Source organism: Silene latifolia, chromosome 1 (genome assembly GCF_048544455.1).
Source record: "Silene latifolia isolate original U9 population chromosome 1, ASM4854445v1, whole genome shotgun sequence".
Classification (NCBI taxonomy): domain Eukaryota; kingdom Viridiplantae; phylum Streptophyta; class Magnoliopsida; order Caryophyllales; family Caryophyllaceae; genus Silene; species Silene latifolia.
The window spans coordinates 11,163,403-11,235,491 of record NC_133526.1 but is presented as its reverse complement, the minus strand read 5'-3'; the positions used below and the strand labels follow the sequence as shown (position 1 = coordinate 11,235,491).

At 40.5% G+C, this 72,089-nt stretch overlaps 2 protein-coding genes and 1 long non-coding RNA gene across 3 annotated transcripts; 1 reads left to right on the top strand and 2 right to left on the bottom strand.

Annotated features, from left to right (window-relative positions):
- Positions 1 to 29,642: 29,642 nt before the first annotated feature.
- On the bottom strand, positions 29,643 to 30,418 carry LOC141637545 (uncharacterized). Its single transcript, XM_074447059.1, has 2 exons — positions 30,134 to 30,418; positions 29,643 to 29,993 (listed from the first exon to the last, which is right to left on the bottom strand). Exons 1-2 carry the CDS (start codon positions 30,416 to 30,418, stop codon positions 29,643 to 29,645), a joined length of 636 nt encoding a protein of 211 aa, XP_074303160.1.
- A 3,431-nt stretch (positions 30,419 to 33,849) lies between these two features.
- On the bottom strand, positions 33,850 to 37,013 carry LOC141651012 (protein DETOXIFICATION 30-like). Its single transcript, XM_074458759.1, has 8 exons — positions 36,808 to 37,013; positions 35,553 to 36,094; positions 35,265 to 35,351; positions 34,893 to 34,949; positions 34,573 to 34,811; positions 34,364 to 34,482; positions 34,189 to 34,275; positions 33,850 to 34,098 (listed from the first exon to the last, which is right to left on the bottom strand). Exons 1-8 carry the CDS (start codon positions 36,994 to 36,996, stop codon positions 33,955 to 33,957), a joined length of 1,464 nt encoding a protein of 487 aa, XP_074314860.1. The 5' UTR covers positions 36,997 to 37,013; the 3' UTR covers positions 33,850 to 33,954.
- Positions 37,014 to 69,067: 32,054 nt separating this feature from the next.
- LOC141650969 (uncharacterized) lies at positions 69,068 to 71,682 on the top strand. The gene is made up of 2 exons (XR_012546897.1): positions 69,068 to 69,772; positions 71,193 to 71,682. It is a non-coding gene; the product is annotated as an uncharacterized LOC141650969 (long non-coding RNA).
- The last annotated feature ends 407 nt before the right edge of the window (positions 71,683 to 72,089 follow it).

Below are 72,089 nucleotides of genomic sequence, written 5' to 3'. Positions count from 1 at the left end.
GAGCACTGCTTTTCACGCCGCCACTGATGGTCAAACTGAGAGAACAATTCAAACTTTAGAGGATCTTCTTCGTGCCTGTGCCTTAGATTTCCAAACTTCTTGGGAGAAATGTTTACCTCTGGTTGAATTCTCTTACAACAACAGCTATCAAGCCTCCATTAAAATTGCACCATATGAGGCTCTGTATGGTAGAAAATGCCGTACTCCAGTCTGTTGGGATCAAACCCAAAGTGTTCCAATGTTAGGACCTGATTTGGTGACCGAGTCCATTGAACAAGTTAAGATCATTCGGGAGCGGATGAAAGCCGCCAGACCGTCAAAAATCATATCCGATGTCCGTCGTCGACCACTTTCCTTTGAGGTTGATGATCAAGTATTCCTTAAAGTGTCACCTATGAAAGGGGTGAAACGGTTTGGCGTTAAAGGGAAGCTGAGCCCTAAATATATTGGACCTTTTCGGGTGATTGAAAAGATTGGTCTTGCTGCTTACCGTTTAGAATTGCCCCTAAATCTGAGCAAGGTTCACAATGTCTTCCATGTTTCTCAATTGAGGAAGTACATTAGTGACCCTAGCCATATAATCCAAGAAGAGATTCTTGAATTGGAGCCTAACTTGGTGGTTGAAGAAAGGCCAATTCGGATTCTTGAAAAAGCCAATAAGCAACTTAGAAGCAAAGTTGTACCTCTAGTCCGAGTTCTTTGGCGTTGTGGAAATGTCGAAGAAGAGACTTGGGAGATCAAGCTTCTATGTTAGCTAAATATCCCTGAATTATTCTCGTAAGGTATTCCTTTTCTTACTCTTTTTCCGAGTTACTAAGCCTTATTTAATTATAATTTAGTAAGATATTATTCTTACTATAGAACTTTAAACTGAAATTTTGAAAATACTTTTATGATTTTTAATGGTTTTGACATTAGTGAATGTTGAATCTCGTTGTTGGTAACGTCCCAATAATGGGTTTTCTCATTTATTGGTGTAGAAATATTTTTATGTCTTGATATGAATGTGGATGTTCTTGTCTGATCAACGAGAGTATCACCGTTTCATTGAAAAGATACCTATATTTTTTTATAATTATATTATTAAGATATTGTATACTATAATTTCTCCTTCTGAGTTTCGAGGACGAAACTTTTTTAAAAGAAGGGGTGATTGTAACGCCCCGTAATTTCGGACCGTTAATATATTTCGAAAATAATTTAGTAATCAAATAAAATTTGATATTAATGTATTTAAAGTAAAAATAATTCAAAGAAATATAATTTTATTATATTTTGAGGTAAAGTATTTATTTTGATAGTTTCGAAATGTTTAAAAATAGTTTAAACCGTGTAAAACTTTTTATTTCGAAATAAGGGCGTATCGGGGGGAAAATGACAATTCTTTTGAACATTGGGTAAACGATTTTGGAAATGGGTCGTATGAATACTCAATTTTCTTGTAATCTCGTGTTTAAGAACTTTGGTCTTGTCGGAATTTGCATTTGATCAACGGTTCTAATTATTATCGAAACGAGCCAAAACCGACTCGTAAAATCCCGACTAAACCCGCACCTTTCCTCTCTTTCTCCTCTAACCCGCGGCACCCCCTTCCCCTACCTTTCTTTTTTCTGATTTTCTTGTTTCATCATCCTCAACTTTTCCAAAAAACACCATTTTTATAAAACTCAAGCTTTTTAAGCCAAATTTCACCCTAACTCACTCGTTTCTACTCGGATTTTCGCAAAATTTACATTTCCGGAATCCTCTCGTCGAGATCTACAACCTAGTATGTTTTAATTTCAGTTTTCTTGAAGTTGTTTTAAGACGAATTTTGGTAAATTTCGGTATTTATACTTATTTATTGTGTTTTTATTGTTTATTTAGGTGAAGAATTGGAAGACGAGTTTGGGGACTCGTATATTGTCGAGGATAGCGGCTAGTGCATGTTAGGGTTTGGGTTTTAAGGTGATAATTGCTCATTTTCTAGCTTAAGGTAACATACTTCGAGTTACTCGACGAAAAATCGTCACATGCTTTGATTTTTGTATGTTTTTGTGATTTTTAATTAAGTAGTTAATTTCACATGTTAAAATGATTGCATGCATGTTTAATCCATGTATTTTTGTTAGTTTTAGTTAACATGTTAGTATTGGGAACGATTAATTATGGTTCAGACGGTCTTATACTGAACAAAAATGGAGAAATGGAGGTGTGGGGGTGGCGAAGAGCCCACTACTGCCCGGTCACCCGTTGCTTGTTTCGCGGTTTTTCATGCAATATTTGTCATTTCGGGATCATTATTGTTATAGTTAGTATAAATTACATATGAGTACACTTTTGAATTAAATCGTATTAGTAGTAAAAATTATGTTAATGGTAAAAATTAGGTTTATATTGGTAGTTGCACATGTTAGGGTAAATTATAAAATGAAATTGTAACGATTAGGCTCAAAATGAATTATATAGCTATAATTGTAATGTTTTGATGATTGTGCCGAAAACTGAGCCTTAGTCCCTTTGACTGATTCGATGTCAGTTAATTGAGTGATTGGTCAGCCGCAATTTAACCCGCACTGTCGCAGGGGTTCGGGTAAAAATTCGGTTGGATGAAGTTTTATATGAATTGGATAATCGGCCTTTTTCTTGTTTTAGGCCATTTATTATATTTATGTTTCACATGTGTAGTTAGTTGATTTGAGTAGCTTCTTATATTGTAAAAATGGCCCTAGATTCCCCTAAAGCCTTTAATATTGTTAAAATTGCTAGAATTGGAATGGGTAGTGAATATCTCTTGCAGGTTGTTGTTGTGTTTATCATAGATAGGTCTTTATAGTCTCTGACGAGTATATGTTCACTGCTTAATAGCCTTTGTGTTCCTGACTAGTGGATTTATATCCAAGTTGGGGCATGACCTCGTTACTTATTTTGATAGTAAGTGGTCAGCTTAAGTACTAGCCAACCCTTTGGTGGACTCCTTAGGGTACTCACTTTGTTTTAGAAAAATTGTGGGTCTTGGGTGCGGTGGTGTGTATCCGCATGTCTAGGTCTGCGCAGATTTTAGGCTAGGGTTGTGTTGTGTCTTGGCCATGTTTTATTAATATTAACCGCTGAGCCAAGATACCGGTTCGATTACCTTCCCTACCTCGTGGTATAGACTCGAGTTACAGAGTGACTATTGACGGTGCTAAGAACTTATGCCTGTCTTTGATATATTGCCCTTTCTTGTATGGTAATTTTATGAATTGTAATAGGTGAGATGTAAGCCGGTTACAATTGATAAAGTTTGATTATCGCTTGTTATATGTTTCACATGATAGTTTAGTTTGGTCAGTTAGGACTCATATGTTAGAATAATTGATAATTGAATTATTTATCATATTGTTTACATGTTTCATTACATGTTACATTAAATATGACGATTCGTGGCTGGGAGGACTCGAAGTTACTCCCCACTGAGTTGTGGCTTTCGTGTTTGTATAAAATGCGATTGACAGGTACTTGATGCTTAGTTGGGGTTCACGGACGAGCTAGTGAGCAAGAGAACCTTGGACCTAGTTTGGCTATTCTTATAGTAAACCTTTTAACTTTTGGTTTTGTATATAATTTGAAGGGACATATGTCTCCCTTTTCTATTTTGGGTTTGTATCATTACATTTTCTTATCGTTAGCTATGGCATGTAAATTAGTTCGTTAGCATTGCAGGTTTTGGCACCCGCCTCTTGGGAATGTTGGAAATGTTTGTGATTGGTTTAGAAATTTTTTTGAAATTACAGGTTTTGTCTAGTTGAACCAATTACAAACACATCCTGTCAGTTTTTCTGTAGAATTTACGCGTTTAATTATCGCTAATTTTTAAGGGTGTCACAATAATAACATAATAATGATCGATAAAAACCCATCATATATACATGCAAATGAAATAATTAAAAAAAAGAAAACAATGACGATGAAAGACGATGAAACCAACAGTGACGGCGAGATTTACCTGATAATTAGAGAATGTAAGAGACGATGAAACCAACAGTGACGGCGAGATGATAAAGCGACGATGAGAAAGAGAGAAAGAGAGAAAGAGACGATGAGAAAGTGTGTTTTTTGTGTTTGTGTATGTTTGTGTTTGTCTCGTGTTTGTGTTTGTGTTAGGTTATGTATGTGTTTTGTGGTCGTAGCCGATCCGTGTTTGTGTGGTTTATAGTATTGAAAGTATTGACAACGGTTGTTCAACAACAACCGTTGTTAAATAAGTTTTAACAACGGTTGTAAATCAACAACCGTTGTCAAATAAGTATTAACAACGGGTTTAAAAATACCCGTTGTGATTACTTTTCACTAAGTTTGCGCCAATTTTGCGCCAAATTATTAACAACGGTTGTGAAAATTTAACCCGTTGTTAAAACGTATAACAACGGTTATATAACCATACCCGTTGTAATTAAGTTTAGTAAAAATCGCGCCGTACATTCTACAACGTCTATTGTGATTTTCGTGCATAAACGTTGTTAAAAGGGCGTTGTAGTTGCCTGGATTTGTAGTAGTGACCTTTCATTTCTACTTTCAATTTTCGAGGGCGAAACTTTTCAAAAGATGGGGTGATTGTAACACCCGCGAATTTTCCATTTTGACATTTTAAATTTATTAAACTGTTCGATTACTTTATTTCATATTTTTGAATTATTCAATTTAATTAATTTTATGTCAAACACGATTTTTATAAACGTATTACATAAAAGCTCGTTTATATAAAAATACGTACGATTAAATTATATCTTTAAGGCATGATTTATATAATAATATATGTATACGTATTTTTGGTCGGATAATAATAGTGACAGTAATAATAATAATTCCCGTCTTACTTTCCGTCTAGTAAGACCGTCACATTTCACCTTGTGCCTGCTTTAATCCGGACCAACCGGGATTCGACAACTTGCTCACCTACCCTCTTACACCCACCTTTAAATATCTCTTTTTATATATTATTATTATTATTATTATTATTATTATTATTATTATTATTATTATTATTATTATTATTATTATTATTATTATTATTATTATTATTATTATTATTATTATTATTATTATTATTATTATTATTATTATTATTATTATTATTAATTTTTGTTGTTGAGTGATGCCGTGTACCCCACCCCCATTTCTTTTCTTCTTCCCTTCCTTTCCTTGCGTTAAACAGCAGCAACAACAATCCCCTGCAACAACAACAAACCCAAACCAACTCCATTTTCGTGACATAAAAACCCGGATTCCGACTTCGTTTCTCAACCTTTTCCTCTAATTCTTCCACCATTCTTCTCCTTACTTCCTCCTTCATCTTTCTAGGTAAGAAAGCTATGATTTTGTAGTGATTTCAGTTTGACCCGCCTCCTAAAAGTTCCGATTTTTAGCTCCTTTATTTCGTTTTCCTCCTTCTAGTTGAAGAAACCGAAGACCCGCAGGGAGGCTCGCACTCTTTTGACGTTTTCCACGGAGATTTGAAGAGCAATGAGGTAACGGCGATAGGTTACTCGACAAATGTCGGAATTTCTGTCTTTTGTATCGTCTTATACGTGCTTACTCGATAAAGTTTGGTCCTTTACTTTTCTTTTCATTTGTATGGTAAATTTTGTCTCATATTGGTGGTTGTGTTGAATTGTTTCGAGCCTAAATTCGGGTCTGTGTTCTGTTGCTTGAGTTCGACCTCGGCTCGCATTGTTGGATGGAAATGGGGTGTTTGGTTCGTTTTGGGACGGGGAAAGCAGTCTTTCAGATCGATTTGAGTTACTTCTTACCCGTGAGCTCTCACTTTGAACCCGTCTCGTGTGCTCCTTAACATTGCCCAAATTCGGACCGCTTGTGCGCGAGTATGTAGTCAATTAGGGCGTGTTGCACTCGTTTTTTGGGAAACGGTTTTCGTATGTACTTTCGTCTGCTGGTTGGAGGTAGTTTTGCAGGTGTATGGGGAGTATTTTGGTACTGTGCAAAGGCCGTGTTGTGCAACGTACGGAAAATATTGGGACTGTAGAAGTCGGGTTGCGGGTGGACTGTCGTGGGATGATATTCGGAAGTCGAAATGGGTTATGTTGGTTGTTGTATGTGTATACCTGATATTATCGCTTTAAAGGTCTAGCTTGAACCATGTTTGGCTACGGGTTGTAGAGCTACCTCACGGTTGTTTGGGTGTGTTGGGTAATCTTGCGTAGGGTTGGATGCGGGTAGTCGAGTGGTCATGTGGTTGGGTCGTGTTTTGGGCTGCCCAAAGTGGTTCTTTGAGTCGTGGCTATGGGTGCTCGTAGTGTAGGCTTGGGTCATTTAAAATATAATTAAATAACCGTCTCGTATTTTATATAACGATAATTTGTTAATATCGTTCTTTCACATAGTCATTTTGTTGGGCTTACTATATTTCTTTCCTTGGGCTTGTTATGTTCAATTCGTAGGGCTTGTCATATTTCATGTGTTGGACTCCGTATGATTTATTTGTTGAACTTTATATGATTTAAATGTCGGGTATGACACGTCTTGTTTGTTGGGCTTAATATAATTCAATTATTGGGTTTCTCATAATTTGTTTATTGGACTGATTTTGTCACTGGTATTGGACTTGTTTGCATTCCGTAATTCTCACATGACGTAAATTATTCATTATACCTTATTATATTTTATTTAAACGGCATGTTAAATTATGAAATGGAATATTTAATAATAAATACAAGTATGAAACATTTATTATATATAAGTACTTGTGAGAGTCATATCTTTGATAATGTCTTGAATTGTTTGGTTGTGAGAGTCTTGGTCCTATCGGATACTAGGGGTGAGCTATAAGCCCTCTAGTTGCGATATGATCGTCGGGATTGATGTTCCCATCCGTACTCATGGTGAGATGCAAGCCATGAGTATGAATGTGACATTAATTGTAACACCCCGACCCAAACCGGGTCAGGAGCGGTTACTTATGATAGCTCACCAGGCTGTGTACGTGGCCCACAGATCAACACGGGTCCTTTACAACGCATTTTGTCCTCACTCATGTGCATCCCGGAAACCTTCCCAGGAGGTCACCCATCCTAAGACTACTCCCAACCAAGCACGCTGAACTTTGGAGTTCTTTCGCATGGATGACCATAAAAGAAAGTGCACTTTGTTGATATGAGTAGTACTTCCAATCCCTTTAAGCACTAGTCATTTAAGCCTATCACTGGACCTCTTCAATTACCGTGGGGTGTTACAGTCACCCCCACTTGAAGAACGCAACGTCCTCGTTGCGCCTGGGAGCATAACCGCTAACCCAGAATCCTCCCCCGCTAGGTGTGTGATCACAATGGAGCGTATAACCACTGCCTCCAGGAGCGTATAACAACTGCCTCCGATCAGCACACGGTCGCAGGGTTGCTCTGATACCACTTGTAACACCCCGACCCAAACCGGGTCGGGAGCGGTTACTTATGATAGCTCACCAGGCTGTGTACGTGGCCCACAGATCAACACGGGTCCTTTACAACGCATTTTGTCCTCACTCATGTGCATCCCGGAAACCTTCCCAGGAGGTCACCCATCCTAAGACTACTCCCAGTCAAGCACGCTTAACTTTGGAGTTCTTTCGCATGGATGACCATAAAAGAAAGTGCACTTTGTTGATATGAGTAATACTTCCAATCCCTTTAAGCACTAGTCATTTAAGCCTATCACTGGACCTCTTCAATTACCGTGGGGTGTTACATTAATGGTCCCGTGTCATATGATGTTTGCATAATCATTCTTACTCTTATTGTGACTCAAGTGTGACGTTTTACATTGTGTGACTACTTGACATTCCTTATTTACCCCTTTCGGACCTTTGGTTACGAGTGTGTGCCATGTTTCCGGATTGGGTTATCTTCCCCCTTTCGGACCTTTGGTTACGAGTGTGTGCCATGTTTCCGGATTGGGTTATCTTCCCTCTTTCGGACCTTTGGTTACGAGTGTGTGCCATGTTTCCGGATTGGGTTATCTTTCCTTTTTCGGACCTTTAGTTACGGGTGTGTGCCATGTTTCCGAATTAGGATATCCTTCCGCCTTTCTTCGGACCTTTGGTTACGAGTGTGTGCCATGTTTCCGATTAGAGGTTACTCGACCTTTGGTTACGAGTGTGTGCCATGTTTCGAGTCTTGGATACGATTGGTATATCGTTTGTCGAATCGGGTGACGTCCATTCCGAGAGTCTGGATCCAGGTTTAGACTAGGACCGTATTATGATCGTCGTCCTACCAAGAGGTTGGAGTCTAGATGGTCTGTCTTGTGAGTTCATACTAAGTATATGTCTTACACTTGTTGAGTCGTGTCAACATGAGTGGGTTGACTTGGTGATTCTATTTCCTTGATTGCATATACATCCTCATATACCATGCCTATTCTACTAAGAAAGTATTATGCCTGTTGCACCATGATTGTTCATTATATCTCCTTATTCTTCATGGTTCACATATGTTGCATGATTAATATGTTTGATTAAGTGTTGTTTGTTATCTGCTTTTCGACATATTGTGGCTGGGAGAACCTTGAGTTACTCCCCACTGACTGTGGCGTTCATGTTTACATGAATGACAGGTGGTGAAGATGCTTACGTGGGGAAGACGTGTGAGCTAGCGAGAACTAACCCTTAGACCTTAGTTTCTAGTTTAGAAACCCTTTATTTGTCTATTCGTGGGATATCTTTTCCCCGCTTTTTAGACTTGGGTTGTAATAACCTAAAATTGTCTATTGTAGTATTTGTTTTATTTCGTTTTTGACACCCGCGTGTTAATCTTTAGCTTGTAAATTTTAAAAGTTTTTAAAATCTCACAAATTCCGCTTTAGTTTATTAGTTATATTTTCCGCTTTATCGCGGGGTTTCACAGGGTTGATTTGTAATTTAAAAGTAGTTTAGAAGAATGAAATATAACAATACAAGGACGAATCTATGAGTACGGGTTTCACATATAAACTAATATAATGATATTGTCAAACTCGGGTATCGTAAAGTCGGTAATTGTCCAAGTCAATGGCGGCACATGCCTCTCGGTTTAACGTCGAGTATAAAAAGGGTCGTAGAAGCTTTCGTTCTTACTAGGTTGTCTTACTATTCATACTTAGTCTTAATCCCATCCCGACTTTCGATCTTAGTACGGTATTTAACAAGTATATTCTATTAATAATGGTCATCGATCAAAGACTAACATATAAAACAAACAATGAATAAAACAATACATGACAATACAAACCCAATTTAACAATGAATTACTCCCTCCCATCCATTCCAAATAAAGGTAACATGGACCCACTTTTTGTGAGAGGAAAAATGGGTCCATGTTACCTTTAGAGTGGATGAGAGAAAGTATATGCTAATTATACATGTTAATTCCCTTCCCTTAGATATATAACCTACTCACTCATTATAAGATGTAAACAAATGACAAATATATATATGAAAATAATGGCATAATAACTGTAACACCTGCATTTAGGCAGGAACCTTTAGTAAGACATTGCCAACTAAATGAGACTATTATCATCTCGGTAACTTGAGGCAGTGTATAACAAAGTAAAACAATCAAAGGTACTTTAAATAAACGGTTTTTTCCCATGGTACCCTCGACCTTTGCTGGATTACACATGGTACCCCTCCTTTTAGCTTTTTACATATGGTGCCCATCAGTTTGACTTTTTCCTTCCCAAAATGCCATTACTAAGCTTGCCGTCATAACGCCGTTAGTGTAATTTATTTGGCGCCAACAACATAACCAACACACACAGTTATTTGTCTTTATTCTAACCTAAACACATACTAAACCCTAAATTTCATTCTATAATCATCATAAACAAAATCTATTCATCTTCCTAAACAAAATCCCTAATTTTTACCCCAAATTATCCCAGAAATTAATCGACAACCCTAACCCCAAACAAAATCCCTAATTTTACCCCAAATCCGAAAGTAATCTCCTCTTTCAAGCTTCATCTGCGGATTTTCGTCCTTCTAAAGTGTAAAGGTAATATCTTTAATAACTATCTTTTTTTCCCCCAATTAAGTTCATAAAAATTGTTTATTTAGATTCAGTTAAGTTATATGAAGCAGTAATATGTGTTGCATGTTAGTATTTGTCAAAAAAAATTCACGAAATTAGGGTTGAGTTATATTTTTGATTAATTTTCATCATTGTGTGTAATTATAGGATGGATCCTGCAATATGGTTGGAATTTAACAATGGGGGTAAGTGCTTTGATTATCCAGTATATGATGTTGATTTAATGCAATTTTGGATGTAATTGGTGAGTTTGGGGATGTGAGTTTGAAGCAGAATGTACTCATACCATCAGTTTACGACTTGTTTTATAAAAATGGTAGGGGTTAGAAAATATATATAAGAAATGATAATGATTTGTTGAGCATGTTTGCTCATTTTGAAGGGAGAAATGTTATTAAGGTTTGGTTGGAGGACACTGAACATCCTATTAGTTTGTTTAGGTTGGCCGAGGGATTGAAAAAGGTACAAAGAGAGGTGGAAGAGAATAAACAGAGGGAAGAAGAAGAGAGGGCTAGAAGGCAGAGGGAGGCAATATAAGTGGAGCCTTTGAGCATTGAAGTGCCTGTGGTGGATGTAGATACTAATGACACTAAGTATGTAAGAATTTACACCTCCCAATAAATTGCTGATGAAGTCCCACTAACCCAACCCACTGATCAACAATCTACTCCACATTCACAACCTACAGACAAATCTCCTCCACAACCTACTCCCAAATCTCCTACACAACCTGCTATCAACTCTCCTCTACAGCCTGCTCCCAAATCTCCTACACAACCTACTCCCAACTCTCCTCCACCTGTAACACAAACAACTCAATCATCACAATGTCCCACTTCTGATAGATTCCATTCACAACCATCAGAACCTGTTTCTAAGTCAGTCCCAAGAAGGAGTCAGCAAACATCAAATAGGAAGATACCTAAAACCTCTGCCAAGAGAAAAGGGGTATATGTTCCAAAGTCTAAGCAGGGGACCCCTACTGAGGTTGATGGTGTTGAAGAGAGGCCTGGGAGGAAAAGAGTGCCTCATTCTTGTATGGAGATAGAGGATGACATTGATGAGACTGATGAGAGTGATGAGGACTATTATTGCAGTGATGGTGAAGATAGTAGTGACACTGATGACAGTGCAATAGTTGAAGAGCAAGAGATTGAGGAGTTGGATGATAATGAGACTGTTCATCCATTTGATGTTGGGCTCACTGTTGGAGTTAATGAAGAGGATGAAGAAGATCATGAGCAGAGTTTGAAAATGTACAAGAATGGAAGGATGTATACACCAGCTAGATGGGGGCAAATTGTGTTAAAGCCATGGCTAATGTTTATGTCTAAGGGGGAGTTTCTGTCAGTGCTATCTGATTATTGTGTACAAGAGGGCTTCAGTGTCATTGTGTTAAAATCTGATAAAAAAAGATATACAGCTGAATGCAGTGGGAAGTTGTGTACTTGGAAGCTTCATAGCTCATGTTTGCCTGACTCTGTTACATGGGCTATTAAGACTCTAACAGGGAACAATAAGGAGTGCTTTAACTTGAAAAGGAATCCCATGGCAACTGTTCCTTGGATGGCTAAAAAGTTAGAGACTGAATTGAGAGCTCATCCTGAGATGCCAGTTAAGTCTATGGCAGATTTGTTAATGAAGGGTTATGGCATTGATGTATGCCTAAGGACAATGTATAAGGTTAGAATTGCTGTGGCTGAAATGGCGTATGGAGGATTTGAGGAGAGTTACAATAGCTTGGCAGCTTATGGAGAGGTGATAAAACAGACTAATCCAGGTTCTCGGGCTTTAATTACTTGGCATAACCCTCAAACTGGTGGTCAAACTGGTGGTCCAGTCCACTTCAAAGCTATGTTTATGAGTTTTCACTCATGGATCCTTGGGTTTTTGAGAGGTTGTAGGCCCATCATTGGTGTTGATGGGTGTCATCTGAAGGGGAGGTATAAGGGGATGCTGTTATCTGCTATTAGTGTAGATGCCAACAATAATTTGTTTTGTATTGCATATGCAATTGTGGGGAAGGAGAACACTGAATCTTGGAGTTATTTTTTCAGGAATCTAAGGTTGGCATTTCAGAGTGTTGGATGTTCCAAATGGGATTGGACATTTATCAGTGACAGAATGAAGGGAGTTGAGAGGGAACTTGAAAAAGAGTTTCCTCAGTGCACCAAAAGGATTTGTGCACAACATTTGTATTCCAACTTCAAGCTGAAATGGGGAGGGCCTGCATTCCATGACCTGTTTTAGAAGGCAGCCAATGCAACCTCAACTCATGCATTTCATAAAGCAATTGAGGAGATAAATAAGTTGTCCAAGCCAGCTGCTGACTATTTGTTAAGTGTTGAGGACCAATGGTCAAAATCACAGTTTGACCCAGCCATTGCTTGTGACCGTAACACCTCCAATTTTGTGGAGTCATTCAATGCACTTATAAATGATCTAAGGGAGAAGCCTGTGCTGACCCTTATGGAAGGAATCAGAACTGATTTCATGGCAAAGATGGCTGAAAGGATGGAATTGGCAGATGGCTTACAAGTGTATGAGCCAACACCTTATGCTATGGAGATATTGGAGTACAATATCCATGGGAGTAACCAGTGTATGGTTATTAAAGCAGGTGGTGGAGAGTTTGAGGTGCTTGAGGGTACTAAACCTCATCCAGTTGACATTCTTAAGGGGACATGCTTATGTAGGGGTTGGTAGATAACTGGAATCCCATGTAAGCATGCATGTAGAGCCATTTTTTACAATAGGGAGCAACCAGTGGACTATGTGCATGGATTCTATAGTGGTCAATGTTACAAGCTCACATATGGAGAACATATGCATCCTTTACCTGATAAGGATGCATGGCCAACTTTCCAATTCCCTCAAGTTTTACCTCCTATTCCAGAGAGGAGCATAGGAAGACCTGCAAGGCAAAGAAAGAGGAAACCAGACGAGCCCAAGAAAAAAGGTAAAAGATCAACAACAATCACATGCTCAATATGCAAAACTGTTGGACACAATGCAAGATCTTGTAAAGGAGGTCCAATAGCAAAACAGAGGAAGGCTAGTGCTGGTGGTGGCAGTCAGAAGAAAAGGGCAAGGAAAGATGGAGCTTCAACAAGCAAGGTATAAGTATGTTTCTGAAAAGACACTCATTTTTTTGGCTAAGCTAGGTTGTTAACAAAGTCAGTTGCCATATTTTGTTGTACTGATTAATCTACTCCATATTTTGTGCATTTGGTAAACTGTTATGGGTATATTTTGTGCCGTTTCTTAACTGTGTTGCAGCTTTTGGTGATTTATATATCACATAGTCAGCAACTTTTTGGTGATTTATAAATCACAGGAACAACCTTTGTATAATTAACAACAATGATCAATGCTAGCATTGCAAGTTTTAATCTTATTAATTGCATTTGATTCTATTACAGTTGTTGCATATTACATAGTTTCTTATCCACTTCTTTGGTTCATCATGACATATAATAGAAACATGTACATAAAAATTGTAACACCCCCATACTCCGAGTGCCTTACCAGGACCACTCAGGTATGGAGACATCACCATCTCGGTTGCCCGAGGTATGATAATCAAACAACAGCGATAAAGAAACAACATTTATTATTAACCGTTTAATGAATGAATACAATCCTTGAAACCCAAAATGATAATACGATACATTATTCCAAACTGTCTACTCAAACTGAAATGTAAATAAAACTAAACTACAGCGGAAGACTCTATCGTCACGTCGTGGCCATCCCAGCTATCCCGTATCATCTCTATACCTGCTCAATATCTGCTCACCATCCCCGAATGGATCACCGCAGGTTTTCAAAACAACACCGGGTCAAGACTAATCACACAATCAAAACAGATAACGACAATAAGACAAACAGACAAACTGAACCGCCACACACACATACACATCCATCCAACCAACCGTCTCAATCATCGATCGTCCACTGGACCAGCCCGCGATGGGGGACGCAGCCGTTCCCACCTAAGCCCCGCTCATCGTACGAGCGATAACCCTGTCCATTAATGTGCACATCCCCTTTCGTGGCGGGTTCCACTAAGGGCGAAACTAGGGCGTGAGATCACTCCCGCAAGTGACCCCACTCAGCCGAGAACGCATCTCGAGAACCATCAACAACACAACCACAATCACAAACACAATTACAATCAACAAATCAATTAACTAACTACAAAGACATCACCAATATCCCATTATGGGACTAATACCGAGTAGGAAATCCTACCTGGAAAGCACACACGCAGACGGTATCTACAGCTGTCTCAAAACGCCTCCTCTATGAACTCTCCTCCTAACATAAACATACGAATACTACCATTCAATCACTTATTCATAAAAACCCCCAATTACTAAAATTAGGGTTTCACTAATCTTAACAAAACGTTATAAAAATTATGCTAGAAGCTTACCCTCGACGCAAGGAATCCAACGACACAAACTACGATGCAATCCGACCGTCTGAACTCCGGGAATTGTTAAGGACGCGATTAGGAAGATGACTGACTGCTTTCTCTCTTAAACAGGTTTTAGGTTTTGGTAAAAGTGATTTAGAATAAAGACGAATTGATTTAAATACCTTAATCGCGTAATTAACAAAACCCGAGAAAAACCCCCGATAAACCGGACACTCGATCGAGTACCCAAGGTACTCGATCGAGTACCCCCCTACTCGATCGAGTGCCCCAGCTACTCGATCGAGTACCCATCAGGTCAGAAACTGTTTTATTCTGCGACACACCCTTACTCGACAGAGTAAGGGCTACTCGATAGAGTACCCCCAAGACCATAAATACGGAGTATTACAGTCTTCCCTCCTTAAAAGGAACTTCGTCCCCGAAGTTCAAACCACTACCAAAACAAAGGTACTCCCACAAGCTTCCCGACTCGAAGGTCAAAAGGTCAACATAAACACAACGTAAAACATGTTACTAACCCAACTTATCCCGACAACATACCGACACAACATATACAAGGGGTGTAAAAACTCTTAAAAACTCTCGCGATCATCTCCTACCCCCCTAAAAGAAACAAGGTTACGTCCCCGTAACCATACATACCTGATCAAAAAGGAAAGGGTAACGCTCTTTCATGATATCCTCCGCCTCCCATGTAGCTTCCTCAGTCTCATGGTTAGACCAAAGGATCTTAAGCAACACTGTCTCACCACTCCTGGTCTTTCTAACTTTTCGGTCTAGGATCTGCTTAGGCACCTCAAGGTACGATAAAGACTCATCCAGCTCTAAGCTCTCTGCCTCCAACACATGTGACGGGTCGCTCACATACTTCCGCAGCTGCGATACATGAAACACATTATGTACTCTCTCCAAAGCAGCCGGTAACGCCAAACGATAAGCCACTTCCCCAACTCGCTCTAAGATCTCATAAGGCCCTATAAACTTCTGGCTTAGCTTGCCTTTCTTCCCAAATCTCATAACTCCGCGCATAGGAGACACTTTCAGAAGAACTTTGTCCCCAACTTGAAACTCTATGTCCCGACGATGTAGATCTCGCATAACTCTTCTCGTCGATCCCGAGCCGCTCTCATCCGTTTCCCGATCATCTTAACTGTTCCACCATCTCATGTACCATCTCTGGTCCTAAAACCATCTTTGCCTCAAGATGTCGTCCCAACAGATCGGACTCCTACATCTCCTCCCGTACAAAGCCTCAAACGGTGCCATACCAATACTAGTGTGATAGTTGTTATTGTAAGAAAACTCTATCAAGTCTAATCTCCGCTCCCAGCCTACCACCGAAATCCATCACACACGCTCTCAACATATCTTCCAAGGTCTTGATTGTTCTCTCGTCGCCCATCTGTCGCAGGATGAAATGTCTGTACTCATCTTCAAAGTCTGTTCCCAACGATTCCTGCAACTCCTTCCAAAACCTCGATATAAACCTCGCATCTCTGTCAGACACTATGTCCTTAGGGACTCCATGTAACTTAAGCACGTTCTTTCGATAGGCCATAGCCAATTGTGCCTTAGTCCATGTATCTTTCATTGGAACAAAGTGAGCTGACTTGGTCAACCGATCCACTATCACCCAAATCATATTGTTACCTTGTTGACTCCTAGGTAAACCCACAATGAAATCCATGGAAATGGATTCCCACTTCCACTCAGGCACCTCCAAGGACTGAACCTTACCTTGTGGTCTTCTCTGTTCCCCTTTAACTCTCTGGCATGTCAAACAACGGGACACAAACTCAGCTGTCTCTTTCTTCATCCCAGGCCACCAAAACGTTTTCTTCAAATCTTTGTAAAGCTTGTCACCTCCCGGATGAACTGAATATGGTGTGCAATGCGTCATGTCATGATTGTCCTTTTCAACTCCTCGTCATTAGGAACACACCACCTACCATCAAACCTCAAACTACCATCTGTATGAATGGAAAACCGGGACACCGTCCCTTTCTCTACTCCAGCTCTCCACTCCACTATCTTAGGATCCAAAGCCTGCTTACCTCGAATATCATCATAGAACTCCATATGTACTGTCATATCACCCATAGCCTCTCCTTTCTGCAACATATGAATCCCAAAACTCGCTACCTCATCCCTCAGTCTCATCAAAGATAGAGCTGTACACAAGGAATGTACACTCTTCCTACTCAAGGCATCAGCTACAACGTTGGCCTTTCCTTCATGGTAGATGATTTCCATGTCGTAATCACCAATCAACTCCATCCACCTCCTCTGTCTCATGTTCAACTCCTTCTGCGTGAAGATGTACTTGAGACTCTTGTGATCAGAAAATACCTTAAAGATTGCTCCATAAAGGTAATGTCTCCAAATCTTGAGAGCAAACACCACCGCGCCCAACTCCAGATCATGAGTAGGGTAATTCTCCTCATAAGGCTTCAATTGCCTAGAAGCATAGGCGATCACTTTACCATTCTGCATCAACACACACCCCAACCCATTCTTCGAGGCATCCGTATAAACCTCGAAATTCTCGCTTCCTTCAGTAATGCTAGGACGGGAGAGCGTGGTCAAACGCTCCTTTAATGTTTGGAACGCCTTCTCACAACTCTCATCCCAACGAAACCTGTTCTCTTTCCTCATCAACGCCGTCATCGGTCTAGCTATCTTGGAGAAATCTTTCACGAACCGCCTATAGTATCCAGCTAAACCCAAGAAACTCCTCACCTCAGCAACATTCTTCGGTGCTTCCCACCTTGTCACTGCCTCAATCTTCGCCGGATCCACTGCCTACCCCATCTTTAGAGATTACATGCCCTAAAAGCAACTTTCTCCAACCAAAACTCACACTTGGACAACTTAGCATACAACTCATGATCTCTCAACGTCTGCAACACGATCCTCAGATGCTCCTCATGCTCCTCCTTAGTCTTTGAGTAGACTAAGATATCATCGATAAACACCACCACGAACTGGTCCAAGAACTGTCTAAAGATCCTATTCATCAAATCCATAAACACTGCCGGCGCATTGGACAACCCAAACGGCATCACCACATACTCATAATGGCCATACCTCGACGTGAAGGCTGTCTTCGGTATATCCACATCTCTAATCTTCACCTGATGGTACCCTGACCTCAAATCGATCTTAGAAAAGACCGTTGCACCACTCAACTGGTCAAACAGGTCATCTATCCTTGGCAAAGGATACTTGTTCTTTATCGTCACACGGTTCAGCTCCCGGTAATCTATGCACAACCTCAAAGTTCCATCCTTCTTCTTCACGAAAAGAACTGGTGCTCCCCAAGGCGATACACTTGGTCTAATGTATCCCTTCTCTATCAACTCATCCAACTGCTTCCTGAGCTCCTCCATCTCCTTAGGACCCATACGGTACGGTGCCTTAGAGATTGGCCCCGTCCCTGGCTTCAACTCAACGGTGAAATCTATCTCCCTCTGCGGTGGCAACCCCGGAATCTCCTCTGGAAAGACATCTGCATACTCTCCCACCACTGGTATCTCCTCAACTGCCGGGCTCTCTATCCGATCATCTCTCACGTGGCACGTAATCGAGGACATCCCTTCCTCGATACGACTTCAAAGCGACAAGTGTAATCAACTTAACTTTGGGTTTGACTAGAAACCCACGGTAAGACACACTAACTCCCTTAGGACCTCGTAGGGATACTTTCTTTTGATGACAGTCTATCTTAGCTTTATACTTTCCTAACCAATCCATCCCAACTATCATCTCAAAACCATTAAAAGGAAACTCTAGCAAGTCTACAGGGAAGTCGACTTGCCCAACTATCAAAGATACATCTCTAAACAACCTCCCACACGTTACGGACTCACCCGAAGGTATGAAAACTTGCTCTCTAATGGACTCATATACCCTCAAACCCAATCGCTTTACATGACTCAAGACACAAACGATCGAGAAGCCCCGAATCAAACAAAACAAACGTAGGAACGCCATTAACAAGAAATGTACCGGTGATAACGTGCTCATCCTCCTCACCGTGCTTTCGGTCCATCATGAACAGCTTGCCACTTGACTTCTGCCCACCTCCCTGGACAGTACTGGCTGATGCGGTCGGCTTAGCACCCGACCCTGGATTGTTGTTGTTGTTCATCGGCGTCTTCTGATAAGAATTACCGCCGTTGCGGTTGCCTCCACTCGGTAGCTCGACCTCCACGGTTTGGCCATGATCCGGCTGGTGCGTTGCTCGCGAAGCTCGCGCAGTCTCCGGAAAGATCCCGGTGTACTTGTGCACTCATGTCTCTTGTGGCCTACACCACCACAACCGGGCGGTGTCACTCCCACATTGTTGCTCACACTCCCACGACCTCTCCCAAAGGAAGTTCCAAAGATCGAACCCGCAACGTAAGAAAACCCCTTAGATCGATTGTGGTTGCCTTTCTTGAAATTAGATTGGCCACCACCCTCGCTCTCCGACTTCCTCTTCTCTCCACCTAACCTCTCCTTAGCCATCTCCACTAGCCTCTCGGCTCTCCCCGCCCCCTCTCGTACGCTTCCTTCACATCGTAAGGACTCCCCGGGTAACTTATCCATAATTGTCGTGGTTAGCCCTCTCTCAAACCTCAAAGCAAGATTCTCCTCACTCAAACCCATGTCCTCAAAGATATCTGGATTTCTCATTGAATCGCTCGTAGTACTCGGCCACGACATCTCACCGTCATCTTAAACTTGTCGAACTCCTCCCTCAACTTACTCCTCACATGCTCTGGCACGAACTCCTTCCTCACGACCCGCGAAACTCCTCCCAAGGTATAGCGGGTAACCCCCGGTTGGTATATAACTCCTTGGCACTCACTTTCACCGAGTCCCACCACTTGCCGGCCTCCCTCGATAAAATGCAGCTTGATCCACCCTCATCTCATCGGGACAACGAACTAAATCTAGTATGTTCTCCATCTCCTCACCAACTATCAAGGTGATTAGGCTCCTCAACCCCCTTGTACTCCTTCGGGTTAAACCTCGCGATATAGAGGCTGACTTTAGCATGGTCAACCTCCTTCTCCTTACTCTTGTCCTTGTCTTCGTTCACTCTCTTCAGGGTCTCCGTAAGAGCGTCTTGGTGTTCCAACATCTTAACGATGTCATCCGTAGTCATAAGCTCAGCTCTCGCGTACAAAGCATTTCTCTTGGGCGGCATCTTGAAGCTATAGAAGAAAGGGATAAACATAAACACGCGTACTAACTCCAAAACACGAACACGCGTTGCCCAGCACCTACTCGATCGAGTATCCAAACCCACTCGATCGAGTAACGGGCTACTCGATCGAGTGCCACCATGTACTCGATCGAGTACCCAAACTCCGTAACTAAACAGACCTTTCGATCTCTAACCCACTCGATCGAGTATCTAGGCTACTCGATCGAGTGACCCCCTACTCGATCGAGTACCCCTAGTTACTCGATCGAGTGCCCCAAAACTCGTTTCTGGTCTCAAAATCGCCAAAAACCTACCCGATCGAGTCAATCTCACTCGATCAAGTACCCCCAATACGTACAGGCTACCCGCATGTTATTCGTATACTAACATGCCAACTTTATCAAACCTCATTATATGCTAATAAATAGGCTACGCATCTATTCTACTAATCAACAAAATCAATTCATCATGCTATTAAAGCCACATTATAAACATCCAACATGTCATCATCTCATTAACATGTTCCACATATAATTATTTCCTTTCACATGCTCAACTTCCTATTTCAACACCAAACAATCAACACATTCATCACTTTGTTGCACAAGTTACTAAGCACACACATGACTCAAACACATTTTCCCCACGTGACCGGTTCAAAGTTGTAGGGCGACCCCTTGCGACTTTAGGACGTCTCCCAAGCCTTTGCACTAGCTCCTACAACTTTTACCCCGGGTTCATTTTAATTGACTCCCTATGTTCATTAGGTTCATTGGTTACAGGTTTCAGGATCGTCGCTCTGATACCATTTGTAACACCCCCATACTCCGAGTGCCTTACCAGGACCACTCAGGTATGGAGACATCACCATCTCGGTTGCCCGAGGTATGATAATCAAACAACAGCGATAAAGAAACAACATTTATTATTAACCGTTTAATGAATGAATACAATCCTTGAAACCCAAAATGATAATACGATACATTATTCCAAACTGTCTACTCAAACTGAAATGTAAATAAAACTAAACTACAGCGGAAGACTCTATCGTCACGTCGTGGCCATCCCCCTATCCCGTATCATCTCTATACCGCTCAATATCTCGCTCACCATCCCCGAATGGATCACCGCAGTTTTCAAAACAACACCGGGTCAAGTACTAATCACACAATCAAAACAGATAACGACAATAAGACAAACAGACAAATTGAACCGCCACACACACATACACATCCATCCAACCAACCGTCTCAATCACCGATCGTCCACTTTGGACCGCCCGCCAGCTGGGGGACCGCAGCCGTTCCCACCTAAGCCCCGCTCATCGTACGAGCGATAACCCTGTCCATTAATGTGCACATCCCCTTTCGTGGCGGGTTCCACTAAGGGCGAAACTAGGGCGTGAGATCACTCCCGCAAGTGACCCCACTCAGCCGAGAACGCATCTCGAGAACCATCAACAACACAACCACAATCACAAACACAATTACAATCAACAAATCAATTAACTAACTACAAAGACATCACCAATATCCCATTATGGGACTAATGCGAGTAGAAATCCTACCCGGAAAGCACACACGCAGACGGTATCTACAGCTGTCTCAAAACGCCTCCTCTATGAACTCTCCTCCTAACATAAACATACGAATACTACCATTCAATCACTTATTCATAAAAACCCCCAATTACTAAAATTAGGGTTTCACTAATCTTAACAAAACGTTATAAAAATTATGCTAGAAGCTTACCCTCGACGCAAGGAATCCAACGACACAAACTACGATGCAATCCGACCGTCTGAACTCCGGGAATTGTTAAGGACGCGATTAGGAAGATGATCGATCGCTTTTTCTCTTAAACAGGTTTTAGGTTTTGGTAAAAGTGATTTAGAATAAAGACGAATTGATTTAAATACCTTAATCGCGTAATTAACAAAACCCGAGAAAACCCCCCGATAAACCGGACACTCGATCGAGTACCCAAGGTACTCGATCGAGTACCCCCCTACTCGATCGAGTGCCCCAGCTACTCGATCGAGTACCCATCAGGTCAGAAACTGTTTTATTCTGCGACACACCCTTACTCGACAGAGTAAGGGCTACTCGATAGAGTACCCCCAAGACCATAAATACGGAGTATTACAAAAATGCTTATTTTTATGCTAAGTTGTAGTAGCTTTGACATATCACCCATTTTTGCCTTCAACAAATTAAGCATCTCAGCTTGTTCCTTCATATTCTTCGTCACATCATGTAGATTATGCATTTGTTGTTTTTCTTCTTCTTCTTCATGTTGATTGTCTTCTACTATTTTAGCTTGGCACCATTGAAACCAACCACAATCATCACACTTATAATATAGCTTCATTAGATTTGCTGCAGTAGGCCCCGAGGACCTTATGTTTGATCTTTTATTGCTTCTTGGGCATTGTTTCTTTTCTACTTGAATTCCTCTTGAATAAGAACTTGCATTAGATGTGTAAGACATTATTGAGTTTCCTTATATATTGAACTTGTTTTAATTGTAAATGAGGGAGATTTGACTTTTAAAGCAACAGATTCCAACGGCTACATCAATATAGCCGTTATTTTTGTTCTGTTCTAGAAATTGGATACATTGGGCAAAAGTTTGAAACAAAGGGGTACCATGGGCAAAAAGTATACAATTCAAACTAACTTTCCCACCAAAATGTGAAAACCAAACTGACGTTAAGAAAATTTAACAGCCGTTTATCAATGGCCATTTTGGGAAAGAAAAAGTCAAACTAATGGGTACCTTATGTACAAAGTTAATTTGAGGGGTACCATGTGTAATCCGGCAAAGTTCGAGGGTACCTTGAGAAATTTCCGTTAAATAAAAGTTACAGCAATACTACATAAACTGTTTTAAACTGACGGTTACAAGCAACTTCCAAACTGAATGACAAATACCGCAAAGTTTACAACTGAGTTTAGCAAAATAGTAATGTTCAGCAATACTGAATAAACTGTTTCAAACTGACGTTACAACTTCCAAGAATGACAAATACTGCAAAGTTTACAACTGAGTTTAACAAAATAATAAATGTCCAACTACTAAAGTATAACTCGTGATATCCAGATTTCGCGAACTCGGCATCACTCGTCCATAACCCCATCACATCAACCATATCAACTACTATCTGTACCTACTTTCTTAGTTGTTCCCCATTCAATCAACAATTATCAAATGGATCATAACAGGTCACCAATGGAAAAGTGGTGACAACTTTGACAGTACACAAGACACAAAACATGTCAACCAACGGTTGATTAGGGATAAATAACAGCAATGAACGTATAATAATCATGAACACAATAAGATGAGCAATATACTAGATACAACAGAGTGCCCGGTCCCATCCTATGCGGCCAACTGATCACCAACATCGCCTGATATTTCACAACTCCCTAGTTAGAGTGCTCATATCACAATGGTACAACTCGGTTACCGTACCGTCTCAACACATCAGACACAACACAATGGCACATCTCCCTGGTTACCGTGCCTCAACTACATCATACACTAGCGCATCTCCCTGGTCATCGTGCCTTAGTAGCGAAACAATCACAGTAATAATAACCGTAATATAACAGGAGATAAAGCCTACCATCACAATGCTATATTCATCAGTAACACAATTCATACAACCGTCGCATGACCACAACATAACATGATAGCAAATGTGAAGATTGAGTAGGTATATCTGTAACACCCCCTTCTTACCCGGCCAAGGTAATTGAGAGATGTTACCGTCTTGGTTTTCCGAGTCAGTAAACTCGGAATTACAATTAAGAAACATTTATATAAATAACATGTTTAGTGAATTACATAACGAATAAATGAATAATAAATGTGGATCAAACATTATACAACTCAGCTATCAACTATGTCGACTATCATCTAATCAAGCAACTCGACTCCAACTCCGTGTCTCGGCCCGTGATCCCACTGCTACCCAAAAGCAAACATGTACTCAAATTGCTCCCCATATGATCGGAAATATCATATGGATGAACACAGGCCACCCCGGAAATAGGTGACGATTACAAACAACCAACACATGTCAGTTTCAACAATATATATACTTAAACATGAGAATTTTTTAGCTAAATAGGGTTATTTAACAAATTAATTAGACTTTTCTGATTGGTTTCAAACTATTTGGGGTCAATGAGTCCACGTCATCACTTTTTTTTTTCTTTCCGTTTTTAGGTATCGCTAAAGTCCCTAACGGCTTATATCCCTACCATTTTGTAGCAATCATGATGCAATTTTTTTTGTTGGCAATGAAAGCCGCTGAGAATTCCAGCGTCTTTGCATGTTGAATTCTAAAAGTTGCATGTTGCTTATTAGTTGCTTACATCATGATTGGAAAATGTCATCAAAAGCCGTTAGGGACTATAGCGGCGTCATTAATTCGGTATTTTTCTAAAACTTACCGTAGCTACTCAAAATGGTAAAGATAAACGGGGAAGTGGTAATTAGATCCCTTTACTTTAATGAATTGTGAAATCTAACCCCTTAACTTTCAATTGGAGTAATTGACCCCTTATCTTTTCCAAAATGTGAAATTAAACCCCTTTCTAATTTCCGGCCAATATCTCCTCTTAAAAAATTAAAAAACATATGATATAGCTATAGATATACAATTACAAATTTTTCAACTTATACAAAGAAAATAAAAATATCGATGGATTGTACATCTACCATGTTTATTTTCTCAAATAATGTTATTGACGGCTTGTTGTGGCTCAACATGATCGACTCAAAATGACTTGAAGAGACGAAGAAAGAAGCAAGAAGTTGAGTGAGATGCCGGATGCTTGCTCAGTTTGTTGCTCATCTGTCATTATTACCATTATATTCCCTCTAATGGAAGACCAAGTCTTAGCCAAATTCTATCATCATTAATTCTTAATGGAATAATCTACACCATTCTCCCGTTAATTGATTAATTTGCAAAATGGAATTGAATAATTTAATTGAAAAGTTAACAAACGGACAAACGGTGGGTAGATCAATTAAATTTCTGCGTATATCATACACTTTGAATCATACTAATTAAGAAAGTGAGAGGCAGAGAAAAGAATGAGGATGAATGATTTCTTGATATTGAACGTAATACCCAAGCATACATTATATACAACTTACTGATAAGACGATATTTATCCATATTTACATTCCTTATCTTTATATTTTTATGGTCGTCTTTCGCGTATTTTGAGCTGTGTGTTATCTTTTTACTAATATTGCATTTCGATTACTGAAATATTACTTTTATGACTAAATGGACTAATTTGGTTTCATTTCTAATTGTCAGGTTGTTATCCGTATTAACAAGACCAACTAGATTTGCTTTACAAAGGTGTTGGGCTGATCACACGTGAGGATCAAGCCCATTATGTTTGCTGGTAGGATGTCCACGTATAAATGTTAATTGGAAATAATAGAAGTTGATCACATGAATACTTGGTCCAAGGGAGCATGTGGGCTTGGTACAAAAAAAAAAGACACAAGAGGAAGAGTTTTTGGAAAAGAAGCAGAAGCTACGAGAAGAGCAAAAGATCAGCGATGAACTCCAACTCCGTCTCAATTTTGATCTCTTCCCATATTTTAATCACAAAATCTATCTTATATCTTACAAAATTTGATCCACATACCGACTTGGTGAAGTATAAATACCGATGATTTCTGTCAGAAGTGGAGGCGAAAGGAGGAAGCGGAATACCCAAATATTTCATAGATATTGAGCAATATAGAGTGACTATTTGAGACCTAATTGGGTCGTGAGAGCAGTAGGAGACGTATTCGGGCGGAGTCTTAGCACACGTTCGAGTAAGGGCGAGTTTGGGGCGGATCCTGAGGTGCGACAATCCGAAGTTCCGACTACAAATTCCGGGCAGTAATTAAGTTCTCTCTACCTCTCTTGTATTCAATTTATGGCTTATTTTCGTTGATTAATTCTAGTATTGGAAACCGTTGGTTGTTTATTGTTAATCTTTCAGTTATTTGTATCCGAATTTTTACTCGTTTTAATCGTAAGTTGCAATCTTCAGTTTATAATTTGTTATCTTATTATGGCCTGAGATTGTTAACTATGCTAATTGTGTGATTATGGCTTAGTTCGAGTCGCATAATCCGAGTAGCAGCTAGTCTAAATTGATCTCTGCGAATTGGGGTTAGTTTAAGTTAGGAGTAAGTTTGGTCAGTTAATCTTTTACCCTCCTATATTGCCTCCTCAAATATAGCAACTAAAATATCCTAACAATATTTACATAATATCTAAATATACACCATATAATCTATTACCATATTGTTACATATACGATATGGTATCGATACGGTTTCCATACTCCCCCTCAAGTTGGAGCTCCGGGCAAACCGAGACCCAACTTGCCCTGCAAATACTCGAACAATTCTCCTCCTAATGCCTTAGTAAACAAGTCGGCCACTTGTTCCTTGCTTCGAACGTGCTTCACCATTATCGTACCTTTCACGAGATGTTGTCTGACGAAATGGCAATCTATCTCTATGTGCTTTGTCCTATCGTGGAACACTGGATTCTTTGCTATATGAATAGCTGCTTGATTATCACAATATAATTCCATAGGCTTCGTATGAAACACACCAAGTGAGGCTAGAAAAGCCTTAATCCAAATCAACTCACTCGTTGCACTCCCCATGGCACGGTATTCGGCCTCCGCCGTTGATTTCGACACCGTAGCTTGTCTCTTTGCCTTCCACGACATGGGTGATGACCCTAGTGCAACGTAATATCCACTCAAAGATCATCTAGTCAATGGACACCTTCCATAATCGGAATCACAATAGCCTTGCAGCTCTAAGTTCGAACTCTTGCTCAAGGTAATTCCTTTATTCGGATTCATTTTCACGTATCTCACTACCCTCAAGGCCGCGTCCCAATGTTCTTTCCGTGGTTCGCTCACAAATCGAGATAACATATGAACCGAGTACACAAGGTCCGGTCTTGTTATAGTCAAATAGACCAATATTCCTACCAACCTACGATACTTCATTGCATCTTTTAGCAAGTCACCTGTAGCTAGTTCCAATTGGTGATGTTGCAGCATGGGCGTGCTCGATCACCGGTTTCGCCCCACTCATTCCTGCTTCTTTTATTATTCCCAACGCGTATTTTCGTTGATTCAAGAACAGACCACTTGACCCATGTGCCACTTCGATCCCCAAGAAGTATTTTAGTCGACCCAAGTCTTTGATTCCGAAATGTTTATCTAATGTCAGCTTAAATTTCCCGCTTTCCTCTTTGTTGTTACTTACAATTATCATGTCGTCAACATAAACTAATACTCCAATAAAAATCTTGCCATTGTTGTAAGTAAATAAAGAGTAATCGGCCAAGGATTGAACGAAACCATACCGTGTTAAAAATGCCGTAAGTTTTGCAAACCAGTTGCGAGATGCTTGCTTTAGCCCATAAAGAGACTTTAATAGTTTGCAAACTCGATTCTCCCCCTTTCGTTCAAACCCTTGTGGAATCTTCATATATACCTCTTCTTCCAAATCTCCATGTAGGAATACATTGTTGACGTCAAGTTGTTCGATGCTCCACTGCTTCGCCAATGCCACGGTGAGTAAACAACGAACACTAGTCATTTTTGCAACTGGTGCGTAAGTCTCATTGTAGTCTATTCCTTCGACTTAGGTGAACCCTTGCGCAACTAGACGCGCCTTGTACCGTTCTACTATGCCATCCGCTTTATATTTCACCTTGAATATCCATTTACACCCGATAGGTTTCTTCCCATTCTGCAATGGTACGATTTTCCAAGTCCCGTTATTTTCTAATGCTTCTATCTCCTTGTTCATGGCCTCTCGCCATTTGGGCTCTCTCGCTGCCTCATGGAAATTGCTTGGTTCTTTCACTTCATCAATTTTTGTTAGAAAAACTTTGTGGGAATTGGAAAAAGTATTTGTGGCAAATCAATGCAATTAACTAAAGGATAACGAGTACCTGGTTTCTTGGAAATCGATTGATGGTGGCGAGCATGAACGATGGGTTTTACAATTCTTGTCGACTTGCAAATGTAGTCTTTCCTCCAGAAAGGTTCTCTTCGTTCCCTTGCTCCTCGACCTACCCTTTCTTCCTCATTGGGTTGGTTCGATGCAATGTCATCTGTTCCTGGCAATTTCGTGTCTGCCCCCTCAATACGCAAGCCTTCCACCTCGTCATCTCCTTCATTACTCGACACTATCCTCTCGGCATTCTCGGGTTCATTGTTATCCACGTTCACTTCATTATCCTCCAAATCACTCTCATAATAGGCTAAATTTGTGTCTTTGTTCCCTTGGTCTGACGAGCTATTCGGTTCGAAATAAGGGTAAACATGTTCGAAAAATAGAACATCACGGGAAACAAAGAGTTGTTGAGTGTTTAGATCATATACTTTCCATCCCTTTTTATTATGTGGATAACCGAGAAATAGGCATCGTTTTCCCCTCTCTTCAAATTTATCCCGAGGTTTATCTTTGTTATGTGCATAACACAAGCACCCAAGGACTCTCAAGTTGGTCAAATTTGGTGGCTTGTTATATAAGACTTCATACGGGGTTTTATTTTCAAGTAATGGCGTCGGTGTTCGATTTATGAGGTAAGCTGCAGTTAAGACACACTCCCCCCAAAAATCGATGGGTAAATGTCCAGCAAATCGCAATGCTCTAGCCTTTTCTAAAATGTGACGGTGTTTTCTCTCAACTCTCCCGTTTTGCTGTGGGGTATCTACATTGCTAGTTCGAAAATGTATTCCATTATCCTCATAATAGCCTTTCATAGCGCCTGGCAATAGTTCACTACCGTTATCACTTTGGATGATTTTGACAATTTTGTTAAATTGGGTTTTATCCATTTGGCAAATAATTTCCATAAACTTGCTTGCCTCACTCTTGTCTTTCATCAGATAAATCCACACTCCTCTACTACGGTCGTCAACTATGGTCAAGAAATAATGGGCTCGAGATAAACTAGCAATAGGATATTTTCCCCAAATGTCAACATGAATTAATCCAAACAATTCATCACACCGCTTATTATTTAAGCTAAACGAAATTCGAGTTTGTTTAGCCCTACAACAAGAATCACAAATTTGGCTAGAATCCCAATTCAAACTGTAATTAACTAACTTAGAAAAAGAAAGCGATTTACTCCTTGACGGATGTCCAAGACGTTTATGCCAAAGTTCTCCATCTTTTGAAATCGACATCTTCCTAGCCTCCTCGCGCTTGCTCGACTTGAACTTGTAAACCCCATCATGGTGCTCACCCCGTCCAATCTCCTTCCTCGAAACCTGTTCCTGCATTATACAATAGTCCGGGAAGAAAGTCACGACACAATTATTTTCATGTATTAACTGTTGCACGGAAATCAAGTCACACGTTAATGTTGGGACGTATAAAACATCCTTTAAAATAAAATTATCGCTCAACACAACTTCCCCATGCTCCCGTGCTTCAATCCGTCTCCCGTCTGGTAGGCCCACATTGGACGATTCTTCAATCCGAATTTTTGTCAGACAACTTTGATTCCCTGTCATGTGGTGTGAAGCACCACTATCAATTAACCATTCCCGATTAATTTTAGTATGCATACCTGCCAGTTTCTCGCTACCTTCCGGACTGCCATTGATCAGAATTCGAAGCTTCTCAATTTCTTCGGTTGTGAAAGACGGATTTTTCTTGGTCGGGTCACCTTCCTTTGACGAGTTGTTTACTGCATTCGCTTGGTAATTATCTCGCTGTCCTCGTCCTTGTGATCTCCCACGACCACGTCCTCTACCATAGCCTCCTCGTCTTCCTCTTCCTCTTTCTCTAGCTTTTACATTCTCATATCCATGCTTATCGTAGCAATTATCCTCCGTGTGATAATATTTCTCACAATAGCTGCAGTAGGGCAATTCGGCTTCATCTTCTCCCTCTTGTTTTATGATTTTTCCTCTGCCTCGTCCCGCGCTATATGTTCTATAGCAGCCATGACAGCTTCATTGTTTTCTTCTTTTCCTTTCGTCATATTCGAATGCCTTTCTTCACGCAATACCAAGGCATATGCCCGTGGTAGAGTAGCGATGGGGTCTTCCATCAACAAGTTACTACGGATATGTCCGTATAGATTATTGTCGAGTCCCATCAAAAATTGATGGACCTTTTCTTCTTCCCGCTCTTTGGCAATCTCGGTTGCTGCTCCACAGGTGCATCTCGTGTTCTTGCTGTAATTTGCAAGCTCATCCCAGATGGTCTTCAATTTTGTGTAATACTCAAGCACGATTAATCTCCCCTGCTTGCACTCCATCAATTCTCCTTTTAACTGATGCACTCTCGGTGCGTTTCCAGCCGAGTGCTGCTCTTCAATTCCTCCCAAACTTCCGAGACGGTTTGCTCAAAAGCAATGCTCGGATGTAATTTAACATCGATTACATTCCGCAACCATGCTTTCAACATGGCGTTGCATTGTCTCCATGCTACGGATTCGACATCTTCTTCGTCATCCACAGTCGGCTTCTTGACCTTTCCTTCAATAAAACTCAATTTGTTTTTAGCATTCAAGCCATTTCTGACGGCTGGTGCCCACAAATCATAGTTATCGCCATTAAAGACGATTTGTGTTAACATAAGACTAGTGCTATCCGATTGGTGAAGATAAAGGGGAGAAGTCGTTGGTATGAGTTTTGTTTTCGAGCCTTTGCCTTCATCTCCTGGCATGACTCCTGAGTATTTGAGAATTTTAATTTTGTGATTTTTATTTAACCTAGCTCACGATACCATAGAAAGTGAGAGGCAGAGAAAAGAATGAGGATGAATGATTTCTTGATATTGAACGTAATACCCAAGCATACATTATATACAACTTACCCTCCTATATTACCTCCTCAAATATAGCAACTAAAATATCCTAACAATATTTACATAATATCTAAATATACACCAAATAATCTATTACCATATTGTTACATATACGATATGCTATCGGGTTTTCATACTAATGATGAGAAATTGAAGTTCCGGTGAGAAATTGGCCGGAAAATTACTTAAGGGTTTAATTTCACATTTTGTAAAAGGTAAGGGGGTCAATTACTCCAATTAAAATTAAGGGGTTAAATTTCACAATTTACTAAAGTAAAGGGATCTAGTTACCACTTTCCCGGGTAACGATATAAGCCGCCAAGGATCTTAGCGGCTTTACCTAAAAACTGGAGAAAAAAATAAAAGCGATGACGTGGACCCATCGACCCCAAATAGTTTGAAACCAACCCCATAATCCTAATTAATTTGCTAAATAACCTTATTTATCCAAAAAAATTCTAAACATGACACCAATGTAAGAATATGCAATGCGACATAAAAGGGATGAGACATAATGTTACATCCATGACACTACACCATTACCTCACCGATACCAGGGATACACACCCACAGTACCACAACCGGTGACGAAACCTTTTTTTGGTGATGAATTCGTTCTGCATTTTTTTTTTGGCTGTGTGGCTAAAATTGGCTTTATATAATCGATTAATAAAAAAATTTAAATAGAAAGGATCGGATATGGGTGACAACAGACAAAAATTGACTTGGATCGAAAGAAAGTGGACAAACCACGTATACGTACCAGGTCAATCACTATTTTTACTAGGGTGACGAACTCGAAGTTTAGAAAACGTAGTCTTAGTCATAAATAGCCTCCATAAAATTGCTTTTAAAGGGGCTTGTTTCTAAGATCCTTCGCTAGACTTCACCCTTGCAGACAAACGATGGATAAAACAGGCCTGAGGCTTGAATTACTTTTAGCCATTAGTTTAACAATTAACACTCTCTTTAAATGCACAGAACATGGAATTTTTTGCTTAATTAGCGTTATTAAGCAAACTAATTAGGTAATTAGTGTTGAGTTGAAACTATTTACGTTTATGGTGTCCACGTCATCACTTATTTTTTTTTGCAGATTTTTCAACAAAGCCGCTAATGTTCTTAGCGGCTTTCTTTCTTTTTTTACTAGTCATTGAATTTCCACAATCCAGTGTACTGGACTCAAGAAATTGCGAGGATAACAGGCAAAGCCGCTGAAGTCTTTAGCGGCTTTGTCAACTTTTTTTTAAAAAAAAAATTTTGCACCATAAACCGCTAAGAAGTATAGCGGCTTTGTGTAATTAGCAAAAAAAAAAAGCAAACACCTAAGCCGCTGAGGTTCTTAGCGGCTATGTATGTGAATTTGGGAAAAAAAAAACTTGCACAATCCGGTAGCTCTTTGGACTCGGAAATGCAAAAATACGGCCTAAGCCATTTGAAGTTCTTAGCGGCTATGTGTAATTGTATAAAAAAAAAAAAAACCACCTAAGCATTTGTAGTTCTTAGCGGCTTAAGGTCTTGATTTGAAAAAAACCATCTTGCCTAGTCTTTCACACCATCACACTCCTTCACACCTGCATACATACATGTTTACCTGCACAAACATTCACTCCTTCACACCATCACACATACATTCACACCATCACACAATGCCCAAACATACACTCCAAACATGGGATTGAAATCAGGAAAGTGGGATCATTTCATTGATAACCAACTAAAGTTCATACAAAATAAACCAACTAAGGTTCATACAAGCTAAACCAACTAATGTTCATACAAACTTAACCAACTAAAATTCATAGAAACTAAACCAACTAAACTACTTGGCACATTAGCCTAATCTTGAGCGAGTCTTCTTTGGTCTTGAACTTGAGCGGTGGTGTCTCCTCCTCACGGATAGGGGTAAGCCTATGCTCCAAGTGACGTAAATGATATCTAGGAGGAGGTTGGCGTTGAGGGCTTGGATGATCGGTTTCAATGGGTGGGACTAGATTCCCGTGTCCCGTGCGTTGCAAGCATTCGAGTGACATTGTCTGCATCTCTCGCAACATGCCTAAATGTGATAGTGGAACATCCTCCGGCATGTTGCCAAGCATAGTAGTAGCATGCCTATAGTCATCTATACAACTATAGGCATGCTACTACTATGCTTGGCAACATGCCGGAGGATGTTCCACTATCACATTTAGGCATGTTAGAGATGCGTATAATGTCACTCGAATGCTTGCAACGCACGGACACGGAATCTAGTCCCACCCATTGAAACCGATCATCCAAGCCCTCAACGCCAACCTCCTCCTAGATATCATTTACGTCACTTGGAGCATAGGCTTACCCCTATCCGTGAGGAGGAGACACCTACCGGTTCAAGTTCAAGACCAAAGAAGACTCGCTCAAGATTAGGCTAATGTGCCAAGTAGTTTAGTTGGTTTAGTTTCTATGAATTTTAGTTGGTTAAGTTTGTATGAACATTAGTTGGTTTAGCTTGTATGAACCTTAGTTGGTTTATTTTGTATGAACTTTAGTTGGTTATCAATGAAATGATCCCCACTTCCTGATTTCAATCCCATGTTTGGAGTGTATGTTTGGGCATTGTGTGATGGTGTGAATGTATGTGTGATGGTGTGAAGGAGTGAATGTTTGTGCAGGTAAACATGTATGTATGCAGGTGTGAAGGAGTGTGATGGTGTGAAAGACTAGGCAAGATGGTTTTTTTTTTCAAATCAGACCTTAAGCCGCTAAGAACTACAAATGGCTTAGGTGGTTTGTTTTTTTTTTTTTTATACAATTACACATAGCCGCTAAGAACTTCAGCGGCTTAGGCTGTATTTTTTGCATTTCCTGAGTCCAGTAGCTACTGGATTGTGCAAGTTTTTTTTTTCCCAAATTCACATACATAGCCGCTAAGAACCTCAGCGGCTTAGGTGTTTGCTTTTTTTTTTTTGCTAATTACACAAAGCCGCTATACTTCTTAGCGGTTTATGGTGCAAAATTTTTTTTTTAAAAAAAAGTTGACAAAGGCGCTAAAGACTTCAAATGTTTTTGTCGTTATCCTCGCATTTCTTGAGTCCAAGATAATCGGATTGTGGAAATTCAATGACTAGTAAAAAAAGAAAGAAAGCCGCTAAGAACATTAGCGGCTTTGTTGAAAAATCTGCAAAAAAAAATAAGTGATGACGTGGACACCATAAACGTAAATAGTTTCAACTCAACACTAATTACCTAATTAGTTTGCTTAATAACGCTAATTAAGCAAAAAATTCTTATTGCATGAAGAATTAGTTGGTATTTTGTGTCTTCTAATTGTTAAAAGTATGGCTATATATCATGGCCTAAACATGTATCAATAGTAGAGTACTACTAGTTTAAGGGTTCCATAGACCGTATATGCATCAAACTATAGGCTGTCTATCAGTGATTTGAATATGAGAATGTGAGAAGATTTGGTTACTATTGGCCCCTAACTCATTCTCCTTGACATCATTTGCATCTCTGGGTCCTCCCCATTGTTTTAGCCGGTCTTCGGCCATTGATGCCTGCATAACATTCCAGGAACTTTCAGTTATTGGTTAATAACCACGAGTTGAAAGAAGCATCGAAATAGAACTGCGCCTGGTTTTGCATACCTCTTTATTCCAGTTGGTTCTGTAGGTCATCAAGAACAGGACTAGGGTTTGAATTGTTGTCCCAGCCATTAATCCGTACCAAATCCCCTACATAATTAACAAAGTTAATTCTATATTAACTTAGTCTTGGGGATTCATGCACTTTAAGGTTAAGGTAATCGAGAGCGCAGTATACCTTAACACCCAAATGGAGCTTGTAACCCAAGACGAGTCCTAGAGGCAGGCCGAATAGATAATAACAACCAATATTCACGTACGCCACTAATCCCTGCCACCCTGCTCCTATTGCCACCCCTGAAATAACAACCATATAGGACATAGCCTGTCGGCGGGGTCTTTAATCTTTATTCACGAAGAGAAAGCAAGAAAGAAAGAGAGCCTGACCTGAAAGAACGGGCTGGATACTGTCAATAGCAATCGTCAGAGCAAGAAGTGGAGTGAGGTTATATACAAGTTGTTGGACTTCCTTACTGCTGCTAAAAACTGATGGGTATTTGGGTCGGAGTGTGACGAGGGCAAGCGAGAGGAGCAAGCCAATCATGAATGAAGTTGCTGCAGCAACCACAACAGAAAATTTTGCTGCTTTTGGTCGTGCTGCTCCGAGTTCATTTGATACTCGAACACTGAGAAAGTATTAATTACCTCTACATAAGTTTACATACATTTCCCTATCTGATTTTCTAATCAACAATCTGGTGACTAACCTTACTGCAGCATTGAATCCAATTGCTACCATTACTGTCCATCCCAGTAAGTTTATACTGCAAAACAGTTTTTTCTATCATCATACATTCATACTCCCAACAAATAACATCTTTCGAACTTGGAATTGTTTCCGGTTTATTTTCTTTAATTATTGACGACTGTATTTTTTTTTTTTTTAGTGACGAGGGAATCCGCAACCGCTACCTTTGGTGCTCACTGGGTAAACCCTCGGGTTACAAGCTCGAAATTTTGCTCTTAGGGAGGCTTGAACCTGGGTCTTCTGGGAATTTCACCCAAGTTTTAACCACTTGTACATAAAAGGAACAATTGAAAGAGTAAGAAGAATAATTTACTGAAAAGAACTAACACACCATATTGACAAGGCATCCACTGATATCTTAGCATTCTTTAGATACCCAGCAAATAGAACCAGGGCCACATAGTACCACACCTCTAAGCTGCACACCACCATTTACATGTTACTGTTGTCTGTTAGAGTATAAAACCGATTTTGGACTTCAACCATCAGCTTAAGCTTTTGGTTGGTATGGTTTCTTGACATGGTAACAGAGCTTTTGGTTGAGATGGTTTCTTGACAGTTACAACATAATAATAAGAGCAAGATTAATTAACGGCGAAAAAAGAAGACTAAAAATTACCAAAGCATGACAGCTGAAGACAAGGACAGCCTAACAAATCCCCATAGATTTTCAAAGGCCTTAATAGAGAACCCGGTCCAAGCCCCCTTACACCGGCCACTAAACACATAACCGAGCTGCGCCAGCACAATAAACCACCAGGAACCATTTAACACCACTACGGCCCCCACTAGTCCCCACTGGAGCTTCACTATCACCAACCAACTAAAAAGCGTGTGGAGCACTAACGCGATCGCAGCAATCACAGCCATTACCATTACCTTGCTTTGAGCCTGCAAGAACTTGGCTGTAGGGAAGTTCATGGCATAAGCAAATAACTGAGGGATCATGAGAAGCGCGAATTTCCCTGCTGCCTCTGAGATTTCGGAGGTTTGTCCAATAAATTTGAGAAGAGGGGTGGCAAATATGTAGAGAATAGTTAGGATTACACTGGTTGTGTTAAGGATCACCCATGATCTTTGCATGTAAATTCCAAGCATGTGTTGTTTTCCTGCTCCAAATGCTTGTCCACATAGTGTCTCCAGTGCACTTCCCATCCCTAACTGATCTCATAATTTTATGCACAAATATAAATTGATGTGTAACATGGTACACTACAAGAATATCTGTTAAAGGCGTCTAAAGTAGGCGACTCCAGTCGAAAACAGTCGCCAATTGACGACATAAATAATGACGTGGCCACTAGATGGCGACTAATAATAGTCGCCATTTTGGCGACTGGAGTGGAATATAAGTCGCCAATTTGGCACAACTGTTATCAGTCGCCCGCTTTAAAAAATACAGTCGCCAATTTAAAAAATACAGTCGCCAAATTTGTCGACTATGACCCGTCGCCAAATGCGACTAAACCTTGCTACCAAGTGCGGTCGACTGTTCTTAGTCGCTAAATTTATAAGGGCGACTAAAATCAGTCGCCTCCCTTAGTCGCCCTTGTCGTGATTTCTTGTAGTGGTATTTGACATTATAAATGATTTAATATGAGACTGTATTATTGTGAGACCGACCCAGTAGGTGAAGGACGTTAGTTATGCTGGGAAGGGGCTTGGCCGCCCCCATTGGCTCGATGATTGAATATTAAATATACACATATGATGTTAATAGTTTAGAACTCGGTGCCCCTTATCGCTGACTCCAAGATCCACCACCGGAACAACCCATATAATTTACGAGTGCTCACTAGTGCTACTACTTGTTAATTATATGGGTTTTTGGACCGTGTCATAATAAGTTGATAGGCAAAAATGTGGGTGCTTACCAAGATACCAAAGCAAAAGCCGGCGATGAGAGTATTCTCGACGGAGACAGTAGCGAGGTCGAGAGTACTAAGTTGGCCAGCGAAGGTCTGAGTTATGGCTCCAAGAGAGTATTGACACACCGACGTAAAAAATGATGGTCCCGCCAAATACCATAATTTCTTCGATTCCTTCAACGTTTCTTTCATCATTTTCTTCCTGAAATACAATATATATATTGTATGATTATTTAAAACCATATATAGTTTTCAAAGTTTAATTAAAACAGCTCGAATTGTGTTATTTTGAAGAAACAATAAGAATCTGTGGTGGTAGCAGTTTTTAGTTAAGTAGGCTAGAATATATATGAGCTTACATCATCAATGGTGGAAAATTTCTTCCAAGCTTTTTAGAAAGATTACTATTCTAATTTCCAAAAGTTTTACAAGTTACTTGGTAGTGTTGACAATATGTATGAATGAATACCATTTATATACGGAGTATATAAGAATATAAGCGGGTAAATAAGAGCATGTTTGGCTTTATTTTTCAAAAATGAATTTTTGTTTTTCAAGTTTAATTTTCTAAAATTGTTTTTCAAAAATAGAAGTATCTAATTGTTGCTTCTATTTTGTATAGGCAAAAATATGAATTTTTAGCTTTTGCAACTTTTTTTAGCTTTTAAAAAAGGTGTGTGTTTGACAAAAAAGTGTTTTTAAATCTAAAAACACTTTTGCAAACTAGGCCTAATATGAGTTCCATTACAAGTTTCAACAAACTGAATATCACTATGCATCAAAGATTCTTCTTATATACTCCGTATTATGGAGTATAGAAATTATAAACGTTTTAAAGAGATGATCACCTTATAAATTAATACAGTATAAGAATTATTCTATCCAATTGTCAATTAATTTTAAAAACAAGCTTAATTCCAATTTTTAAAATAAGCCTATTTGATGTGCTTTTTTTTTTTTTTTCCTTTTTCTTCAAATGAGCGTATTATGTGCGAGGGTGTAAGAATCGAACCCCTAAGATAGCTCTTACCACATGAGCTGAGACACTGCTTTATTCGACTTAATTTCAGCTCATTCAAGTTCATTTCAACTCTATTCATTTCAGTTCAGCTCATCTCTTCACAAATTAACTCTTATTTCCGTTCAGTTCAATTAAGCTCTTTTTAACAGAAAAGATCAGGGTTCAATTCGCGTTCTTGATTTATGCTTATCTGTAGAGTGATCTAATAACATAGCTTGATATTCATAATCCGACATTTCTGAAAAAGCTAAACGATATAATTTGGCATGGGATAGAAAATATGAATGTGCTCCATATTAACCTAATGCTATTAGGTATGTAGAATTGTAATACTCCGTATTAGAAAAGCCAAACAATCAATAAAAGCCAATTTAATTTGGTTCATGGATCCTTTTGTTAAAAAGGACATTGAAAGAGCGGCAAGTTTTGGTGAAAAAAATAAGAATAATTTCCGTAAATGAGTCAGTATAGCCGATACAGTTCATAGATTATATATTTGAGGTAGTCTTATTTTTTATTTTCTGATTTTTATTTTAAAATTTTTGAGTTCTGTTTTAATATAAAGTTTTTGAGCACATTTACTAAAACATTACATTAAAAAAATATAACATTGCTCAAAAACTATATTTATAAATGGTACTATGTCAGAAAAAATGTGTATATGCTCAAAAACAACGTGGTCCTCAGATGCGTAATCCTTTTTCTCTAGCCGACAATTGCATTAACTTGGATTGGAAAATGATTCTGCCGAAAACGGAATGCTAGACTGTTTTCTTTTTTTCATTCTTGTTCTAGAAATACATTCGAGTGAGAGAGTTGGAGTGAGTTGCAATAAAAATGATTCTACTACTAAGATCACAATTATGCTTATGAAATTCCAGAATCTATTCACCAACTAAATTGTGTTTCAACATTTTTCATTGGCACACCAAAAAGTAAAGGAAAAAAGCAGAACAAATAGATGGACATAACTTCTTTCAATCGGTTATTAAGTGAAATAAAGAATGTGAAATTTCTCAATCTACCTAGTATAAAAGCTATGTTTTTTCTTGACTTCTCATTGGCTGATGAAATTGAATACACTTTTTTTAGGTAGAGTCTCCCATGATCAGTGTAACTATTTAATTACTCTCTCTCCTATACTTCATTTTATTTTGCATTTCTGTTTTTCTCCTTTTCAAGAGTGCACAACTGAGTTCATCGTACTTTGAGGAAAAAATCGAAAAATCGGAAAAATATAAGTCTATTAAATACAAATATATTAAAGAACACAAAATAGTAAGAAATGTTTTTATGTATGGTGTTAGGTTTGTCTCCAATTAGACTCCCCTAAAATAAAAGTATCCGGCTTTAACATTAAAACGGGTAAGTACCCATCTCATTTTAGCATATACGGAGTAAGATAAATCTAAATCTTTTACTTTGACTGATTCTTATTACTTGACCCAGTGACCTTAAAACGGCGATACTCGGGCTAGATCGAACAATTTGGATTCCACGTGTATTATTATATGGTTACTTATGATATTATTTTTTTATATTGATTCATATCAAGTCGCCTGTAAACAAGCTTAATCAATTCATTATGGTTGCATTTTTTGATGAACATTATGGTTGCATTTTAATTATGCAAGTCGGGTTAATTTAGAATACGTTAAACAGATTAACCATGTTAGGATAAATACGGGTAAAAGTGAATAGAGGTCAAATAATAGTTAGGATACGGGTTAAAAATAGTCTGCGACACATTTCGTTTACCATTTTTACATTCTCTTAAATTAAAAATATGAGATAATCAAAAATTTTAAATGTCATAATATAATACCTAATCGTGGATTTTCTGACAATAAAATATATATTCAACAAATTTTATCAATGTAAACCGTGCAATTTCTGCACGGGCATAAAACTAGTTATCTTATTCAACCTATAAACTAGACTTGTTTATGGACAGGAAGACCCATTAGACTCCCGCTAATAAAACAACAGGCTCAGTCCACGAACCTGTCCAAAATCCGCTAACCGCATGTTTGCGGGCTCAAGAAATCATATTAACCTGACCTACGTCCAATCCAAAACCGTATTTGATCACCTCTACTATAAACAATATATATGTGTTATGTAAATTTGTTTTCGCACATAAATTTGTATTAGAAAGATATTTAAGTATGTTTGGATATCAAAATAGGAGGGAAAATTGGAAAATTAAGGAACATACGTCTCATATATTACATCATATTTAACATGTGACTGAGCTTATGTATTTTTTTTTGAGCTTTTTGACGTTTATAAGTTATATTTTAATTTTTTAACGTCAAAACTCAAATTTAACTGAGATTATATGTAATGTTTTTGAATTATTGTAATTTTTTGAGCTTAATGTTTAAGTGAACGAACTCAGAAACTTTATAGTAAAGCTCAAAATCTTTAAACAAAACTCGAAAACTTATTATAAAACTCATAAAATATACCACCAGTTGTAAATTTGTAATACATTAGATGTATAGTCGACTTATTGGGGAAAGGGAAAGAGAGAAGGGAAAAGGAAGGACGGGATCAGAAAGGGACGGAGGGGGAATTGAGGTAGATGTTTGGATACAGTTTTCCTCCAAATCTTCTTTATGATGGAGAGATTATGATTTGGGTTGAAGATGGGAAAATGGATCCCTTTCACCCTTATTTGCTATACATACAAGGAATTTTAAACATGTTACTCTCTCTTCATTTCCTTTCCCTCCAAATACATCCATTCAAACACTCTTAATGGAATGCCACTATATTTGACCATGTTTAATTGTAGGTTTTGTAACCCTGGTTCCTGCATTAAAATATTCTATTTTTTTCTTAACCTACTTAAAAGTCCAAGTTCTTATTTCGTACATTAATCAAGCCCTAATTTACCTACTTTAATCTAATATAGAAACAGGTTTTAAAATATATCAAATGTGATATCTAAACAAATAACCGGGATAAAGGGCGTATCTATTAGGGCCGGCTTATGACATATGTAGTCGAGGCCCAATGCTATGTATTTAAACCAAACAATTATCAATCAGAAGGCAACACACATGATTAAACACAATTAACTTTCTATCATGGTATCAGTGTTCTTTACGTAACCATCCACCTTCCGCCTTCTTCAATGGTAGTTCCCAACCCTAAACCCGAAATTCAAAAACTCGATCCTTTATCGCCTTTTTCCCTTGCCAATCAAGAAGGTCCTGGCCAATCCATCACACATATCCGTCTTTCCAGCGATAACTATAAAGAATGGAGTCGTTCTATGCGAACTTCACTTAAATCTCGCCGGAAATTCGGATTTTGCGATGGTTCGATTGAACAACCGGATGATGATGATTTTCTTTTTCAACAGTGGGAAGTCGTCAATTGCACTGTCGTTCAATGGCTAATGAATTCCATTGACGATTCGATTAAAAAGTCGATTTCTTATACTGAAGATCCTCGTGCCTTATGGCTTGATTTGGAAGAACGGTTTTCCGTTGTTGATGGCTCTCGAATCTTTGCCCTCAAAGAAAAATTACATGAATGTCGCCAGATCACTTATTTTGGTGAACTGAAAGCTCTATGGGATGCCATTGCAACGTATGAGCTCTTGTTCACCTGTAAGTGTGGTGGTGTTTCCAAAGCGGCTGCATCGCGCCAAGAAACAGAACGAGTTTATAAGTTTTTAATGGGACTCGATGTGACTCTCTATAAAACTATTCGTAATCATCAATTGGGCACGACTCCTTTGCCATCTTTGAATCGTGTATATCACGCTGTCTTACAAGAGGAACGTCTTGTCTCCTCTGTTCCTCCTGCCGTCGACCCGTCGGAGGTCCTGGCTTTTGCTGTACGCCATGATCAGGCGTCTTCTTCCTCATCTGGGACTCCCACGGATTGGCGTGCTTTACGTGATGCTGAGCGGTTGGAACGACAGAAGCTGCTATGTACTTTCTGCCAAGTTAATGGGCACGAATTTTCCACGTGTTTCATACGCACGCAAAAGTTCCCGGATTGGTGGGGCGATAGGCCTCGAACTCTCGAAGAATTGAAAGCAAAACGCGCCAAACGTGTTCCTGCTCGTGCTAATTTCCTGGGCAGCTCTTCCTCCGTTTCGTCGTCTGATCGTCTTAGTGGTATGTCTCCTATTTGGATAATCGATACAGGGGCATCTCATCATGTAACCGGTGACATGACATGGCTGGCTTATCCTCACCCAATCCCACCTTACCCGGTTACATTACCAAATGGGCAGAATGTCTCGGCTGAAATAGCCGGCACGGTTCGCTTGAATGAATTTCTAGTCTTACGCAATGTTTTATATGTCTCAAGTCTTACTTGCAATCTCTTGTCCGTTTCTCAATTAATTGCGGTTACCGATTGTGTTATTAGCTTCACTAATTCTTCTTGTCACATTCAGGACCGGTCTTTGAGGACGAGGATTGGAGTCGGTGAGCTTCGGGACGGTCTTTATTTGCTGCGTGCGGTATACAAGCCAACTATCCACCGGGTGAGCGTTGATTCCTTTGCGCTGTGGCATCGACGTCTTGGACATCCTTCTAATAAAGTAGTTAAACTTTTACCTTGTGTCAGTAATTCTCGTACCAATTCGGATATTATTTGCGATATTTGTCATGAAGCAAAACATTCCCGTACTTCTTTTGATTTGAATGAGAACAAGGCCTCTGCTCTTTTTGAATTAATTCATTGCGATTTGTGGGTGTAGACACCTCGTTTCTGCACCCTTCGCAAACCACCCGGTGATGATTGGGCCGCATGTTTGGTTCGCGGAACGATTTGTGACAATTCGTAAGATTATCGTCAAGTGATTGCTCAAATATTAATGTCAACCTCTTAGTTGTCATCTATGTCCTGATACGGTCGTTTTGACAGTAATTAGAGTGCATTCGGAGTCCGGGTCAAAAACCGTCTCCATTTTTCGATATTTGTTAAATCCGAGTCGAATGTTCGGAATGTTAGGATAATTCTATTCCATATTTCTCAAATTTTATCTTTTGGCAAATAATATCCCGCAATATTCAAAAGATAATCGAATCAAATCCGTCCTACCATAACTTAAACACGGAAATCTTTCTTAAACGGGAGGAAACCTCACGGGAACAGAGACGACAGTGTCTTTGCGCCTCTTCCAAGAGACGCAGTGGCTGCTGCGCCTCTTCCCAGGCCCTTCTTTGCATGATTTACGTATCTTTTTCATATCTTTCCGAGATTCACTTCCAAAGAGTCTCCGAAACCCTAAACCTCCGCGTGATTAGTATAAATAGGAGCCTTCGTTCCTCATATTTCTCACGCGAGTGTCCGCCCTTCTCTTCTCCCTTTGCATTCTAGACTTTGTTCTTACTAATTGGCGCCTACGTGCTTGAACCTTCGACCACGTAAGCTCGGATCTTTCCGGGTACCAGCCTCTCCGTTGCATGACCGACCAATTTGACCACTACACTCAATCAATCTAATTAATCAATTTGTTAAATCGTTTTCCTCTTACGAGGGCATTCTTTCCTTGCATTCGCGTCGAGCATTCACTAATCGATCTTCTTAGTTCATCTCGTTCCGTCAACATGTAAGTCTGAGGGTGTAATAATCCTTATTTTATTTTATTGTTATTTATTTTATTGTAATCATCATTGTAAGATTCACGTCGAAAGTATCTCTTAAAACCGATTTCAAAAACCGTCTTTAAAACCTTTTTGCGGATTTCCAAGAGGACGTCGAGAAAAGACGCAGCAACTGCTGCGCCTCTTCGAAGGAGCGCAGCACCTGCCGCGCCTCTTCGTGAGGCTGCCGCAGTTCCTGCTTCTTTTCTTCTTCCTCGTCCTCTGTAATTCGTTCTTGCTTTGTTTATATTCGTTTGTTCTGTATTTCTTCGCCATGTTAGCATATAATTCACATGTATATTGTATATTTATTATTCATCATTCACATGTTTTAATTGTCATAAATCCGACTTAAATCCCTTATAACCAATATTCGCGGGTTTTCGTCATTAATGTTCAATCCGAGTTTTAGAAGTTCAATTTCATCATATTGAGTTTCTGGGATTCATTGTTGATACATTCTAATCTGTTTATTCATTAATCCTTCGTATTCATCATGTTTAGTAATTAATTAATTCGTTTAGTTAGTTTGTTTTATTACTCATTCATTAACATCGACCCTTCACATAATTAATCCGTTTGATTAGTCTCATCCATGTTTCTTGTTTTTATGACTTTAATCGCATGTAAATAATCCATTAAATCACTTTCATCCGAGTCAAATAATTTAATCAACCATTAAAATCACCAATTAACATTAACGGTTTTGCGATTCGCCACAGCCAGAACTCACCCTTGGAACAGACGCGCAATCGCCGCGCCTCTTCCAAAGGGCGCAGTTCTCGCCTGCGCTGTTCAGGTGATTTCGTCCCGAACCCTTCTCGCCTTGACGTAGTTTAGTTAGTTTACATATTAATTCAACTAATATTCGTAATATCGCTAATTTCAATTCGTTAATTAATTTCTTTTATTTCTTTAATTTCTTTTATTTCTTTAATTTCTTTTATTTCTTTTATTCCCTTTTTCTCAAACCATCCGTTTTAAAGGTATTTTCGACGTAAATCACCTATTCCAATGTAATTATTGTAATTGTCATTATTGTAATTTTCATTATTGTATTTCTTTTATTGCTTGAATGTTTTCACATGTAATTGAACTTAAATTCCTACTTCGACCCTAATTGCATGATAAACTACGTGTCAACCGACTTAGTTAAATTCTCACATGCTAGGATTAATCCATGGATGTTGCATTGCATGCATATAGCCGACGATATATCGAGTACGAATAACTTCCCTAATCATTAGTAGAGGCCGCTATCGAGGCGGGCGGGATTAGGTGTTCGATCAAAAGAGCTTCCTAATACGTACCCTCACCCCTTACTCCAGATCTCCGTGAGCACCCGTGTTCATTGGCATCCACGAGAGTCATTCTAGACATAGAATGCTAAGGGTAACGATTGCTTAGTGTTCATGTCACTACTTTGTGTCTTGGCATGACACGAGGTATTCGAACGGTTCCAATTTCCCATAAAAATTGGTGGCGACTCCATACAAAATGCAAACGCTTGTCCCTCGTTTCCCAACCAAGCGCCCCCGTGGGCGGCCCGCTGTCCACAGTTTGGCGACTCCGCTGGGGATATACACTTACGTGTAGCTAGGGTGAAACTTGAACAAGGTTAGGGAATAAATTTGTACAAGACAATTGTCGGTTTTCATAACTCGGTCTTCCTAGACCGTTTAATTCGGCCTTCCTAGGCCCAACCCAACCCATTCGACCAATTGTCCCGTCTAAACGGTCCTAATTCTTATTTGGACCTAAGGATGGATAGCGATTGACGTCATCCATACCATGATGCTTACTCTTGTTTGTATCAAGGGCCTTCACTACTTGAGGAAATGGACTAGGAATCGGCCTTACTCTTGTTTGGCACGAGCCTCTCCACAGACTTCGGGTTTGATGGTTCGGTATGGCAACCCACCCTTTAAACCAAAACCCTTCTAAATGCACTCAGCATCCCGTTATAATGCTTGTATAAATGTGTAAACCTTACGTGATCACCATTTCAAAACAAATCATGACGAATTTTCAAAAAAAAAAAAAAAAAAATCAAAACCCAATTTCAATCGAAAATTTCGAAAAAAGGGGCCTTTAATTAGCACAAAATCCGGTCAAAACTCTGTCCGTTTGTCGTGTCAAAATTCGGGCCACAAAGCCCATTTCAAACCTCACCTCGAGTCCACTCCTACAACTACACTACAGTTGGCTAGGACGCACATTTTCAAAGACCTTGTCTTTCTTCAAAAAATCACTCAACACAAGTGGCACACACCCACTTCACGAGTCAAAACTTTTCCTCTTTTAGCAAGTGTGATAGAATGGTCGATCGTGTTTTGATTCGTCGTCGATCTCTTATCCAGTTTCCAAGATGCCTGGGTCAAGTGATGAAACAAACCTCCAAAGAACTTCAAGAAAATAGTGATCGAATCCTAGCCGCGATAGCCCAAATGCAAATCACTCAAGAACAAACCTATGACCGCCTCGAACTAATCGAAGGCCGCATCTTTGATGTAGAGGGAAAGTTACCTTCTCCTGAAAAAGAAGTACTACAATTTTCTGATGATGAGTCTAAAGATGAGAACCCTTTCCAAGGGACGACGCGGTGAGAAAAGACTCCAATACCTAGAGGAGCAATTGATGTACCTTAAGGGGAATGACATTTACAGGGAGAACAATCGTAAGTATGAAGCCGTCAATTCCAAATTGCCCACTAACTTTAGCATGACGGATATCCCTAAGTTTAAAGGACAAGAGAATCCTTTGAACCACATCCGCGCATTCAAGGACTACATGTCTATCAAAGGCATCAAACCTGAGATGTTCTTAAGGATCTTTCCTTCATCCCTCGACACCATCCCAAAGCAATGGTTCTACACTTTAGATCACAAAAAGGTCGCTACTTGGGAGGACGCCGCCATCGAGTTCTCGAAACAATACGCGGATAATGCCGAGATCCAAGTCAACATGCGCACTCTAGAGGTTCTTACCCAAAATGACAAAGAAGGATTCACCGACTTCCTAAGTAGGTGGAGGAAGACTAGTACCCAACTAGTTGAACGCCGGATGAGGCCACCCTTGTGGAGAAGTTCGTGGACAATCTCAAGCCCATATATGCCAACCATTTGAGATATCAAAACATCAAAACCTTCAAAGACTTAACTGTACTAGGGACACGAATTGAAGACGACATCCGTAAAGGACTCTTGTCTAAAACGGTAGGTCGAGGATACCAAGGGTCCACAAGTCGTTCATACGGCTCTACTAGCAAGACCGACGAAGTTAACCTTCTCGAGCCATCCAAGAAAACTAGCCCACCAAGGAAGTTCACAAACCTTGGAGATACATACTCCAATGCTCTAAAAAGACTAATGAAGCAAGGTAAACTCCAACCCATTGGGCCTACTCCCGAACCTGAAAGGAAGTCCAAATTCTGGGACGAAAATTCCTACTGTGAATACCATAGGGGCAAGGGGCACGATACAGAAAAATGCTACAAGTTGAAACACGTGCTTCAGGATATGATTGAAGACGGTCGACTCCCAATCCCACCAGGAGGTAAACCCAACAACACTCAGAATCCTCTTGGAGTTCTAGTGATTACAAGTGACGAATCTACCTTAGATTGCTCACATCTCATTTCTCCCACCGAAAATGAAATTCATGCAATTGAGAAAGAAAGACTCTACTCTACCATCTCCCCTACCATTTCCGACTTCATCGCATGGGCAAGGAGTGTAGATAGACAAGTGTGGGAACTAGAAAATATGGTAACAAACTTACGTGATCCTAGGGCAACGCCTAAAGAACGCGCACCATTGACCTTCTCTCAAAACGCCACCATGCAAGAAGTAGTCGCCGTGGTCGACAAGCTAGTCAATCAAATCATACAACTAGAAAATGACATCATGAGGATGAAGGAACTAGCTGCAATCAATGGGGTTTGGGCCGATGACGACGAGGACGAGTATCTCATTGAAAACTCCTTAGTCAAAGAAATAGTCCAAAATGGCGAAGACCAAGATGTGGATCACCTAACTCGCTCGGGTCGTCCATATCAAAGCACCACTCAAAACGGTCCAACCAATGTCATCACACCAAATGACAACGAAGACGACCCCACTGATCATTTGCTCAAGCAATTACAGAAAACCAAGGCTGATCTTTCAGTCTGGCAACTAGTGGCAAGCTCATTCCCGCATCGCAAGCTTTTACCGCAAGCGTTGGCCAAACCGAATGTAGCGCATAACTCTACTCCCGAAGATGTAGTCAACTTGGTCTTCCAAGAATCACCGAGGTTAAGTAATCCTATTACTTTCTCAGATGAAGACTTGCCACCTTTTGGCGCTAGTCACAACCTCGCTTTATACATCACCGTCATTTGTCTAAAGAAGAATGTGCCAATGACCTTGGTAGATGATGGCTCATGGTCAACGTCATACCTCTCAAAACGGCGTACAAATTAGGCATGAAAGAGTCGGATTGGACTCCCACCAATCAAGGTGTACGTGCATACGACGGTACACGACGAAAAGTGGTTGGACTTACTAGCCTAACCATAGCCACGGGACCAATCGAGCGAAAAGTCAACTTCCAAATAGTGGACATCGAAGCTTCATTCAACATACTTCTGGGAAGGCCTTGGATTCATGCTTCCAAAGCAGTAACATCCACCCTTCACCAAAAGATCAAGATCCCACTCAATGGCAAAGTTGTGACGATCACTTCGTCGCCCATCAAGGCAATAATTGAGAAGCAATCAAACAATCAAGTCCTTACGGATCCCATATATGAACTTGGGGGCTTCCAAAGTGTAAATGTCATAGAAAGTGAGTTGGCACCTTTATACTATAATCCCTACTCTAACTTGGTGGTCAACCACATGCTCAAAAATCAGGGATACTTCCCTGGAATGCCTTTGAACCCGATGCGGAAGAACACCTTCGCGCCATACAAGAAAGGCAACTCATCGAGAATACCACTTGGACTAGGGTACAAACCCACAACAGAAGAAGTTCTCGAAATGCTTGCCCAAGTCCAAAATCGCAAGTATGTAGGAGTCCAAATGAGGCCATATCTCCCCACCTTAAATGGATACTTCGTTCAAGAAGGAAGTTCAGAACTCTTTCACGGGTTTCCCGAACCTTGGCATTACCTTGAGAGGAAGTTAGCCGGAATCGAGATCTTTCACGATTGCTACTTCATCCCTCCCGCAACGGTTCCTACCGTCAAAACCCGTCAAGCACCTTGCTTTGACGAACAAGCCGTTAGCCTATTGTTTGGAGAGGACCGATTCATTAGGGCCGCGCAGGATGAGATCATTACTATGATACTCCAGGACGATCGCTTCAACCCCACCGCGTTGATCACAGAATTTGACACAAAACAGCAGAAAGGATGGAGGAAATCCATCAAATGGACCAACAATCAAGGAAGGCTCTTCAAGCTCACTACTGGAGAAGGAGAGATGTTCAAAGGAGAACCAGAAGACGACGAGTTCGAGTCGGAGTCGGAGTCAGAGTCGGAGTCTAGAGAAGTCATTAGAGAGTCTACTCCCGTTGTCATCCCCACTCCCTTCGTTTCTCCTAGCCTAGCATCGAGTAGTCACGGTAGTTCGGGAAATGCCCCAATTACTGTTCCTTTACCGCCACTGACCATGGATCAGTTGGCTTCTTTGTTTCAACTTTACTCAAATTTTAATATGAATAAATCAGGTTCTGCTTACTCTTTGCGTTATCTTGAGTGCAATTCTGTTTATGATGATACTGAGGATGACCAAGACCCAGACTTGACCGAAATACCTCCCTACGTAGCCAAAGAAATATTACAGGAAAGGGAAGGGGGACCGATGGTGAGGACACCGAACCCATCAATGTAGGAACTGAACTAGAACCCAAAGAACTTAGGATAGGGACTACCTTGAGCTCTACCGAACGGGCCGACCTCATAGACCTCCTAAATGAATTCAAAGACGTCTTCGCTTGGTCCTACAAAGACATGCCAGGGATCGACAGGGATATTGCCGAACATAGAATTCCGATTAAGCCAGGTTTCAAGCTTTGTGAACAGAAGCTCAAACGAATGAGAAAGAATGGGCTCTAAAGATTAAAGAAGAAGTGGATAAGCAATTCAAAGCCGGGTTCATCAAAGTTTCCGAGTATTGACATTGGGTAGCTAACATAGTACCCGTACCCAAAAAGGATGGGAGAATCCGAGTTTGTGTTGACTTTAGGGATTTGAACAAAGCAAGTCCAAAAGATGACTTCCCTCTGCCTCACATCGACATATTGGTGGACAATACTGCAGACCACGCATTACTATCCTTCATGGATGGGTATGCGGGTTATAACCAAATCATGATGGCCATGGAAGATACGCATAAGACCGCGTTCGTCACCCAGTGGGGAACCTATTGCTACACAGTAATGCCGTTCGGATTGATCAACGCCGGAGCTACATACCAACGCACCGCAACTACACTCTTACACGACATGATGCACAAAGAAGTTGAGGTATATGTAGATGATATGATCGTCAAGTCCAAGGAGCGAGAGGGACATATTGCGAACCTTCGCAAGTTCTTCGCAAGGCTACGGAAGTACAACATGAGACTCAACCCTCAGAAATGCACATTTGGGGTAACATCTGGTAAACTCCTAGGGTACGTCGTTAGCCAACGAGGTATAGAGATAGATCCTTCCAAAATCAAAGCTCTGATTGAAATGCCACAACCTCAAACAGAAAAAGAAGTCAGAGGATTCCTGGGAAAAGTTCAATACATAAGTCGATTCATATCGAAACTTACAATGATTTGCGAGCCTATCTTCAAGAAACTCAAGAAAACAGACCACACCATGTGGGACGATGATTGTCAAAAGGCTTTCGACCGAATCAAGGAGATATTGGCTAAACCACCAGTGCTCATGCCACCACAACAAGATCAACCTCTTGGTTTGTATCTCACGGTAACCGAAACCGCCATGGGCGCAATGCTAGCTCAAACCGTAGGAAGTGAAGAAAGAGCTATTTACTATCTAAGTAAGAAGTTCTTGGAATACGAGTGCAAATACTCACAACTCGAAAAGACATGCCTCGCTCTTGTGTGGGCAACAAAGAAGCTACGTCACTACATGCTTAGCTACTCCGTTAAGATATTCTCCAAAATGGATCCAGTCAAATACCTCTTCGAGAAACCCGTCCTCAACGGACGCCTGGCAAGATGGACCATGATGCTCTCGGAATTTGACCTCAAATATGTACCACTGAAAGTAATAAAGGGTCGCGCCGTCGCCGAATTCTTCGCAGAAAATCCCATCGACGACGCACAAACCATAGATACTTGGTCGTTCCCCGACGAGGATATACTTCAAACAGATGTAGACTCCTGGGACCTATACTTTGATGGAGCATCAAACCTAAGAGGATTTGGAATAGGAGTGTTGCTCATTTCTCCTGAAGGTGAGCATACACCGATTCTTTGTCAAACTCGACTTCGAGGTGACAAACAACGCCGCAGAGTATGAGGCTTGTCTAATTGGACTACAAGCGGCAGTAAGCTTAGGCATCAAAAACCTCCGAGTGCATGGAGATTCGTCACTAATCATCAACCAAGTTACGGGATCCTGGAAAATCCGAAGTGAAAGCCTAGCACCCTATCAGGCTAGGATAGACCAAGTCGCTCAATTCTTTGATCACGTAACCTACTTACACCTACCTCGAGAGGAAAATCAATTTGCAGACGCTCTCGCGAAACTTGCATCTTTGATAAACATGCCGGATTACATGATGGAAATGCCTTTGTGTATCGAACGACGGTCGGAGCCGGCTTATGTCCATCAAATTACCAATGAAGAAGAAATCGCACAGGAGCCCTGGTTCCAAGCAATCTTGAACTTCAAGCTTAATGGTACCTATCCACCAGATATGGATAAGAGGGGACAACGAGCTATACGCCTATTGTCTTCACAATACGTTCTCATGCAAGGAGAATTATACAAAAGAACACCTCTTGGTGTAATCCTACGTTGCCTTGATCATTCACAGGCACGAAAGGTGATGGAAGAAGTCCACGACGGAGAATGCGGTCCTCACATGAGTGGACCTATGATGGCAAAGAAAATCACACGTCTAGGGTACTATTGGACCACAATGGAATCCGATTGCATCAAATATGTGAGACATTGCCACAATTGCCAAATCTTCGGGAATGTACAACATGTCCCTCCTTCGTTACTCTATACGATGACATCTCCTTGGCCATTCTCCGCATGGGGAATTGACATAATTGGGAAAATAACCCCGGCGCAGAACAGGAGGTCTTTGTTTCATTCTAGTAGCAATTGACTACTTCACCAAGTGGGTAGAAGCGGCTTCCTACACCGCTCTTACAGCCAAAAATGTAGCCAAATTCATCCAAAATAACATCATCTGTCGATATGGTTGCCCACATGAGATCATCAGTGATAATGGGTCCCACTTCCAGGTCGAAACCGAACAATTGCTAGCCAAATACAAGATCAAGCATCACCACTCTTCGCCCTATAGACCACAGACTAACGGCGCGGTAGAAGCGGCTAACAAGAATGTCGTCACAATCCTCAAGAAAATGACCGACAACTATAGAGATTGGCCAAGCAAAATACCCTTCGCTTTGTGGGGGTATCGAACATCCGTCGGGACGCCCATCGGGGCTACTCCTTTCTATTTGACTTACGGCATGGAAGCCGTACAACCAATCGAGCTAGAAATACCATCCTTGCGCATCCTACTAGAGAGTCAAATCCCAGAAGCCGATTGGAAGAGGGATAGATACGAAGAACTCATCCTCCTGGATGAACGTAGGCTTCGTGCCTTACATAATGTCCAAACATATCAAGCACGTATCAAACGAGCTTTCAACAAAAGGGTTAGGCCAAGAAACATCAAAGAAGGAGATTTAGTTCTCAAATCGGTCGAGCTCTTTTTAATTAGGTCGACCCAAGGGGAAAATTCAAACCTAATGGGCCGGACCATATCTAGTCAAATCAATACTCCCCCGAAGTGCGGTTAGAATCACAGACCTAGATGGGAATGAGTTCTCAAACCCCACAAACCTCGACCAGCTGAAACGATACTATGCCTAGAATAGGGACAAAAACGCGCCTCGCGTAAACCTACGTGTCGCTCTTGTGACACTAAATAAACGGCCCCTGGCCCATTTGAATGTCACTATGCTCGTGCATCTTGGCAAACTTGTCATCCTCATATCATCAAACAAACTAAATTCGCACCTCCCGAGTAAGCAAAGGCTCATGCCTATTTTCCATGTTCATTACAAGCTCTTGCTTCGAACAATTATTCTTTTACATTTACTTGAACTACGCGCAAGGGTTTGATTTCGCTTTCTTAAAGTGAATACGTAGGCAATCCTTCACAGGATTCAACCCACCATCATATTTAAAATGTAAATAGAAGGACATTTGCATTGCATTTGAAATTCGACAAGAATAATTAAGGAAAATCACCACGGTTTCGTAACCACTTAACCTCTTTTATTTCATTCAATTTCTAATAATAATAATACGTTACATAATATAAAAAATAGAATAGGCTAGGATTCTAAAAATCCCTCCCTTTTATTACAAACAATAATAATAATAATCAAATAATAAATAAGACTTGGGCTATTCCTCCATCTTTCCTTTGCCCTTGTCGTTCTTGTCATATTTCTTGTCACGACCTCGAGCCGGGCGCTCTTGCACCACTTCAGACCTAATCACCAACGGTCTTTCTCGAGGCCTGACTTTTCCATTCTTGCCAACCACCATCTCTGCGACAGGAGTAGTCTTTGATTTCTTCGAAGGATGAATGACTTGGAACCCGGCTTCTTCTTCTCCTTCAGTCAGATGCTTCTCCTTCTCTTTCTCTCCCTCGCGCACCTTGTAGTCAACGGGCTCGCGTTTCCTCAGTCTTTCGCGCTCTTCCGAAGTTGAAGCCTTCCTCCACATCAGATAAGAGTCCGACACCCACAAGGCATTGGAGGAGAAGTTCAAGAACCACATGTTTCTTTGGGCCCACTTCATAGCCCACTCTCTTCGGCTCTCTGTAGTAAGCGCCATAGCGATCTGAACGGAACGGTGTCAAGCCTAGGGATCATCCGCTTCAACCCGACTTGCCTCATCAATCTCTCGGGAAAGATGCACACCATAAACTCCAATCCGGAATGCGGACGGACCTAGTAGGATCCAAAGAAGACACTCCAGTGACGGACTTGAGGTGCCACCACGGAACGACCCATCCGATCGGCGGGCCATCATCATTCTTGACTTGTTCTTCCAATAATCACGGACCGGGTAAAGTCCACCATGTACTGGTAGTGTCCTCATCGAAATCATACGGGCATGATAGGAAAGTGCATGGCGGGGGCTCGAGCAATCGGAGCGTTCCATGAGCCAAACCTACCAAAACAGTATCGGACACCCAAAAAAAAAAAAAAAAAAAAAAAAAAAAAAAAAAAAAAAAAAAAAAAAAAAAAAAAAACAAAAAAAAAAAAGAAAAGAAAAAAAGAGAAACAAAGAAGGGTGTCTTTTACCTGTAGGATAACGGGACTCCCCAAAAATGGAAGATCGCGGTTGGATTTCCTATTATCCAAGCCCAAGATGATCTCCCCCAAACATAAACAAGCTGGGCTCCTGCGCAGCTCCATTTGCTCAATAAGACCCAATAGACGAGGATCACCTCTCAAATCTTCGTCAACATGTCTTTGAAAGACATAAACATGAAGCAAACAGAAGCCAAATGCTCTCCTCCTAGCAACATAAGAGACGGTAGGGTCGGCCCTGTTGATAAATCGATCCATAAAGTCTAGCATCCTCACGCCCTTTGGAGTAACAAGGCGATCTACCTCAAGTCTAGTAAGTCCAAGCAAATCTCTAAACTTGCCCTTATACCCCTGAGCAGTAGAAGGGATGGCGGGTAAATATTCAGGGTCCCACCCGCCAATAGCGACAATCTCCTCAGGAAAAGGACAAATGTCACCTCCTGGGAACGCAAAAACATGGTAATTCGGGTCCCAATAATCAAGGCAAGCGTCCAAGAACGGTTTTACAACCTTAATGAGTTTCAAACTCAGCAAAGATCTAAGGTTATAAGCACCCATGTCATGTTTCTCAATGTTCGAAAACTCATTAGTCCATTCTTTCAAGCGAATCTCTAAAGTATTCATGATGATAATTTTCTCTTGAAAATTTATTGGGAATTTTTATGTGTAAATCGACGAAGAGGAGACGGAAGAATTATATGATTTAAAGCTTCGTCGACGCTTCTATTTATACTATTTGCTGTTTCCAAAAATCCGTCAGAACCGACCTGCTTGGGAACAGGCGCGGCACTCTTTGCGCCTCTTCAAAGGGACGACTCATGCTGCGCCTCTTCCCTGACCTTATCTCTGTGATTTCCGCGTTTGGATCTTTCCTAATTCTATAAGCGAATAATTTCCTATTCCTACGGGATTTTATTTTGGTAAATCCGAGTAATTTACCATGCTTCAGGTTTCCTTGATCCGCAAGCGCGCATTTCGAGGCGATATCGACATTTTCCGCCATTTTTTCTCACACTTTTTTTATGTTAATTCTTTTTTTAGTCATTTCATTTTCTTAATATTTTTTAATTCTAATTTCTAACTTATAGATTTCTTTTTTCTTTTTTTTCGGGGGTAACCCTCCCTACCGTACGGTCATTTCCGACAAAATTTTTGCATTTTCACATCCCTTCGAGTCTCATTTTGCACTAATTAAAGGCCTTATGTGTATATAAAAATGTATGTTTCACGTGATTTGTCTATGTAAATTTCGGCAGCATGACGGTGTAAACCGTTGTCTACCAAACCTGTTCAAAGGCTAACCTGCAGGTACAAATAACGCAACCCAGCAACAAAAGGCACTCAGGCCGTCGTATATACAAAGAGGCAAATATACAAGCAAACTGGGGGCTTCGCCCCAAGCAAGTTCAAATGTGCAAACTGGGGGCTTCGCCCCAAACAAGTCCAAATGTAAACTGGGGGCTTGCGCCCCAAACAAATCCAAAAAAGATGTTCAAAATCAAAACCAAGCAGACTACTGCTGGGTACCCTCCAACTCGGCAACCCTCGCCATAAGAGCGGCGATCTCGGCATCCCGAAACTCGAGCTCCCTCGACAAACGAGCCGTCTCCTCCCGAGATCGGGTCACTCTCGCTCCACTCACGATCGGCTTTGTGGACAACAAGAAATTGGCTCATGTCAATCAATTCAAACAAAACTGAAAAAACCAAAGATCAATGAAAAACAAATGAGGTTCATACCTGACGACCTCGACCGCCGACGAGTGCCTCGATGGCTGTAGCTCGTAGCCGGTTGGCCACCCTCCAGAGTGCCACAAACCGAGATGGCGCGACCTGCATTTCAAAAGAATTTTCGATGGCGAACAAGTTCAATCAAATGTGTTCTTACACGAAAAGCGCATAAGATAAGAACTCACCCTCCGAATCGATCTTGCCGATCATCTAGGCCGGCGTCCGTCACAGCCACGTCAAAGTCACGCGGCTCGGAGATCGTCGTCCTCCCGTGAGCGTCGGTGTACTCAAGGGTCTCGGGGTACTCTGGGGGCTCGATGCCCGCCGCCTCAACCTCCTACAAAGACAAATGGCTCTCGTTAATCGATGATCTTTCGTCGCAATTCTCGAAAATCAAAATCCCACAAGAAGCAAAAAACACTCACCACTACCGGCCAATACGCCAACCTCCCGTAAAGGAACGCCGAGTAATCCTCGTCAGGGAGAAGAAGGTCGTCGCCACGGCACCGGCCAAGTCCGCCTCCCTCTCGGCCTCGAAGGCTCCTAAACATCGTCCTAGGAGGATCGACGGGAACCGTCAACGCGCCCGAAAGCACCGACGAGCTAACCGCTCGCCCGGATACCACACGGGACCCATCGACGTCCACAACAAAGCGGCCGACTCGAGCTCCTAGGTCGAAGGACCTCGGCGACAAAAGGAGGCGCTCCAGCGTACTCCGCCCAAGGTCAGGCACCCCTTTGCGATAATATGAAGGCAAAAGTCATTCCTATGATCAATTCAAAACAAAGTATGAGAAGAATAAATGCCTACAAATAGGATACTCACGTTTGCTCGGTGAAGAGCGTTCACATCTCGCCGGTAGACATTGTGAGAAGAGCGCTTGCTCTTCGTCGGCACATGACCTGAGTCCCTCACCACGGGGTAGGCCCTCTCCAGTGCTCCGTCCTCTTGGGCGCGAGGCCGGAAAGTAAGAGTACACCCACGCCCGCAAAGCATAATAATCAATAACGATCTTTTGTGATTCAACGAAGAAAAGAATTTACTTTGGTCTAAAGGAAGGTTCATACCTCCAACATAGCTGTGTCCGACGGCGCCAGGAGAAGTCCCCTTCTCCATCAACTCCGGACGAACCATGGCCCTCATAAAGCGGATGAGGACCGCAAAACCAGCGGTGACCGGTCCCAACGCCCTAGGGAACTCAAGTCGAAAGAAAGGGAGAAGAAGTCGTCGTGACCTCTCACCCTTGTCTCCGAGGTAAATCGAAGACAAGAACCACCAAAGCCAAAGACGAGCCCTCTGCTCACAGTTTGTACAAGGAGGAGGAGCAGTCTCCCTCCCATCAATCACCACCGATGCCGGGGTCTTCCCCACAAAGTAATCTCGAACGTAGGTGCGGGTACCAAGCCCGCACGCTGTGACCTTCGGCGACAGGTTCCGGCCGATCAACCTCCTCGCCTCGGCCGAATCCGCCCTCATGCCAGCCTCCGGCCACACCATCTCCTCGATCCCCGCACGGCGGGAGAAATCATGCCGTAATCCTCCAGGTGACTCCCACCTCACCAAAAGGCGGGTGAAACGTGGAAGTCGTATCCCAAAATCGATCCAAGAAAGCACGAACCAGGCTAAGGTTGGCCCGCAACTTCCTCTTCACGATATCCCTCCAGGACACGAACCGGAGGACCGAACGCTCCACGCTCGATCATGGCTCTCTCCTCTGCCGACGACCGCTCGTAGTGCTCCATCGCCGTCGTGTACCCCGAGAACGACCGGATGTTCCCAGCCTCCTATTATGATTCGAAATAAAGCTATCTTTAGTTTTGAGTAAATTTGAAAGTAGGATAAACAAAATAGAAAGGGGTAGGTAATGAGTTAGGGAATTCCTATTTACCAAACTCTTCACCGTCCTGTAAGACAAGTGACCCTCTGCAGCCCACACAAGGTGCCTACTCTCCCGGTCTCGGCCACGCGGAGCTCCCCTCGACGACCCCCTCGTCCGAGGTGGGCCCGTCTCGGAATCTCCTCCTCGTCGTGACCTCCTCCTCGGGAACCTCGTCTGCAGCGACCATCATCGCGGCGGTGAAGGCCGCTCCAAAGCCTCCTCAAGCAGCAGCGTCTATATCCATGGGAGTCCTCCCGAAGTAGAAGCATCATCACTGCGCAGCATTAAAGTGAATTCAGGCGCGTCACGTGACGACAAGCCTCTATTAAGAAGTTTTCGAGCCTCCAAGGCCCGGGAATTCCCCATTTCTGGCCATCCTTGGCCATGTTCTCGCCAACCCAATCACTCATGTGACAAATTGGGTCAAGTCAAGTCCGAGTCAAAGCCTAGTTCCGGGTTCAAGTCGAAAATTCAAAGCGACATTTCGCTACAATGGCGGTTATGCCCTAGAAAAGTGTCCTGCAAAAGTTGTCACAAACCAAAATTCCAAGATGACAGGAAGTTTACCCATCACCCAAGGGTCCCAAATATCAAATTTCATCACAAATGGGCAATCCTAAGGCCATTTTCGAAGCAATTAGCGGTTTAGTTGTGAAACCGATCTCAAAATTCGCTCAAGGGCTCAAAACTCGATGAAAATTCAAAGCAAATACATGGTTATGTTCCTAACATTACCTATTATCCATTCCTAGCATCAATTTGGCAAGACAAATCCATTTGGGGGAAAAGCCCCAAATTTTCGATCAAATGGGTCGAAAACCCTAATTATTGCGACTCAAAATTCGACAAATATGGATGATTAATGCAAGATTAAAACGCATACCTCGATTAGTCATATTTCAAGCAAGCTTTTGAATCCAACCTTGACGGAAATGGTGAAGATTTGAGAGAGAAATTGAAGAAAATAAGTTTCGAAAATAATGAACATAAACCTTTCTGATTTCGCGTTTTTTTACGAGAATTGCCAAATTGGGGAACAGACGCGGCAGTCTGCGCCTCTTCCAAGAGACGCAGCTCTTCTGCTGCGCCTCTTCCTTTTGTTCCCTCCATACGAATTTTCAAAAGTTCGTTATGAGTTCGTTATTTGTGGGCCCATCTTTGGTGCGCCTCTTCCTCGATGCTATTTTGTCATTTTGGTCCGTTTCGACGATTTTCTTTCGTTCCGGCCCATGTTTATCCCAGCGCGGCAGTATTTTGCAGTATTGTCCAAACCCATTTTACCCCGCGCAGCAGTATTTTGCAGTATTGCTCAATTTATTTTATCCAGCGCAGTGGTATTTTGCAGTACTGCTCACTTGAAGTTTCTCCCATGATGATCAAGATGCTTCTAGTCGTCAAAATAATCACCCAACGAGAGTTTGCTTGAGGATAGAGACAAGCAGAGTTCCCCCAAAGTCATCAATATATTCCCCAATAAGAGTTCGCTTGAGACCAACGCAAGCAAATTCAGCCTCTAAATTTCGCCAGAGTTCGCTTGAGACCGACGCAAGCGGACTTCCCAGCCAGATTTCTACCGACGTCCGCTATTTTTAATATCTCTTGTTCCCCGCAGAGTTCGACCAAAGTTCCCTGTGATCCCTAATGCCTTTAGACACCAAGTTATCTTCAGACCAAAGATTTTTTTTTTTTTTTTTTTTTTTTTTTTTTTTGCCGAAGCGTCTTGATTCCGTTTCACCGGGGGTATCTCGGGTATGATCTCTTCTTATGGTCTGGCGAGCTTCCTTACGTAGTCTAATGGACTTTAAACGACCCTCCCCGATAGTCGGTAGACTCTAAAATGTTCCCGACGATAGGTCCTTGGCTCAGACCCCTTGAGCCGCCTCGCGTCGCCATAGTCGTCAGGTTGTAATCTTCGATTGACCTGATGGCTATACTTTGACTTTCGCCTTGTCCAAGCCTCAGTCAAAGTGGGGGCTCTGTAGACACCTCGTTTCTGCACCCTTCGCAAACCACCCGGTGATGATTGGGCCGCATGTTTGGTTCGCGGAACGATTTGTGACAATTCGTAAGATTATCGTCAAGTGATTGCTCAAATATTAATGTCAACCTCTTAGTTGTCATCTACGTCCTGATACGGTCGTTTTGACAAGAATTAGAGTACATTCGGAGTCCGGGTCAAAAACCGTCTCCATTTTCTGATAGCTGTTAAATCCCGAGTCAGAATGTTCTGGAATGTTCCGGATAATTCTATTCCATATTTCTCAAATTTTATCTTTTGGCAAATAATATCCCGCAATATTCAAAAGATAATCGAATCAAATCCGTCCTACCATAACTTAAACACGGAAATCTTTCTTAAACGGGGAGGAAACCTCCGGGAACAAGAGCAGAAAGCCAGTCTTTGCGCCTCTTCCAAGAGACGCAGTGGGCTGCCTGCGCCTCTTCCCAGGCCCTTCTTTGCATGATTTACGTATCTTTTTCATATCTTTCCGAGATTCACTTCCAAAGAGTCTCCGAAACCCTAAACCTCCGCGTGATTAGTATAAATAGGAGCCTTCGTTCCTCATATTTCTCAAGCGAGTGTCCGCCCTTCTCTTCTCCCTTTGCATTCTAGACTTTGTTCTTACTAATTGGCGCCTACGTGCTTGAACCTTCGACCACGTAAGCTCGGATCTTTCCGGGTACCAGCCTCTCCGTTGCATGACCGACCAATTTGACCACTACACTCAATCAATCTAATTAATCAATTTGTTAAATCGTTTTCCTCTTACGAGGGCATTCTTTCCTTGCATTCGCGTCGAGCATTCACTAATCGATCTTCTTAGTTCATCTCGTTCCGTCAACATGTAAGTCTGAGGGTGTAATAATCCTTATTTTATTTTATTGTTATTTATTTTATTGTAATCATCATTGTAAGATTCACGTCGAAAGTATCTCTTAAAACCGATTTCAAAAACCGTCTTTAAAACCTTTTTTGCGGATTTCCAGTAGACAGACGTCGAGAAAAGACGCAGCAACTGCTGCGCCTCTTCGAAGGAGCGCAGCACCTGCCGCGCCTCTTCGTGAGGCTGCCGCAGTTCCTGCTTCTTTTCTTCTTCCTCGTCCTCTGTAATTCGTTCTTGCTTTGTTTATATTCGTTTGTTCTGTATTTCTTCGCCATGTTAGCATATAATTCACATGTATATTGTATATTTATTATTCATCATTCACATGTTTTAATTGTCATAAATCCGACTTAAATCCCTTATAACCAATATTCGCGGGTTTTCGTCATTAATGTTCAATCCGAGTTTTAGAAGTTCAATTTCATCATATTGAGTTTCTGGGATTCATTGTTGATACATTCTAATCTGTTTATTCATTAATCCTTCGTATTCATCATGTTTAGTAATTAATTAATTCGTTTAGTTAGTTTGTTTTATTACTCATTCATTAACATCGACCCTTCACATAATTAATCCGTTTGATTCCGTCTCATCCATGTTTTACTGTTTTTATGACTTTAATCGCATGTAAATAATCCATTAAATCACTTTCATCCGAGTCAAATAATTTAATCAACCATTAAAATCACCAATTAACATTAACGGTTTGCAGTTCCGGCTTCACAGCCAGAACTCACCCTTGGAACAGACGCGCAATCTTTGCGCCTCTTCCAAAGGGCGCAGTGCCTGCTGCGCCTGTTCCAGGGTGATTTCTGTCCCTGAACCCCTTTCTGCCTTGACGTAGTTTAGTTAGTTTACATATTAATTCAACTAATATTCGTAATATCGCTAATTTCAATTCGTTAATTAATTTCTTTTATTTCTTTAATTTCTTTTATTTCTTTAATTTCTTTTATTTCTTTTATTCCCTTTTTCTCAAACCATCCGTTTTAAAGGTATTTTCGACGTAAATCACCTATTCCAATGTAATTATTGTAATTGTCATTATTGTAATTTTCATTATTGTATTTCTTTTATTGCTTGAATGTTTTCACATGTAATTGAACTTAAATTCCTACTTCGACCCTAATTGCATGATAAACTACGTGTCAACCGACTTAGTTAAATTCTCACATGCTAGGATTAATCCATGGATGTTGCATTGCATGCATATAGCCGACGATATATCGAGTACGAATAACTTCCCTAATCATTAGTAGAGGCCGCTATCGAGGCGGGCGGGATTAGGTGTTCGATCAAAAGAGCTTCCTAATACGTACCCTCACCCCTTACTCCAGATCTCCGTGAGCACCCGTGTTCATTGGCATCCACGAGAGTCATTCTAGACATAGAATGCTAAGGGTAACGATTGCTTAGTGTTCATGTCACTACTTTGTGTCTTGGCATGACACGAGGTATTCGAACGGTTCCAATTTCCCATAAAAATTGGTGGCGACTCCATACAAAATGCAAACGCTTGTCCCTCGTTTCCCAACCAAGCGCCCCCGTGGGCGGCCCGCTGTCCACAGTGGGGCCCTTATCGGTCTCCCTCCTCTTGTGGAGCTACGTATTTTCTCACCATAGTCGATGATTTTTCCCGTACTGTGTGGGTTTATTTGCTCCTTGATAAGCGCGAAGTGACTGACATGTTTCAGAATTTTTTTGCTTTAGTCAAAACTCAATTTAATGCCGTGGTTAAGATTGTACAATCGGATAATGGTACTGAGTTCTTTAATATGGCTCATTTTTTCACTCAACATGGTGTGCTATTTCGTATCTCTTGTGTCGGTACCCCTCAGCAGAATGGCCGTAAATGTTTGTTCATTGGGTACCCACATAATAAGAAGGGATGGAAAGTATTCGATCTTGATACTCACGATATTTTTGTCAGTCGGGATGTGTACTTTTATGAGCAATGTTTCCCTTATGCGTTGGATGCTCCCTCTGTTTCAAACTCCTACTCTCACAGTGGCCCTTTGCATTTTGATGAGCCCACTGATGATTCGGGTTTGGAGGGGGATACGCCGGGTTTGACTACGGATTCGACTACCGTTGCTACCGGGCCTGATTCGCCTTCTGATATGAGTCCACATGTAGACTCGGGAACAAGGCCTGATTCTCCTTCTTCTGCTGGGCCTGGTCCAAATAAGAATACTGATTCGGCCCAAATACTAGAAATGAACCAGACATGGGTAATACTCCAAGTGCTACTGTTTTGGGCCGGGGTAAGCGAAATAAAATACCATCGACTCGTCTTCGTGGATATGTTGTTGGCACCGCAGGCACTTCTTCTTCTGACTCCGACTCACCTCCCGGCTCACCGCCCGACTCTCCTCGCTCCTCAGGTATTCCTTATGCTCTAGCTAATTATGTTTCGTGTAATAAATTTTCGTCGAAACATCGAGCTTTTCTTGCAGCCATAACTTCTGGCATTGAGCCCCCTACTTTTCGTGAGGCTCTTGCTAGTCCAATTTGGTGTAAAGCAATGGCCGCTGAAATTGAGGCTCTTGAAAATAATTGCACATGGGAATTGGTTACTTTACCGGAAGGCAAAAAAGCTCTTGGTTGCCGTTGGGTTTTTAGAATTAAATACAACTCCGACGGTAGCATTGAACGGCATAAAGCCCGTTTGGTAATTCTTGGCAATCATCAGGTAGAAGGAATTGATTTTGGTGAAACCTTCGCTCCTGTGATCAAAATGGATACGGTTCGCTCTTTTTTAGCTGTTGCCGCTGTCAAAAATTGGGAGCTCCACCAAATGGACGTTCATAACGCGTTCTTACATGGTGACCTTGATGAAGAAGTCTACAAGAGGCTTCCCCCGGGTTTTGGTGGCGGTAAAGAAGGGAAAGTTTGCCGTTTGCGTAAATCCTTATATGGGTTACGACAGGCTCCACGGTGTTGGTTTGCTAAATTGTCATCTGCTTTGCGACGGTATGGTTTTTCCCAATCTTATTCTGATTATTCTTTATTCAGTTATACCCACCATACTACTTGTCTCCATGTTTTGGTTTATGTGGATGACCTTGTTGTTGCCGGTAATGACTCTTTGGCTATATCAAAATTCAAGAAATATCTCAGTGAGTGCTTCCATATGAAAGACTTGGGTACTTTAAAATATTTTTTGGGCATTGAAGTTGCACGAAATTCCGAGGGTATTTTCTTGAGTCGGCGGAAATATATTCTTGACATAATTTCCGAGACCGGTTTATTGGGTGCTAAGCCCGTTGCTACACCTATGGAGCTCAACCACAACCTTGGTTCCGTAACAGGTGATATTATTGATAATATTGAGTCCTATCGACGACTGGTTGGTCGTCTTGTTTATTTATCTGTCACACGGCCCGATCTTTCATATGCTGTTCATATTTTGTCCCGTTTTTTGAGCTCTCCCCGCAAGGAACATTATGTGCTGCACTTCGTGTCGTTCGCTACCTTAAGGGTAGTCCGGGCCAAGGTATTCTTCTTCGGGCTGATAGTCCTCTAACCGTGACAGGTTGGTGCGATTCTGACTGGGGCACTGATCCCTCTACCCGTCGTTCCGTTACAGGGTGGATTGTTTTTCTTGGTCATTCGCCCATTTCTTGGAAGACTAAAAAACAACACACCGTCTCCCTATCCTCTGCTGAGGCCGAGTATCGCGCTATGGCCGCCGTCCTTTGTGAGCTAAAATGGGTCAAAGGGCTGCTTCTTAGCCTCGGTGTGTCTTTTTCTACTCCTATGGATGTCTTCTCCGACAGTACGTCTGCGATTCAGCTTGCTCAAAATCCTGTTTTTCACGAGCGAACCAAACATATTGAGATCGACTGTCATTTTATTCGCGATGCCATTACTGATGGTTTGATTCGCCCTTTCCATGTTTCTACTACGGCCCAATTGGCTGATATTTTTACTAAGGCTTTAGCGTCGACACACTTTGTAACTCTCCTTAACAAACTGGGCATTCTTGATTTACATGCGCCAGTTTGAGGGGGGGTATTAGGGCCGGCTTATGACATATGTAGTCGAGGCCCAATGCTATGTATTTAAACCAAACAATTATCAATCAGAAGGCAACACACATGATTAAACACAATTAACTTTCTATCAGTATCATTTAATTTGGATTGTTAATTTGATAACAAACTCTCTATTTCTTGTACAAAGTGGAGAGGATCCTAGTTAGTTCCATAATATGTTGGATTTAAACTTTTATTAGTCGGGTTTTATTGTTTGTTAAAACTGTTTGAATAAGACCGGTAAAGCTCACTACAGTTATGTGATCCATTGGGCCCATGTCTGTCTCAGTCAGTATTATTAAGTACATAGTGTGATGGTACTGATAAGTGTAAGGCCTATTTATTATACAGGGGGCAGCCTGATTAGGAGGGGGGGGGGGGGGGATACAATCTTATTATGGCTAGGTCTCTCTTCATGTTTAGAATATCTCTAACCTATATAAATAGGTTATTGGGATGACATGTCCCATTGATTGTCATCATAAAGAAACCTAGAACCAAAGTTGACTGGTATGAGTGGTAAGGGCTCTCATCTCTTAAACAAGTGGTCAGGGGTTCGATTCTTGACTCTTGCGAATGAAAAAGCCAAACTTGGGAGGGTCAACCCATTAAATTGCCTTCAGTACCCCGAAGGAGATTGCCCCAACTATCGGTAGGGGATACTCCTAGTCAACACCATAAAGAAACCTAGAAGAGCTAGGAGAAGATCTTAGCATACTGAACACTATTCTTCTATTATTCATCTATGGTTTCCGCTAACGATACGTACCATATACAATGATCCTCTATATTATATTTCTTACATAATATGGCCGGAAACCGGAGTTTGTACTCGATAGCACATTTTAATTTAGTATTTGTTCTAAAATTATTTTGTTCATTCGGTATCGTTTTATTCTCTAGAAAAAATAATTATCATTGTGTGTAAAATCACAAGTAGATTTTCCATTGGAAAGATTATTCTCTAGAAAAAATAATTATCATTATATGTAAAATCACAAGTGGATTTTCCATTGGAAGGAGGAGAAACACCCTCTTCTCAAAGACGTGGACACTGGACACTTTGTACATGCCCTATATGGCTTTCGCAAATTCTTATTTCAGCTTGTTTTATATGGTTTTCGTAAATTCTTATTTTAGGCAAGTTGAAATAAGACGAATTAAATGTAGTCATTTTACGATAAAATGTTACTATTTTCTGATAAAATGTTAACATCATTTTTCAGGTTAAAATGTGACAACTTTAGTTATAACATTTTGTCATTAAATAGTTACATTCTATTAAAAAAGGCGACATTTATTTTATTTTATTTCAGACCGTCTGAATCAAGACTTATTGGCTATATATATCTCTCTTTGATAAAACTAATATTTTCAGTCCCCAATCGGGTGAATTCACAATTTACAATAAAGTTAAATAAAGTAAATTTTGTCACAAATTACTTGAAATCTACAAATCGTCTTTATGTAAAATCATTGTGCATAATAGATCATAATAGGAAATTTGTAAATGCTTGGAGCACTATGCTTGGTATTCAATTAAATGTTAAGCTAGAGCCCCGTAAATGGGTAAATTTGTTTATTATTGCACTTCTAGTTACTTGGGTAAAAGAAGAATATTATGATTCCCTCACCACTAAAAGCTCCCTTGAGCACTCAAGCATAAAAAAAGAGCAAATTTACCATCTAACTCTTTTTAATTTCTATAACTTGCTACAATAAAAAGTAATACCTATATCTCAAATTTAATGTCATCTAATTTCCATGGTATTTCTTCCTATACATAAATCAGATTTAATTGTTGATTTAACAAGTTTAATGCCCGTGTAATGTACAGAACAATTTATTATAAATGCACACAGAGCGCTTGAGGTGCGCTTTGGTGCTGCACATGCCTTCTTTCTTCTTCCCATATTATTGGCTCACTTCCTTCATTTTGGATTGAGTTGTAAGAGATTGAATAGTAGACCACATTCTGAACCTGTAAAGACCTTACATGTATTAGTGGCGGAGTCAGAATTTTACATCGGTGGGGGCGAAAATTTTGAGTGGGGGCGAAGTGGTTATACTATAAGGCAACCTCAGAAAAATTCGAAAATTTTGACAAAAAATTTCGAAATTTTCAAATGCCAGTGGGGCGAAGAGATTAATTCAGTGTATTAATCTTCTAATCTCACTTCTATTTACATAGAAGTGAAAAAGGAAACGAATCTTGTTTTTAAAGAGTTGTGACTCTTCATAAATTTTCGTCAAATTTAATATTAGTTGGGGAACTAAATTGACAACCCCGTCATAGTCATTCGAAACGAAAAGTTATGCCGAAATTTGTAAATAATTATGCAAGCGTGCACTCCGTACTTTCCGAACTTAACTTATATTATATCGAATTTACCCTTCTACGAACCAAATCCGAATGCCTTAAAATGAACCGATAATTACACTTAAATTACCAATAGTATTATGGGTTATTTTGTCCGTCTGTTACATGGGGCAGGGCGGAACTTGGGATGTATGTCACTGCCCATCACAACCCAAGCACGTACGTTAGATTCCGCTATTCAATGGCCCATGACACGATGGGTCAAAAGCCGAGCTTGGTCATGCATTTTGAAATGTTTTGGCCCAATTTAAAGGCTGGCATGAGCTCTGCAGAGTTGAGGTTTGCCACGGCATTCACTAAGTAGAATTGACAAAATGGATCAGATTCGAATAACCGAGGACCTGAAATTTTGACTTGTAACTTGATTTTACCTGAATTAATATAATCCAACTTGAATGTTCCATGTTTCAAACTAACAATTATACCTAAATAACTTGATATTAACATATTCGAAATTCATTGAATCCGAGCCCATTTTAAACCAAAATCCTACAAATCCAAAATGATCAACTCAAACCCGATTCAATTGATCTATTTGGCAGGTATGGTCTAATTCCACCCTTATTGGCAAATGACCTAGCTGGGTTGGCTTTCCACCCAGAATTTTGACCCAATTAATCTCACTATAGACGGATATATCCGTCTAAAGTGAAAGACGGGTCAAATATGTTTAAAATGATAGACATTTTTTAGCCTTACCATGCAACTTGTTGCTTGTCTTATGCTTAAAGGGCCGCCTAACCCATCCGCTTTACTTCTGCTCCCCATTGGCTTGCTACCCGTGACCTCACTCCAAGCCTTAGCCAGGCTTCTGGTTCCTGGCCTTGTTTACTGAAATTAAGCCCAAATAATTTGCCCCCAATTTCTTGTAAAACACTGGCCGGATTAAGATTAATAAATTCAATTCTTACAATAATTGGTGGACGGACTTAGGCACTTAGCTATAGTAATGCATGCTAAGTAGCTGTTCTAAATGGTGTATTATATCGACCGAATTTGCACTCTTCGGTAATTCGTTTATTTATGTTAATTGGTTTATCCTAAACTCGTAAGAGTTGATATTCATTGTGAACGTGAAGCTATAGACTCGTTTAGTATATTTGAATTCGTTTAATTTACTTTTGTCTTAGTTACTTTCCAATTGTCCAAAGATTTAACAATAAAAATCGAACTTCTTGTTTAACAAATACCACCTGAAATGGAGCTAGAATCATACAGTACATCATTTTTTTTCCCTACAGCTCACAAGTAATTATCACCTCACCATTCAACGGCATGGTTGTGAATCAATGATTTTCAGCACTCATATATTTTTTGTTAAAATGACTAAATGCAGAAAATTCCTTTTATTTATTTATATATAGAAATAAATAAATAAATAAAAATCTCTATCTAAAATTCTTCCCTCAGTTTGCAAAGTACACAGTTGTTGTCATCCTATTGAGTGATACAAGTTCCACATGTCAAACCCTACTATTGTGCGGAAGCGTGAATACCTAATGTTGGGCATCTGCTCATCTGTGTCCAAACATCCATAATAGTACGATATTGTCCGCTTTGGGCCAAGCTCTCATGGATTTACTCTCGGGCTCCTTCCCAAAAGGCCTCTTATTATTATATTTTGTAGACACTTATAAAGATGATCTTCCATCTTTATTCTACCGACGTGGGACAAAAGTTTTCACCATAACACCTACTATACTCTAATTTCATATATTGAATAGGCCGGATGTCGACCCCGCATTCCCCTGCTATTTTTCCCACACCAAGTTTTCGTGTCACAATCTCTCGTGTCATTTTTTTTCCCTTGATTTATTTTTGGTGCATTGCTTCACTTTATTTTTTTTCCTGTCTATCTTTATTCTTTACCATTCCCATACAAATTAACGCCTCATTTGGAGGCTAAAATGAGTAGGTCACTTTAACCCATCCGTAATTCAATTTATTAAGTTTTGTCAATTTCTTACTAAAACAATAACCGTTACCTCATAACTTATGGAAAAAAACACCAATTAGTCTCCCTTGTGACATGCACTATCCGTCACAAGGGAGAGACGGGTCGGTTCCATATCATATTGGTTAATATGGGTAAAAGTTGACCCGTTTTTATATTAATTAGTTTAAAGTTGATTTGACAATACATAATAAAAAAAAAAAAATATGGGAGCTTTCCTAGACGACTAGTGCTCTTTTTTCTCTTTTGCAGTAATCGCCATCACCCAATTTTCAGAATCCATCTTTCCTCTCTCATCCAATTTTCAAAATCCAAATTAATTCCTCTATCTAGAAACATCATCTTCATCTCCATCAAAATGTTCATCAAATAAGGTGGTAACATTTCCATCAAGATCTGGGTAAAAAAATGCTAAAAAAACGAAGCTTGGAAAAAATCAATCGAAGGTAAAAAGTTGATTATTGTGTTGGTTTTTTTAATTATGCAAAAAGTTTAAATATCTATGTCGTTTTTTACTTTTGATAATTTTATTGTGTTTTTGTTTGTTTTATGTTAAAAAGGCTTGAATCTTGTGTTTTGATTTATAGACCTGGGGTTGTTGATACAAAAATGAGAATTTTATCCAAATTAGAGAGGTTTGGAGTTGTAATCTTATTGAAAAGGTAAAAATCAATAGTGAAAAAAGGAATGAGAAGTCACTGGTAAGGAAGTATCAGGATCCAAAGATGATGGTTTGCAAGGTGAAGCTTAGCAAATTTGTTGTTTTAATGATTTTAGATTTGTTTTTTTTTATGTGTACTACTAATGGGTTATGTTGGCATGCAAATGCACTTGACAAAGTTGTGAAAGTGGCAGAAAGAAGAGCAAGGGGCAGGCAAGCATAGTAGACGGTAAGTTGAAAATGTGGCCATGTATTCGGAAAATGTTCATATGTTTAGTTAAAAGTGTAACCTTCTTATCAGAGTTTATTTATCACCATTTTTTGGCTCGGGTTCGTCTAACCTCAACAGGGTAACATCTAAGGTTAAAACATGGTCATATATGGTGTCACTTATAAAATGTTCATATGTTTAGTTAAAAATGTAACCTTCTTATCGGAGTTTATTTATCACCATTTTTTGGTCTGGGTTCATCTAACCTCAACAGGGTAACATCTAAGGTTAAAACATGGTCACATGTCAATTATAAAATGTTCATATGTTTAGTTAAAAATGTAACCTTCTTATCAGAGTTTTTTTATCACCATTTTTTTACCTGGGTTCGTTTAACCTAAACAGGGTAACATCTAAGGTTTAAGCATAGTCACATATAGTGTCACTTATAAAATGTTTATATGTTTAGTTAAAAATGTAACCTTCTTAATTATCAGAATTTTTTTATCACCATTTTTGTGTCTGGTTTCGTCTAAGCTGAACAGGGTAACATCTAAGGTTAAAACATGGTCACATATGGCGTCACTTATAAAATATATTAGTTGGTAATATGTCATAATGTTAGTCAGTTGATGTACCCATTTGATGATGTTATTGTTTATAGGTAGCAACACATGAAAATGGCAACAATAATTAGGATGTATGATGACATATGTTTGAGTGTTAGTATGTGACCATCTTAGTTAGTTGGGATACCTATTTTAGAATGTGGTTGATGGAATGTGAAAGCATAAGAAAATGGTAACAATAAATAGGCTGAATGATGACAAATTTTATAGTTCTAAATGTGACCATCTTAGCTGTAATATAATAGTGTTATAAGTTAAGTTTAATATGGTGACATCTATGAGTCTGAAATGGCGACATGTCTGTTAATACTAAAAAAAAGTGACCTTTTATGTTATCTGAGGTACCTATTTTAAGTTGTAGTTGATTAAATGTGAAAGCATACAAAACATGGTAACAATAAATAGGCAGAATGATGACATACTCCCTCTATTTTTTTATATATGACTTTCTCACATTTCGAGACACTCCCTTCTCTCTTCAATATCTTTTAAAATATAAGACTAAATATTATGATATGTATACTCATATGAAAGAGTTTTTCGTAAAGAATTTAATGGTACCATTTTTATATTTTTTGAACAAATATATTTTTGTAAATATTAAAGTCAAAGGCTTACCTCGTAAATGCAAAACGTCATATATAAAAAAGTGGAGGGAGTATTTTATAATTCTAAATGTGACCATCTAAGCTGTAATATGTACCTTAGTTGTAGATGTGTTTAATTGAGTTGAACATTAGAGTAGTGTAATAAGCTTAGCTTAATGTGGTGACATGTTTTCTCTAAAATGGTGACATGTTTGTTAATAGTAAAAATCGTAAAATGGCAACATAAATGGGGACGGAGCCTACCGTGTCTGAAGGAGTTAGAGCACAAAAGCAGCAGACTGATGCCGGAGAAGCGGAAGAATCAGAGCAGACCTTCACGCAACAATTGGAAAACGACCTCGTCTTCTATGCTGCCTTCATTGCCATGCTTGATCAAGTGGATAAGGCTATGGACAACGTGGTGCTCCAACCCTCGTTTGCCTGGGATAGACGACATTGGCATTCCGGAAGCGGCACTAGCCCGGTCTTATGAGCTGAGGTACACCTGTGCTAGAGACCGTCCCCCATGAGGTCCAGTTTATAACAACGCTAAGGATCATGCCCTTTCCCCAACCCATCCCCAAAAGCCTGGCAAGAAGAAATGAAGATGGGTTAATGTAAGCGTCGTTGTTAGGTTAACAGTGTAATATTTTGACGTAGTAGTTGGTTGTTTGGTTAATGATGTAATATTTTGGGTAAGACTTTTTAGACAAACATGGTGGTAAGGATTGTGCGACAATCCTTCTTTTGTGACAGTTGTAACCTATGTAGAACGATGTGATGACAGTTTTGTAATACTCCGTATTTATAAGTCTCTGGGTACTCTATCGAGTAGGCCTTACTCTGTTGAGTAAGGGTGAGTTGCGTTTTAAAATAGTTTCTGACCTGTTGGGTACTCGATCGAGTAACTATGATACTCGATCGAGTAAGGGGGCACTCGATCGAGTACCTTATCTACTCGATCGAGTAGCCGGTTTACGGGGAGTTATTTATCGGGTTTTGTTAATTATGCGATTAAGGTATATAATCTTTTCCGTCATTGTTTTTAAACACTTTTCAAAACCTAAATTACTGTCAAGAGAGAAAGCAAAGTACGTTCATCACTTTAATCGCATTGTT

What these genes read in the sequence shown, in the direction of transcription:
- LOC141637545 (XM_074447059.1), bottom strand. Translation starts at nt 30,418, where the DNA reads ATGCCAGGAGATGAAGGCAAAGGCTCGAAAACAAAACTCATACCAACG. An exon ending in TGAAAGCATGGTTGCGGAAT is followed by an intron (nt 29,994 to 30,133) that starts GTAATCGATGTT and finishes GAGTGCAAGCAG; the next exon opens with GGGAGATTAATCGTGCTTGA.
- LOC141651012 (XM_074458759.1), bottom strand. Translation starts at nt 36,996, where the DNA reads ATGATGAAAGAAACGTTGAAGGAATCGAAGAAATTATGGTATTTGGCG. An exon ending in AGCTCCATTTGGGTGTTAAG is followed by an intron (nt 34,276 to 34,363) that starts GTATACTGCGCT and finishes TTAATTATGTAG; the next exon opens with GGGATTTGGTACGGATTAAT. An exon ending in GAACCAACTGGAATAAAGAG is followed by an intron (nt 34,099 to 34,188) that starts GTATGCAAAACC and finishes AATGTTATGCAG; the next exon opens with GCATCAATGGCCGAAGACCG.